At 44.6% G+C, this 72,089-nt stretch overlaps 4 protein-coding genes and 1 pseudogene across 4 annotated transcripts; 3 read left to right on the top strand and 2 right to left on the bottom strand.

Annotated features, from left to right (window-relative positions):
• The first annotated feature begins 4,809 nt into the window (after positions 1-4,809).
• LOC125544742 (uncharacterized) lies at positions 4,810-5,421 on the top strand. Its single transcript, XM_048708490.2, has one exon. It carries the CDS (start codon positions 4,918-4,920, stop codon positions 5,155-5,157), a length of 240 nt encoding a protein of 79 aa, XP_048564447.1. The 5' UTR covers positions 4,810-4,917; the 3' UTR covers positions 5,158-5,421.
• A 141-nt stretch (positions 5,422-5,562) lies between these two features.
• LOC125544741 (putative disease resistance protein RGA3) lies at positions 5,563-10,326 on the top strand. The gene is made up of 2 exons (XM_048708489.2): positions 5,563-6,012; positions 8,506-10,326. The coding sequence occupies exon 2, from the start codon at positions 8,699-8,701 to the stop codon at positions 10,196-10,198; it is 1,500 nt and encodes a 499-aa protein (XP_048564446.2). The 5' UTR covers positions 5,563-6,012; positions 8,506-8,698; the 3' UTR covers positions 10,199-10,326.
• Positions 6,064-7,597, bottom strand: LOC125544739 (disease resistance protein RGA2). Its single transcript, XM_048708488.2, has one exon. It carries the CDS (start codon positions 7,579-7,581, stop codon positions 6,064-6,066), a length of 1,518 nt encoding a protein of 505 aa, XP_048564445.2. The 5' UTR covers positions 7,582-7,597.
• Positions 10,327-31,950: 21,624 nt separating the features above from the next.
• On the top strand, positions 31,951-36,872 carry LOC147980302 (uncharacterized; annotated as a pseudogene).
• A 1,880-nt stretch (positions 36,873-38,752) lies between these two features.
• On the bottom strand, positions 38,753-42,322 carry LOC125544750 (RGG repeats nuclear RNA binding protein A). Its single transcript, XM_048708496.2, has 6 exons — positions 41,923-42,322; positions 41,181-41,565; positions 40,944-41,091; positions 39,973-40,131; positions 39,838-39,894; positions 38,753-39,080 (listed from the first exon to the last, which is right to left on the bottom strand). Exons 1-6 carry the CDS (start codon positions 42,116-42,118, stop codon positions 38,880-38,882), a joined length of 1,146 nt encoding a protein of 381 aa, XP_048564453.1. The 5' UTR covers positions 42,119-42,322; the 3' UTR covers positions 38,753-38,879.
• Between the last annotated feature and the right edge of the window lie 29,767 nt (positions 42,323-72,089).

The raw sequence follows: 72,089 nt of genomic DNA, 5'->3' as shown, positions 1-72,089 counted from the left end.
CTAGAGGTCTAGCTTGTATGGTTATGATAATGAGTATCCCCTCTCTGGACTAAGTCCTCCGATTTATATAGACACCGGGAGGATCTAGGGTTACACAAGGTCGGTTACAAAGAAAGGAATCTACATATTCGGTCGCCAAGCTTGCCTTCCACGCCAAGAAGAGTCCCATCCGGACACGGGTGCAGTCTTCGGTCTTCATATCTTCACAGCCCATCAGTACGGCCCATGGCTAATAGGCCGGACGCCCGAGGACCCATTAGTCTAGGACTCCCTCAATGCAAGCATCTCGGAGTTGGAATATACGCTTTGATAGTGTGATCAAAGCATATGGTTTTATACAGACTTTCGGAGAAGCCTGTGTTTACAAGAAAGTGAGTGGGAGCTCTGTAGCATTTCTAATATTATATGTGGATGACATATTGTTGATTGGAAATGATATCGAATTTCTGGATAGCATAAAAGGATACTTGAATAAGAATTTTTCAATGAAAGACCTCGGTGAAGCTGCTTATATATTGGGCATCAAGATCTATAGAGAGACGCTTAATTGGACTTTCACAAAGCACATACCTTGATAAAGTTTTGAAGAAGTTCAAAATGGATCAGTCAAAGAAAGGGTTCTTGCCTGTGTTACAAGGTGTGAAGTTGAGGCAGACTCAATGTCTGGCCACTGCAGAAGATAGAGAGAAAATGAAAGTCATTCCCTATGCCTCAACCATAGGTTCCATCATGTATGCAATGTTGTGTACCAGACCTAATGTGTGCCTTGCTATAAGTTTAGCAGGGAGGTACCAAAGTAATCCATGAGTGGATCACTGGACAGCGATTAAGAACATCCTGAAGTACCTGAAAAGGACTAAGGATATGTTTCTCGTTTATGGAGGTGACAAAGAGCTCGTCGTAAATGGTTACGTCGATGCAAGCTTTGACACTGATCCGGATGACTCTAAGTTGCAAACCGGATAAGTATTTATATTGAATGGTGGAGCTGTCAGTTAGTGCAGTTCCAAGCAAAGCGTCATGGCGGGATCTACGTGTGAAGCAGAGTACATAGCTGCTTCGGAAGCAGCAAATGAAGGAGTCTGGATGAAGGGGTTCATATCCGATCTAGATGTAATACCTAGTGCATCGGGTCCAATGAAAATCTTTTGTGACAATATTGGAGCAATTGCCTTAGCGAAGGAATCCAGATTTCACAAGAGAACCAAACACATCAAGAGACGCTTCAACTCCATCCGCGATCAAGTCAAGGAGGGAGACATAGAAATTTGCAAATTACATACAGATCTGAATATTGCGGACCCGTTGACTAAGCCTCTTCCACGAGGAAAACATGATCAGCACCAAGACTCCATGGGTGTTAGAATCATTATAATGTAATCTAGATTATTGACTCTAGTGTAAGTGGGAGACTGAAGGAAATATGCCCTAGAGGCAATAATAAAGTTGTTATTTATATTTCCTTATATCATGATAAATGTTTATTATTCATGCTAGAATTGTATTAACTGGAAAATTGATAGATGTGTGAATACATAGACAAAACAAAGTGTCCCTAGTATGTCTCTACTTGACTAGCTCGTTAATCAAAGATGGTTAAGTTTCCTGACCATAGACATGTGTTGTCATTTGATGAATGGGATCACATCATTAGGAGAATTATGTGATGGACAAGACCCACCCTTTAGCTTAGCATTATGATCGTTAAGTTTTATTGCTATTGCTTTCTTCATGACTTATACATATTCCTTTGACTATGAGATTATGCAACTCCCGAATACCGGAGGAATACCTTGTGTGCTATCAAATGTCACAACGTAATTGGGTGATTATAAAGATGCTCTACAGGTATCTCCGAAGGTGTTTGTTGGGTTGACGTAGATCAAGATTAGGATTTGTCACTCCGAGTATCGAAGAGGTATCTCTGGGCCCTCTCGGTAATGCACATCATGATAAGCCTTGCAAGCAATGTGACTAATGAGTTAGTTACGGGATGATGCATTATGGAACGAGTAAAGAGACTTGCCGGTAACGAGATTGAACTAGGTATGAAGATACCGACGATCGAATCTCGGGCAAGTAACATACCGATGACAAAGGGAATGGCGTATGTTGTCATTGCGGTTTGACCGATAAAGATCTTCGTAGAATATGTAGGAACCAATATGAGCATCCAGGTTCCGTTGTTGGTTATTGATCGGAGATGTGTCTCGGTCATGTCTACATAGTTCTCGAACCCGTAGGGTCCGCACGCTTAACGTTTGATGACAATTTGCATTATGAGTTATGTGTTTTGGTGACCGAAGATTGTTCGGAGTCCGGATGAGATCACGAACATGACTAGGAGTCTCTAAATGGTCGGGATGTAAAGATCGATATATTGGACGATGGTATTCGGACACCAGAATGCTCCTGAAGTGTTTCGGGTTTTTATGGGAGTACCTGGGGGTTACCGAAACACTCGGGGGAAAGATATGGGCCATATGGGCCATAGAGGGTAGGGAAGGCAGCCCACAAGGGGTGCCTCCCCCATGGGGAGTCCGAATTGGATAAGGGGAGGGGGCGCGGCCCCCCTTTCCTTCTCCTCCTCCTACTCCTTCCCCCTTTCCCCTTCCGGTAACAGGAAAGGGGGGCGAATTGGACTAGGGGTCCAAGTGGGACTCCTCCCACTTGGCGAGCCCTAGGCCGGCCTCCTCCCCTCTCCCTCCTTTATATACGGGGGTAGGGGGCACCTCTAAGCACATCAATTATTTCTTAGCCGTGTGTGGTGCCCCCCTCCACCGTTTACTCCCCCGATCATATTGTCATAGTGCTTAGGCGAAGCCCTACGCGGATCACATCACCATCACTGTCACCACGCCGTCGTGCTGACGAAACTCCCCCTCGACACTTTGCTGTATCAAGAGTTCGAGGGACGTCATCGAGCTGAACGTGTGCAGAACTCGAAGGTGCCGTACGTTCGGTGCTTGATTGGTTGAATCGAGAAGACGTTCGACTACATCAACCGCGTTAAGCTAACGCTTCCGCTTTCGGTCTACGAGGGTACATGGACACACTCTCCCCCTCTCATTGCTATGCATCTCCTAGATAGATCTTGCGTGATCGTAGGAATTTTTTTAAAATTGCATGCTACGTTCCCCAACAATTTACTTTGTTTGTTACATCATTTCCATAACCCGAACCCGAATAAGAGTGTGACATAATGGCTAGTCTACACCTAAGCCAAAAACTGAGGTTGCTCTCTTACCTAACTGTATCCTGTACATACTGAAAGCGTCAAACTCAAAGCATACTCAGCAAATCGACAACGCCACTGAATAAATGCCCATCTCCTTAGTAGCTAAGCAAGCCCATGAAAATAGAACCTTCCCTCTGCAGTGGCGTCTTTCTGCACCAGACTGTCTCTTATAAAGTAATAAAGCACAATTTGGCTCCTTGCCTTCCTGCTTCCAGACCATGGGTCAAGGAAACTATAGAACACACATCAAGAATCTAAGCATCCAAAAAGGCATCTCGCCATTCCATTCATGAACCCTCAAATATTGCAAGTGTATACAGGAAGCAGAGGTCCAAAGTACTTACAATCAGTGGAGCACGGCGAGCTAGACGCCGTTCCAGCAAGATTGGCTGGGTCGGCAATTTCGATTTGCAATGAGTCGGAGATTCGACCGAGGGGCTTTATGGCAAAGAAGAATGTTGTGAGGAGAAGCCGTGCGAGAGGGCAGCACAAGGGGCTGAGGAGGAGGTTTCATGGACAGAGACAACATCGGGGATCAGATCGGATGGGAAAAGCGCGACATCCGTGATGGCGGATCCGGAGGACGCCAAGATGAGAAGAAACGTAATTGCAGTCGCGGATGCTCGGAGGGGTAGTAGTGAAGGGTGTCGTCGCGCCGCTTGCGACCGTGTCGGGACCATCTGGAGATGGGGAGCAGCCACCGGTGGCTGCGAGTAAGCGTGCACCACCGTCGCCATGAGCAGCTACACCGCGGGTGGTTGCGGTCGCGGGTGTTGGGTCACCGCCACGCCACCTAGAGCGATGCCTCGCGCCGGTTGCGGTCGTTGCGGCGGAGCCGAGCGGGCGCCGCCACTCTGTCCGTGCGTTGATTATGGCGGCGACAGGATCAGGGGCTAGGGCTAAGGGTCGGGAGGAAGGGGAGATGGGGTGGGGGCATGTGTGGTCGTGGCCTCGTGGGGGCATGTGTGCCTTTGGGAGACCGGAAGAGGAACCGTGACGGGAGATTAAAAACACCAGAATGGAAGGTGGGGACGTGGGGTTTGATAGTGAAAAAAATCGGTGGGATTCCTTTGATCGTGGAGCCTAGATACAATGAACGACTCCTATTTTATGAGGAGAGATATAATACTTTTACAGTAAGATTTGTTTGTCATGGTTTACTTGTTAATTTCCTTAAAATTCGTTATTTTTTCCTGAAAATATATTATGTGTTTCCTAAAGCAAATTGTATTGATAGGAGTACGTTAGGAAAGTGTTGATTTCTTTGGGGGGGAAAGTGAAGAGAAAGATAAACTAATGGGTAAGAAACCAATGGTACAACGGTGGTGTGAGGTGAGAGGAAATAAAACTGGACGAAAATAAAATCGGAGTATCAGGTTACTAACCGCTTCATTAGGAGTAGAGGTAATCTGGATGAAAAACTGTTGAATGGAGTTATTTGCCTCAGAAATGTTTAAGTAGAGGGTGAAAACAGGAATTCTTTTGGAAAAAGAAAACAGAAGCAGAAGGATAGCATTCGGCCCATACAGAAAATGTGAGCCGATAAAGGGCCTATAGATATCTGGGGCAGTCGCAAACCACTTCGTTCGGCTCTTCCTCACGTCAAGTGCTCAAGGTCCGCTTTCCCCCACCCTCTCGGAGTATCGCGGCGTCCTGCGAGCTGCAAGCAAGGCGATCCGATGCCGGGGAGCGCCATCAGCGGAGGCGCGGCAAGGGCGGCCGCGGTCGCGTGGTGGCTGCAGCGCCACCAGCGACTGCCTCCGCCGGCGGACCTCCTGCCACGCAGCCTCCTTGACCGCGCGGTGGAGCTCGCCAGCAAGACCGCCGCCGCCGCCGCCCCGGATCTGGACCAGGACCTGCCCTGCTCCCTCGGCTCGTCCTCCCTCCCTGACCTCTGCGACGGCTTGGTTGGTAATTAGTGCGTACGGGTCTAGCAGGAGGGTGGCGGATTCGTTGTGCGGTTCCGCGATGTTCTCAGATTGGATAGCCAGAGCTAGACTACCCTAAATGTTGTTCTAGTATGTCAATAACGGTCCCTGGTTATGCTTGATTTTCATCCTTATGTGAAACTCATGTCTATTCACACTGTGGGTCCTTGGAATACCTGATTTCTGCCAAAGCTGCTACCTAGAAATGTTCATGTTATTTCAGTACGCAATAAGAATTTGATTTGGGCTACGAAAGTATGAAAGTATAAATGAATTGACAGAAATAATAGAGTTTGTGTTGCATATGGGCCAGGCTCCATGCTACTCCCTCCGTTCCTAAATATAAGACCTTTTTAGAGATTCCTCTATGAACTACATAGGGATGCATATAGACATACTTTACAGTGTAGATTCACTCATTTTGCTCCGTATGTAGTCTATAGTGAAATCCCTAAAAGGTCTTACAGGGGAGCTGACCCTGCATTGTATTGAACATACTTCCTTTACATATAGACTACATGTGCAGTGCAGTAATTTCACTGGGAAAGGCACGATCGCTCAGAGATCTTGTAAAATGCTGCTGCTCTTCTGTAGTGTTGGACTACTAACTGTCAGGGTTTTGTATCAGTAACATCTCTTCCTTCCTACTGGTTTTCTCTGTCAGCCTGCCTTGCAGATAAAAAAGGTTCTGTCAGTCTGGCTTGAAGCAGTTCTGCCAGACGGTTATGCTGTGTGATGAGTGTGGACTGTTGAGTTCAGTACTCGGCTTGTGGAGATATAGCTGGAGATCCATGGAGCAAGCCGCCACACATAAGTGAGGAGATGTTGGGCGCTGTTAAAAAAAAGGTAAGGCGTGCACTTTGCAATCATATTAGCTATACATTATTGCATTTTACATCAAATTCTCTCCTGCCGAGACCGCTTCTTACCGAGCACCGCGTGCTTGTCTGTCCGTGACACAATGAAGCTCACCAAGTAGGTGTAGCAGGGAGGTATCCTGGACCTCCATGCCACTGCTTGGAATGTCCCTTCAGACATAACTCGCCCAGACAAAACATCCTGTGTCGTTATCCTGGGAACCTCACTGATCTTGGGAGAGGGCTCATGATAAATATCACGCATTACGACGACATTGCTTGTCTTGGCCATTGTCCACATGTACACAGGCTGGTCCTTCTGCAGGAGATTGGTCGGGTGCTCGCCAAACATGCTCAGGTGCTTGCTTGCAAAATCTCTCAAGCATCTCAGCACTCTGCGCCAAAACCGTGTGTCAAGATTGGTTCTCAGTAAGCTGGCAACGGTGTTCGCTGCCACGAATGATCTGTTCATGTGGACGACGATCTCCATGCCGAGGGCTGCCAGGTTAGGATGCTCACCAGGGTCTGTGCTTCCGAATGCAGCCGTCTTGAAGAAATACCAGTAAGCTTCTTGGGACAAAAATTTCAGCACAAGAGACTGTGCCGTTCCTAATGATGCTATCTTCTCTGAACGGCTGGTGAGTATGATTTTACTGCCTGGCGTCAGGTGGCTTGCTGCCGAGGTGTACAACCCCCTCCATGTTTCCTCGTCCATGTCCCCTGCTAGCTCAATTACAGCCAGTGAGTCTCCATGCGGGGTGGAAGCAAGGTTCTGATGCTTGATCACGCCGCTACCTTTTAGAGTGGCCAAGTTTCCACCATTGAGATCATTTCCGCTGAAGAAGACGATCGACGAGAAGCGCCTCCGCACCCTCTCGTCAAGGCAGACATGCTCAACAAGTGTACTCTTTCCGACTCTCGCTGGACCAATTATCGGCAGCACACCCAGACTTCCATTCCTTGCAGCCTCTCTACAAAGCAGAAAGCTCAAAATTGTCTCCTTTTCCATCTGCCGGCCAAACATAACCTGATCATGAAACAAATACGCGTCGTAAGGTTGCTGGGAGATTCGAGGATAGCTGCCCAAGAACATCACGAACTCCTGCATGTCACCAATCATTCTCTCAAGTCTGCTGAGCATCTTGTCGAGATTGTTGCAGCTCCCGGCATCAAGCACCAGGTCCATCCTCTGGGCATCGCACACGGAGGAGGAGGTACGTCTGGAACTGGAAAGGCTGAATCTGGACAGGGCAAGCGAACGGCGAGTGCTCGCCTTGCCATCGGCCTCGTCCCTGTGCTCTCGGTATCTGAAGGTGTCGAGCGTGTAGTAGCCTCTGTACATACCTCGTCTCAACATCTGGAGCTGCTGGAGCATTGCCTGGTTGGTGATGTGCCTCCCCTCGGCCTCCTCGACGGTGGCATCGATCCTTAGCAGCACTGCCCGTAGCCTCTGGAGCTTCTCCTCCTCTGCTCCCTTGGACTGCAGGTATCTCTGGGTTACCATGGACAGGGCTCTGCTGACAAGATCACCCACGATTGCAGAGAGAAGCGGCTCCATTTCGGAAGGCCCCTGCAATGTTCCTGGTGGGATAGATGGATCTACCAAAGAAGAGAAGAGGGAAAGACCAACTTGTGGTTCGGGTTGAGGCATAGAAGTCCTGGCTTCTGCCCATGGACAGATGGACCCGTCGTAACTTTGACAACAAGGCCGTCGAAATTGACCCAATACGACAGTGAGTCAGTACTACTAATAAAGCAATATTCTTCCCTCAAAATAAAAAAGCAATATTCTTTATTTTGATACATGAAAGAAATGTATAGAACATTGATTCATGTCCCAATCAAGCCTGCTAAATTTTCCAACCAAACTACTCCCTCCATTTCAAAATAAATGTTGCTGATTCAGTACAATTTTATAGTAAATCAGCGACACTTATTTTGAGACAGTACTAAAGATCCCCCACACGAAAAGGGGGGAAAACATGGCTAGAATATTGACTTTAAACCCTAAAACGGTGTTATAATTTGTGGCGAAGCTAGTACCATGGATCTGTAGAACTTCACGAAGATTTGAGAGTGATGAATGGTCACAAGAGCGCTTTCTAGAGTGACGAGTTTCTCGCGGTCAGCAAGAATCTCAATTTGAGTTGTTCACATCGCCCCTCCGCTAGCATCCTTAAGCGTCAGTTAGTTTTGCATCTCTGAATCCAGCGTGGACGGAACTGGGGTTTGTCCTGACACTCTGAAAATATGGTTTGCAGCAAGCGGGATATATACAACTCCCTCCGATCCAACTTATTATGGATCGGAGGGAGGTAGTAACAAGTTTCAACGGGGTTTTGTTTGTTTGTTTCTAAAATGTAAAATCCAGATGGTTTTCAGCACAAAATTGCAATGTATACCAGGCCCTCTGATACTGATTGAAGTATTACCAGTTGTATTCTCCTCTGTGCTTTGACTTGCTACTTTCTGACGTTGACAGCCAGGGTGCGATCTAATGGTTGGCGACTTGACATTTCCCTCGCGGCTACTCCAAGGCTCTCTTTCCAACCTCAGTCACAGAGCCTTACAGACCTTTTGGCTGAAACCAGCACTGCCGATTCGTGAATAAAGCCTTCTAAAAGAGAGCAAACGAACAAGGCATCTCCTTCCCCTTCTACCCCAAAGGATTCAAGATGGAGGTGATCGTCTCTGCAGTTCTTGGCGATATTATAAGCAGGTCCGTATCCTTCCTCGTCGACAGGTACCACCGGCTGCAGGCCGGAGGAGCGGAAGAGAGCCTGCAACGGCTGCGCCGCCTTCTGCTGCGAGTCCAGGCCACCGTCGAGGAGGCCGAGCGGCGGCAGATCACCAACCAGGCGATGCTCCGGCAGCTCGAGATGCTGAGGAACGACATGTACAGAGGCTACTACATGCTCGACGCCCTCACGTGCATACGCCGCGGAGAAGGCGACGCCACGGCCAAAGATGAGGTGAGCGACCGCTCGCTTATGCTGTGCCGATTCAGTCCCGTCAAGCGGCTCTGCCTCTCTGCCAGGGCGCCGAAGAACATGGTGTTCGACGGCAACGAGCTCAGCAAAGCGCTTTGTTGCCTTGAGACGACTGTCGCCGACATGAAGGAGTTTGTGGTGTTCTTGAAGTGCTATCCTCTGCTGTGCCGGCAACCTTGCAGCAGCTACTTGTCTACGGACATGTGCATGTTCGGCCGTCACACGGAATACGAGAGGATCGTGAGCTTCCTGCTGCAGGTTGCCCCCCCTGGCACAGCAAATTTCGGTGTTCTTCCGGTAGTCGGACCCGCAAGGGTCGGGAAGAGCACCCTCGTTGAGCATGTCTGCTACGATGGCAGGGTGCGCGGCTACTTCTCCTCGATCGTGTTCCTCGGCGGGGATGATCTCCAACTCCGAGGCACGGAAGCGAATGCTCTGCAAGACAGCGGTGTTGTCAAGTACAGAAACAGCGCTTCACATGGGAGGCTGCTGGTCGTTGTGGAGCTGATTGGGGATTTGGAAAAGGAAATATGGAGCAGGTTGTGCTCTTTACTGAGCCATATGGCACACGGGAGCAAAGTCATAGTTACAGGCAGGTCAGAGAGGATCATGCGGTTCGGAACAACCCAGGCTCTCAGACTGAATGCTTTGCCCCATGAAGCTTACTGGTACTTCTTCAAGATGATTGCCTTCAGAGACGCCGGCCCGGAGGACTATTCAGAGCTATCATCCATAGCCATGGAGATTGCAGCTGAGCTCAACGCCTCTTTCATCAATGCAAACATAATCGGCACCCTGCTGAGAGCAAATCTCAGTGCCCGGTTTTGGCGCAAGGCTCTCGAGCGCATCAGAGAGTTCACTGCCAAGCATGTGCTCATGTTTGGCGAGCATCCGGTCGATCTGATGCGGAAAGGGCGGCCTATATACCTTTGGAGGATGGCAGGCGGCGGTTCCGAAGTCCTTGTGGCCAATGGTGTTCATCAGGTCTGCTCTCCGCAGCAGGACGTTCCAAAGCTAACATTGCTGGATGTCGTATCTGGAAGTGCTATACCGCGTGGAAATTGTGAATTCCTAGCGTGGAAGTCTCGGATACCTCCTTACTATAGCTACCTGGTGAGCTGCAGCATAATGACATCGCGGCGTATGGTGGTGAACAAGAAGCGCTCTCGCTTGCAGAGTGTTTGATTCTGGGTTTCATCATGGGGATAGGTGCTTGTATATTTGAATGTTTCCCGCCTGCGTTCGAGCCTCCGTGCTCACAATGATGGTCCGTCATACGCTCTCCTTGATTAAAAGACCTAGGTGTTTATTTCCCCTGAGGCGTCTTTTATTTCTTTTTTGTATGTATTTTCCATACAAATCTGAATGCTAGCAAGAAGTAGAATCATAAAAACTGTGTTACATACTTTTAAAGTTCAAATGAAATATTAACTCTTACTGTGTATTTAAAATAGCATGCTCTATCATGCACATTGACAAATTTAACCACTCAAAAGAAGCAATGTAGAGTATGATGCGGATATAGCTTGCCGTAGCTGCAAATTCCCTATCTATGTCTGTCTTGCATGAAAATGCAGGTGTGGTAAAGTGTGGCGGCAAATTTTGGAGCAATTTGAGAAAATGCCACAACTTCCCTGGGACTTTGTGTCGGTACTCTTGTTGTATAATAGGAAAGCCAGAGGTCTTATTTGTAAAAGTGAAGCTCTGTAAATATCTGTACTGAGGATGAATGAATAAGGTTGCCCCCTGATCAGAAATTCCAGTGTCTTCCCCTTCTCTCACCTTCGAATCCTCTCTAATTAGGTGTGTGTTCAACAACAAGGTTTCGGACATATATCGAAGTACTGGGGGTTACCGGAACCCCCCCCCCCCCCGGGGCTTAATGGGCCTACATGGGCCTTAGTGGAAATAGAGGGAAGCAAAGGGAGTGTGCCCCCCCCCAAGGCCCAAACCGAATTGATTTAGGGCAAGGGGGGCCGGGCCCCTCTTTTCTTCTCCTCATCTCCCTTTCCTTCCCCCTCTCCTACTCCTACTAGGAATGGGAGGAGTCCTACTCCTAGTGGGAGTAGGACTCCCCCTTAGCGCGCCCTCCTTGGCCGGCCGCCTCCTCCTCCTTGCTCCTTTATATATGGGGGCACCCCATAGACACACAATTGAACGTGTCGGTAGCGGCGCTTAGGCGAACGGGGCAAGGGGGCACCATAATCCACCTCGATTATATCGTAGCGGTGCTTAGGTGAAGCCCTGCGTTGGTAGCATCATCATCACCGTCACCACGCCGTCGTACTGACGAAACTCTCTTGTGAAGCTTTGGTGGATCGAAGCTCGCGGGACGTCATCGAGTTGAACGTGTGTAGAACTCGGAGGTGTCGTGCGTTCGGTACTTGGATCGGTCGGATCGTGAAGACGTACGACTACATCAACCGTGTTGTGCTAACGCTTCCGCTTTCGGTCTACGAGGGTACGTGGACACACTCTCCCCTCTCGTTGCTATGCATCACCATGATCATGTGTGTGCGTAGGAAATTTTTTGAAATTACTACGTTCCCCAACACACTAATCATGGACATCTGAGAATCGAGGGGTACACCGATGTGGACTGGGCTGGATGCTTAGATGATAGGCGTTCAACTTCGGGCTACTGCATGTTTGTCGGAGGAAATTTGGTTAGTTGGAGAAGTAAGAAGCAGAGTGTGGTAGCTCGCTCGACAGCAAAAGCGGAGTTTAGGTCAATGGCTTCATTGTTGTGTGAACTGATGTGGTTAAAAACATTGCTAACTGAGTTGCTAGGTATGCGTTGGTGCACCTATTCAAGTGTATTGTGATAATCAGGCCACAATTAACATAGTGAACAACCCTGTTTATCATAGCCAGACTATATGATTTTGTAGGGATAACTTTTTTTGGCCATGTTATTTTGATAAGACATAATTGCTTAGTTAGTATGCTTGAAGTATTATTATGTTTATGTCAATATTAAACTTTTATCTTGAATATTATGGAACTGAACATTCATGCCACAATAAAGAAAAAAATTACATTAAGAAATATGTTAGAAAGCATTCCACATCAAAAATTCTTCTTTTATCATTTACCTACTCGAGGACGAGCAGGAATTAAGCTTGGGGATGCTTGATACGTCTTCAATGTATCTATAATTTTTGATTGCTCCATGCTTTTATATTATCTATTTTGGATGTTAATGGGCTTTACTTTACACTTTTATATCGTTTTTGGGACTAACCTACTAACCGGAGGCCCAGCCCAAATTGCTGTTTTTTTGCCTATTTTAGGGTTTCGAAGAAAAGGAATATCAAACGGAGTCCAAATGGAATGAAACCTTCGGGAATGTGATTTTCTCAACAAACGTGATCCAGAAGACTTGGAGTGGCCATCAAGAAACAAGGGAGGAAGGCACGAGGTAGGGGGCGCGCCTACCCCCCCTAGGCACGCCCTCCACTCTCATGGGCCCTCCGTTGCTCCACCGACGTACTTCTTCCTCCTATATATATCCACGTACCCCCCAGACATCCAGGAGCACCACGAAAACCTAATTCCACCGCCGCAACCTTCTGTACTCGAGAGATCCCATCTCGGGGCCTTTTTCGGAGCTCCACCGGAGGGGGCATTGATCACGGAGGGCTTCTACATCAACTCCATGGCCTCTCCGGTGATGTGTGAGTAGTTTACTTCAGACCTACGGGTCCATAGTTATTAGCTAGATGGCTTCTTCTCCCTCTTTGGATCTCAATACAAAGTTCTCCTCGATTTTCTTGGAGATCTATTCAATGTAATCTTCTTTTGCGGTGTGTTTGTCGAGATCCGATGAATTGTGGGTTTATGATCCAGATTATCTATGAACAATATTTGATTCTCCTATGAATTCTTTTATGTATGATTGGTTTATCTTTGCAAGTCTCTTCGAATTATCAGTTTGGTTTGGCCTACTAGGTTGATCTTTCTTGCAATGGGAGAAGTGCTTAGCTTTGGGTTCAATCTTGCGGTGTTCGATCCCAGTGATAGAAAGGGAACCGATACGTATTGTATTGTTGCCATCGAGGATAACAAAGATGGGGTTTATATCGTATTGCATGAGTTTATCCCTCTACATCATGTCATCTTCCTTAAAGCATTACTCTGTTCTCTTGAACTTAATACTCTAGATGCATGCTAGATAGCGGTCGATGTGTGGAGTAATAGTAGTAGATGCAGAATCGTTTCGGTCTACTTGTCTCGGACGTGATGCCTATATACATGATCATACCTAGATATTCTCATAAATATGCTCAATTCTATCAATTGCTCGAGAGTAATTCGTTTACCCACCGTAATACTTATGCTCTTGAGAGAAGCCACTAGTGAAACCTATGGCCCCCGGGGCTATCTTTCATCATATTAATCTTTCAATACTTAGTTATTTCCTTTGCCATTTATTTTACTTTGCATCTTTATCATAAAAATACCAAAAATATTATCTTACCATATCTATCAGATCTCACTCTCGTAAGTGACCGAGAAGGGCTTGACAACCCCTTTATCGTGTTGGTTGCGAGGTTCTTATTTGTTTGTGTAGGTGCGTGGGACTTGAGCGGGATCTCCTACTGGATTGATACCTTGGTTCTCAAAAACTGAGGGAAATACTTACGCTGCTTTACTACATCACCCTTTCCTCTTCAAGGGAAAACCAACGCGGTGCTCAAGAGGAAGTAGAGTTATTAAGTAATATGATTAATTGAACTTAAATTTATCATGAACTTAGTACCTGATAGTATTTTGCTTGTCTATGTTAATTGTAGATAGATGGCCCGTGTTGTTGTTCCGTTGAATTTTAATGCGTTCCTTGAGAAAGCAAAGTTGAAAGATGATGGTAGCAATTACACGGACTGGGTCCATAACTTGAGGATTATCCTCATTGTTGCACAGAAGAATTACGTCCTGGAAGCACCGCTGGGTGCCAGGCCTGCTGCACATGTTGCTGATGACGTTAAGAACGTCTGGCAGAGTAAAGACGATGACTACTCAATAGTTCAGTGTTCCATGCTTTACGGCTTAGAACCGGGACTTCAACGACGTTTTGAACGTCATGGAGCATATGAGATGTTCCAGGAGTTCAAATTAATATTTCAAGCAAATGCCTGAACTGAGAGATATGAAGTCTCCAATAAGTTCTATAACTGCAAGATGGAGGAGAATAGTTCTGTCGGTGAACATATACTCAAAATGTCTGGGTATCATAATCACATGACTCAACTGGGAGTTAATCTTCCTGTTGATACTGTCATTGACAGAGTTCTTCAATCACTGCCACCAAGCTACCAAAGCTTCATGATGAACTATAATATGCAAGGAATGAATAAGACAATTCCCGAGCTCTTCGAAATGCTAAAGGCAGTGGAGGTAGAAATCAAGAAGGAGCATCAAGTGTTGATGGTTAACAAGACCACCAGTTTCAAGAAAAAGGGTAAAGGGAAGAAGAAGGGGAACTTCAAGAAGAACAGCAAACAAGTTGCTGCTCAGGAGAAGAAACCCAAGTCTGGACCTAAGCCTGAGACTAAGTGCCTCTACTGCAAACAGACTGGTCACTGGAAGCGGAACTACCCCAAGTATTTGGCGGATAAGAAGGATGGCAAGGTGAACAAAGGTATATGTGATATACATGTTATTGATGTGTACCTTACCAGAGCTCGCAGTAGCACCTGGGTATTTGATACTGGTTCTGTTGCTAATATTTGCAACTCGAAACAGGGACTACGGATTAAGCGAAGACTGGCTAAGGACGAGGTGACGATGCGCGTGGGAAATGGTTCCAAAGTCGATGTGATCATCGTCGGCACGCTACCTCTACATATACCTTCGGGATTAGTTTTAGACCTAAATAATTGTTATTTGGTGCCAGCGTTGAGCATGAACATTATATCTGGATCTTGTTTGATGCGAGACGGTTATTCGTTTAAATCAGAGAATAATGGTTGTTCTATTTATATGAGTAATATCTTTTATGGTCATGCACCCTTGAAGAGTGGTCTATTCTTATTGAATCTCGATAGTAGTAACACACATATTCATAATGTTGAAGCCAAAAGATGCAGAGTTGATAATGATAGTGCAACTTATTTGTGGCACTGCCGTTTAGGTCATATTGGTATAAAGCGAATGAAGAAACTCCATACTGATGGACTTTTGGAACCACTTGATTATGAATCACTTAGTACTTGTGAACCATGCCTTATGGGCAAGATGACTAAAACGCCATTCTCCGGAACTATGGAGCGAGCAACAGATTTGTTGGAAATCATACATACTGATGTATGTGGTCCGATGAATATTGAGGCTCGCGGCGGGTATCATTATTTCCTCACCTTCATAGATGATTTGAGCAGATATGGGTATATCTACTTAATGAAACATAAGTCTGAAACATTTGGAAAGTTCAAAGAATTTCAGAGTGAAGTAGAAAATCATCGTAACAAGTAAGTAAAGTTTCTACGATCTGATCGTGGAGGAGAGTATTTGAGTTACGAGTTTGGTCTACATTTGAAACAATGCGGAATAGTTTCGCAACTCACGCCACCCGGAACACCACAGTGTAATGGTGGTCCGAACATCATAATCGTACTTTACTAGATATGGTGCGATCTATGATGTCTCTTACTGATTTACCGCTATCGTTTTGGGGTTATGCTTTAGAGATGGCTGCATTCACATTAAATAGGGCACCATCAAAATCCGTTGAGATGACGCCTTATGAACTATGGTTTGGCAAGAAACCAAAGTTGTCGTTTCATGAAGTTTGGGGCTGCGATGCTTATGTGAAAAAGGTTCAACCTGATAAGCTCAAGCCCAAATCGGAGAAATGTGTCTTCATAGGATACCCAAAGGAAATTGTTGGGTACACCTTCTATCACAGATCCGAAGGCAAGACATTTGTTGCTAAGAATGGATCCTTTCTAGGGAAGGAGTTTCTCTCGAAAGAAGTGAGTGGGAGAAAAGTAGAACTTGATGAGGTAACTGTACCTGCTCCCTTATTGGAAATTAGTTCATCACAGAAACTGGTTTCTGTGACACCTAAACCAATTAGTGAGGAAGCTAATGATGATGATCATGAAACTTCAGATCAAGTTACTACCGAACCTCGTAGGTCAACCAGAGTAAGATCCGCACCAGAGTGGTACGGTAATTCTGTTCTGGAGGTCATGTTACTTGACCATGACGAACTACGAACTAGAGGAAGCGATGATGAGCCCAGATTCCGCAAAATGGCTTGAAGCCATGAAATCTGAGATGGGATCCATGTATGAGAACAAAGTGTGGACTTTGGTTGACTTGCCCGATGATCGGCAGGCCATCAAAAATAGATGGTGTTGGGGAACGCAGTAATTTCAAAAAAATTCCTATGCACACGCAAGATCATGGTGATGCATAGCAACGAGAGGGGAGAGTGTTGTCTACGTACCCACGCAGACCGACTGCGGAAGCGTTGACGCAACGTAGAGGAAGTAGTCATACGTCTTCCCGATCTGACCGATCCAAGCACCGTTACTCCGGCACCTCCGAGTTCTTAGCACACGTACAGCTCGATGACGATCCCCGGGCTCCGATCCAGCAAAGCGTCGGGGAGGAGTTCCGTCAGCACGACGGCGTGGTGACGATCTTGATGTTCTACCGTTGCAGAGCTTCGCCTAAGCACCGCTACAATATGATCGAGGTGGAATATGGTGGCAGGGGGCACCGCACACGGCTAAGGAACGATCTCAAGGATCAACTTCTGTGTCTAGAGGTGCCCCCCTGCCTCCATATATAAAGGATCCAAGGGGAGGGGCTGGCCGGCCAAGGGAGGCGCGCCAGGAGAGTCCTACTCCCTCTGGGAGTAGGATTCCCCCCCAATCCTAGTTGGAATAGGACTCCTTGAGGGGGGGAAAGAGAGAGAGGGGGGCCGGCCACCTCTCCTAGTCCTAATAGGACTAGGGAAGGGGGGAGGCGCGCGGCCACCTTGGGCTGCCCCTTTCTCCTTTCCACTAAAGCCCACTAAGGCCCATATAGCTCCCGGGGGGTTCCGGTAACCTCCCGGTACTCCGGTAAAATCCCGATTTCACCCGGAACACTTCCGATATCCAAACATAGGCTTCCAATATATCAATCTTTATGTCTCGACCATTTCGAGACTCCTCGTCATGTCCGTGATCACATCCGGGACTCCGAACTAACTTCGGTACATCAAAATGCATAAACTCATAATAACTGTCATCGCAACGTTAAGCGTGCAGACCCTACGGTTCGAGAACAATGCAGACATGACTGAGACACATCTCCGGTCAATAACCAATAGCGGGACCTGGATGCCCATATTGGCTCCTACATATTCTACGAAGATCTTTATCGGTCAGACCGCATAACAACATACGTTGTTCCCTTTGTCATCGGTATGTTACTTGCCCGAGATTCGATCGTCGGTATCCAATACCTAGTTCAATCTCGTTACCGGCAAGTCTCTTTACTCGTTCCGTAATACATCATCTCACAACTAACATATTAGTTGTAATGCTTGCAAGGCTTATGTGATGTGCATTACCGAGAGGGCCCAGAGATACCTCTCCGACAATCGGAGTGACAAATCCTAATCTCGAAATACGCCAACCCAACATCTACCTTTGGAGACACCTGTAGAGCTCCTTTATAATCACCTAGTTACGTTGTGACGTTTGGTAGCACACAAAGTGTTCCTCCGGTAAACGGGAGTTGCATAATCTCATAGTCATAGGAACATGTATAAGTTATGAAGAAAGCAATAGCAACATACTAAACGATCGGGTGCTAAGCTAATGAAATGGGTCATGTCAATCAGATCATTCAACTAATGATGTGACCTCGTTAATCAAATAACAACACCTTGTTCATGGTTAGGAAACATAACCATCTTTGATCAACGAGCTAGTCAAGTAGAGGCATACTAGTGACACTAAGTTTGTCTATGTATTCACACATGTATTATGTTTCCGGTTAATACAATTCTAGCATGAATAATAAACATTTATCATGATATAAGGAAATAAATAATAACTTTATTATTGCCTCTAGGGCATATTTCCTTCAGTCTCCCACTTGCACTAGAGTCAATAATCTAGATTACACAGTAATGATTCTAACACCCATGGAGCCTTGGTGTTGATCATGTTTTGCTCGTGGAAGAGGCTTAGTCAACGGGTCTGCAACATTCAGATCCGTATGTATCTTGCAAATCTCTATGTCTCCCACCTGGACTAGATCCCGGATGGAATTGAAGCGTCTCTTGATGTGCTTGGTCCTCTTGTGAAATCTGGATTCCTTTGCCAAAGCAATTGCACCAGTATTGTCACAAAAGATTTTCATTGGACCCGATGCACTAGGTATGACACCTAGATCGGATATGAACTCCTTCATCCAGACTCCTTCGTTTGCTGCTTCCGAAGCAACTATGTATTCCGCTTCACATGTAGATCCCGCTACGACGCTTTGTTTAGAACTGCACCAACTGACAGCTCCACCGTTTAATGTAAACATGTATCCGGTTTGCGATTTAGAATCGTCCGGATCAGTGTCAAAGCTTGCATCAACATAACCTTTTACCGTGAGCTCTTTGTCACCTCCATATACGAGAAACATATCCTTAGTCCTTTTCAGGTATTTCAGGATGTTCTTGACCGTTGTCCAGTGATCCACTCCTGGATTACTTTGGTACCTCCCTGCTAAACTTATAGCAAGGCACACATCAGGTCTGGTACACAGCATTGCATACATGATAGAGCCTATGGCTGAAGCATAGGGAACATCTGTCATTTTCTCTCTATCTTCTGCAGTGGTCGGGCATTGAGTCTTACTCAACTTCACACCTTGTAACACAGGCAAGAATCCTTTCTTTGCTTGATCCATTTTGAACTTCTTCAAAATCTTGTCAAGGTATGTGCTTTGTGAAAGTCCAATTAAGCGTCTTGATCTATCTCTATAGATCTTTATGCCTAATATGTAAGCAGCTTCACCGAGGTCTTTCATCGAAAAACTCTTATTCAAGTATCCCTTTGTGCTATCCAGAAATTCTATATCATTTCCAATTAGTAATATGTCATCCACATATAATATCAGAAATGCTACAGAGCTCCCACTCACTTTCTTGTAAATACAGGCTTCTTCGAAAGTCTGTATAAAACCAAATGCTTTGATCACACTATCAAACCGTTTATTCCAACTCCAAGAGGCTTGCACCAGTCCATAAATGGATCGCTGGAGCTTGCACACTTTGTTAGCTCCCTTTGGATCGACAAAACCTTCTGGTTGCATCATATACAACTCTTCTTCCAGAAATCCATTCAGGAATGCATTTTTGACATCCATTTGCCAAATTTCATAATCATAAAATGTGGCAATTGCTAACATGATTTGGACAGACTTAAGCATCGCTACGGGTGAGAAGGTCTCATCGTAGTCAACCCCTTGAACTTGTCAAAAACCTTTTGCGACAAGTCGAGCTTTGTAGACAGTAACATTACCGTCAGCGTCAGTCTTCTTCTTGAAGATCCATTTATTCTCAATCGCTTGCCGATCATCGGGCAAGTCAACCAAAGTCCATACTTTGTTCTCATACATGGATCCCATCTCAGATTTCATGGCTTCAAGCCATTTTGCGGAATCTGGGCTCACCATCGCTTCTTCATAGTTCGTAGGTTCATCATGATCTAGTAGCATGACTTCCAGAACAGGACTACCATACCACTCTGGCGCGGATCTCACTCTGGTTGATCTACGAGGTTCAGTAGTATCTTGATCTGAAGTTTCATGATCATTATCATTAGCTTCCTCACTAACTGGTGTAGGTGTCACTGAAACAGTTTTATGTGATGTACTACTTTCCAGTAAGGGAGCAGGTACAGTTACCTCGTCAAGTTCTACTTTCCTCCCACTCACTTCTTTCGAGAGAAACTCCTTCTCTAGAAAGTTTCCGAATTTAGCAACAAAAGTCTTGCCTTCGGATCTGTGATAGAAGGTGTATCCAATAGTTTCCTTTGGATATCCTATGAAGACACATTTCTCCGATTTGGGTTTGAGCTTATCAGGTTGAAGCTTTTTCACATAAGCATCGCAGCCCCAAACTTTCAGAAACGACAACTTTGGTTTCTTGCCAAACCACAGTTCATAAGGCGTCGTCTCAACGGATTTTTATGGTGCCCTATTTAACGTGAATGCGGCCGTCTCTAGAGCGTATCCCCAAAACGATAGCGGTAAATCAGTAAGAGACATCATAGATCGCACCATATCTAGTAAAGTACGATTACGACGTTCGGACACACCATTACGCTGTGGTGTTCCGGGTGGCGTGAGTTGCGAAACTATTCCACAATTTTTCAAATGTACACCAAACTCGTAACTCAAATATTCTCCTCCACGATCAGATCATAGAAACTTTATTTTCTTGTTACGATGATTTTCAACTTCACTCTGAAATTCTTTGAACTTTTCAAATGTTTCAGACTTGTGTTTCATTAAGTAGATATACCCATATCTGCTTAAGTCATCTGTGAAGGTGAGAAAATAACGATATCCGCCACGAGCCTCAATATTCATCGGACCACATACATCTGTATGTACGATTTCCAACAAATCTGTTGCTCTCTCCATAGTACCGGAGAACGATGTTTTAGTCATCTTTCCCATGAGGCACGGTTCGCAAGTACCAAGTGATTCATAATCAAGTGGTTCCAAAAGTCCATCAGTATGGAGTTTCTTCATGCGCTTTACACCGATATGACCTAAACGGCAGTGCCACAAATAAGTTGCACTATCATTATCAACTCTGCATCTTTTGGCTTCAACATTATGAATATGTGTATTACTACTATCGAGATTCAATAAGAATAGACCACTCTTCAAGGGTGCATGACCATAAAAGATATTACTTATATAAATAGAACAACCATTATTCTCTGATTTAAATGAATAACCGTCTCGCATTAAACAAGATCCAGATATAATGTTCATGCTCAACGCTGGCACCAAATAACAATTATTTAGGTCTAATACTAATCCCGAAGGTAGATGTAGAGGTAGCGTGCCGACCGCGATCACATCGACTTTGGAACCGTTTCCCACGCGCATCGTCACCTCGTCCTTAGCCAATCTTCGCTTAATCCGTAGTCCCTGTTTCGAGTTGCAAATATTAGCAACAGAACCAGTATCAAATACCCAGGTGCTACTGCGAGCATTGGTAAGGTACACATCAATAACATGTATATCACATATACCTTTGTTCACCTTGCCATCCTTCTTATCCGCCAAATACTTGGGGCAGTTCCGCTTCCAGTGACCAGTCTGCTTGCAGTAGAAGCACTCAGTTTCAGGCTTAGGTCCAGACTTGGGTTTCTTCTCTTGAGCAGCAACTTGCTTGCCGTTCTTCTTGAAGTTCCCCTTCTTCTTCCCTTTGCCCTTTTTCTTGAAACTAGTGGTTTTATTGACTATCAACACTTGATGCTCCTTCTTGATTTCTACCTCCGCAGCTTTCAGCATTGCGAAGAGCTCGGGAATAGTCTTGTTCATCCCTTGCATATTATAGTTCATCACGGAGCTCTTGTAGCTTGGTGGCAGTGATTGGAGAATTCTGTCAATGACGCAATCATCTGGAAGATTAACTCCCAATTGAATCAAGTGATTATTATACCCAGACATTTTGAGTATATGCTCACTGACAGAACTGTTCTCCTCCATCTTGCAGCTATAGAACTTATTGGAGACTTCATATCTCTCAATCCGGGCATTTGCTTGAAATATTAACTTCAACTCCTGGAACATCTCATATGCTCCATGACGTTCAAAACGTCGTTGAAGTCCCGATTCTAAGCCGTAAAGCATGGCACACTGAACTATCGAGTAGTCATCAGCTTTGCTCTACCAGACGTTCATAACATCTGGTGTTGCTCCAGCAGCAGGCCTGGCACCCAGCGGTGCTTCCAGGACGTAATTCTTCTGTGCAGCAATGAGGATAATCCTCAAGTTACGGACCCAGTCCGTGTAATTGCTACCATCATCTTTCAACTTTGCTTTCTCAAGGAATGCATTAAAATTCAACGGAACAACAACACGAGCCATCTATCTACAATCAACATAAACAAGCAAGATACTATCGAGGACTAAGTTCATGATAAATTTAAGTTCAATTAATCATATTACTTAAGAACTCCCACTTAGATAGACATCCCTCTAATCCTCTAAGTGATCACGTGATCCAAATCAACTAAGCCATGTCCGATCATCACGTGAGATGGAGTAGTTTCATTGGTGAACATCACTATGTTGATCATATCTACTATATGATTCACGCTCGACCTTTCGGTCTCTGTGTTCCGAGGCCATATCTGTATATGCTTGGCTCGTCAAGTATAACCTGAGTATTCCGCGTGTGCAACTGTTTTGCACCCGTTGTATTTGAACGTAGAGCCTATCACACCCGATCATCACGTGGTGTCTCAGCACTAAGAACTTTCGCAACGGTGCATACTCAGGGAGAAGAAACCCAAGTCTGGACCTAAGCCTGAGACTAAGTGCTTCTACTGCAAAGGGACTGGTCACTGGAAGCAGAACTGCCCCAAGTATTTGGTGGATAAGAAGGATGGCAAAGTGAAGAAAGGTATATTTGATATACAAATTATTGATGTGTATTTTACTAGTGTTCGTAGCAACCCCTCGGTATTTGATACTGGTTCAGTTGCTAAGAGTAGTAACTCGAAACGGGAGTTGCAGAATGAACAGAGATTAGTTAAGGGTGAAGTGACGATGTGTGTTGGAAGTGGTTCCAAAATTGATATGATCATCATCGCACACTCCCTATACTTTCAGGATTAGTGTTGAACCTAAATAAGTGTTATTTGGTGTTTGCATTGAGCATGAATATGATTTGATCATGTTTATTGCAATACGGTTATTCATTTAAGTAAGAGAATAAATTGTTGTTCTGTTTACATGAATAAAACCTTCTATGGTCATACACCCAATGAAAATGGTTTGTTGGATCTCGATCGTGGTGATACACATTCTCATAATATTGAAGCCAAAAGATGCAAAGTTAATAATTATAGTGCAACTTATTTGTGGCACTGCCATTTAGGTCATATTGGTGTAAAGCGCATGAAGAAAATCCATGCTGATGGGCTTTTGGAATCACTTGATTATGAATCAGTTGATGCTTGCGAACCGTGCCTCATGGGCAAGATGACTAAGACTCCGTTCTCCGGAACAATGGAGCAAGCAACTGACTTATTGGAAATAATACATACTGATGTATGCAGTCCGATGAATGTTGAGGCTCGTGGCGAGTATCGTTATTTTCTGAGCTTCACAGATGATTTGAGTAGATATGGGTATATCTACTTGATGAAACATAAGTCTGAAACATTTGAAAAGTTCAAAAAACTTCAGAGTGAAGTGGAAAATCATCGTGACAAGAAAATAAAGTTTCTACGATCTGATCGCAGAGACAAATATTTGAGTTACGAGTTTGGTCTTCAATTAAAACAATGTGGAATAGTTTCACAAAATCGTGCCACCTAGAACACCACAGCATAATGGTGTGTCCGAACGTCATAACCGTACTATTATTGGGTATAGTGCAATCTATGATGTTTCTTACCGATTAACCACTATAGTTTTGAGGTTATGCATTAGAGACAGCTACATTCATGTTAAATAGGGCGCCATCTAAATCCGTTGAGACGACACCGTATGAACTATGGTTTGGCAAGAAACCTAAGCTGTCGTTTCTTAAAGTTTGAGGTTGCAATGCTTATGTGAAAAAGTTTCAACCTGATAAACTCAAACCCAAATCGGAGAAGTGTGTCTTCATAGGACACCCAAAAGAAAATGTTGGGTACACCTTCTATGACAGATCCGAAAGCAAGATATTCATTGCTGAGAATGGATCCTTTCTAGAGAAGGAGTTTCTCTCGAAAGAAGTGAGTGGGAGGAAAGTAGAACTTGATGAGGTAACTGTACCAGCTCCCTTATTGGAAAGTAGTTCATCACAGAAATCTGTTCCTGTGACTACTACATCAATTAGTGAGTAAGCTAATGATGATGATCATGTAACTTCAGATCAAGTTACTACCGAACCTCGTAGGTAAACCAGAGTGAGATCCGCACCAGAGTGGTACGGTAATCCTGTTCTGGAGGTCATGTTACTTGACCATGATGAGCCTACGAACTATGAGGAAGCGATGATGAGCCCAGATTCCGCAAAATGGCTTGAGGCCATGAAATCTGAGATGAGATCCATGTATGAGAACAAAGTATGGACTTTGATTGACTTGCCCAATGATCGGCGAGCCATTGAGATTAAATGGATCTTCAAGAGGAAGAAGGACGCTGATAGTAGTGTTACTATATACAAAGCTAGAATTGTCGCAAAAAGGTTTTCAACAAGTTCAAGGTGTTGACTACGATGAGAGTTTCTCACTCGTATCTATGCTTAAGTCTGTCCGAATCATGTTAGCAATTGCCGCATTTTATGAAATCTGGCAAATGGATAAACAAAACTGCATTCTTTAATGGATTTATTAAAGAAGAGTTGTATATGATGCAACCAGAAGGTTTTGTCAATCCTAAAGGTACTAACAAAATATGCAAGCTCTAGCGATCCATCTATGGACTGGTGCAAGCATCTCGGAGTTGGAATATACGCTTTGATAAGTTGATCAAATCATATAGTTTTATACAGACTTGTGGTGAAGCCTGTATTTACAAGAAAGTGAGTGGGAGCACTACATCATTTCTGATAAGTATATATGAATGACATATTGTTGATCGGAGATAATGTAGAATTATTCTGCAAAGCATAAAGGAATGTTTGAAAGGAGTTTTTCAAAGAAACACCTCGATGAAGCTTCTTACATATTGAGCATCAAGATCTATAGAGATAGATCAAGACGCTTGATAAGTTTTTCAATGAGTACATACCTTGGCAAGATTTTGAAGTAGTTCAAAATGGAACAGTCAAAGAAAGAGTTCTTGCCTGTGTTACAAGGTGTGAAACTGAGTAGGACTCAAAACCCGACCACGGCAGAAGATAGAGAGAGAATGAAAGTCATTCCCTATGCCTCAGCCATAGGTTCTATAAAGTATGTCGTGCTGTGTACCAGACCTATTGTATACCCTGCCCTGTGTTTGGCAAGGGAGTACAATAGTGATCTAGGAGTAGATCACTGGACATTGGTCAAAATTATCCTTAGTGGAATAAGGATATGTTTCTCGATTATGGAGGTGACAAAAGGTTCGTCGTAAAGGGTTACGTCGATGCAAGTTTTGACAGTGATCTAGATGACTCAAAGTCTCAATCTGGATACATATTGAAAGTGGGAACAATCAGCTAGAGTAGCTCCATGCAGAGCATTGTTGACATAGAAATTTGCAAAATACATACGGATCTGAATGTGGCAGACCCGTTGACTAAACTTCCCTCACAAGCAAAACATGATCACACCTTAGTACTCTTTGGGTATTAATCACATAGCGATGTGAACAAGATTATTGACTCTAGTAAACCCTTTGGGTGTCGGTCACATGACAATGTGAACTATGGGTGTTAATCACATGGTGATGTGAACTATTGATGTTAAATCACATGGCGATGTGAACTAGATTATTCACTCTAGTGCAAGTGGGAGACTGAAGGCAATATGCCCTAGAGGCAATAATAAAGTTATTATTTATTTCCTTATATCATGGTAAATGTTTATTATTCATGCTAGAATTGTAGTAACTGGAAACATAATACATGTGTGAATACATAGACAAATAGTATGTCACTAGTATGCCTCTACTTGACTAGCTCGTTGAATCAAAGATGGTTAAGTTTCCTAGCCATAGACATGAATTGTCATTTGATTAATGGGGTCACATCATTAGAGAATGATGTGATTGACTTGACCCATTCCGTTAGCATAGCACTTGATCGTTTAGTTTGTTGCTATTGCTTTCTTCATGACTTATACATGTTCCTATGACTATGAGATTATGCAACTCCCGTTTACCGGAGGAACACTTTGTGTGCCACCAAACGTCACAACGTAACTGGGTGATTATAAAGGTGCTCTACAGGTGTCTCCGAAGGTAGTTGTTGGGTTGGTGTATTTCGAGATTAGGATTTGTCACTCTGATTGTCGGAGAGGTATCTCTGGGCCCACTCGGTAATGCACATCACTATAAGCCTTGCAAGCATTGTAACTAATGAGTTAGTTGCGGGATGATGTATTACGGAACGATTAAAGAGACTTGCTGGTAACGAGATTGAACTAGGTATTGAGATACCGACGATCGAATCTCGGGCAAGTAACATACCAATGACAAAGGGAACAACGTATGTTGTTATGCGGTTTGACCGATAAAGATCTTCGTAGAATATGTGGGAGCCAATATGAGCATCCAGGTTCCGCTATTGGTTATTGACCGGAGACGTGTTTCGGTCATGTCTACATAGTTCTCGAACCCGTAGGGTCCGCACGCTTAACGCTACGATGACAGTTATATTATGAGTTTTATGTTTTGATGTACCGAAGGTTGTTCGGAGTCCCGGGTGTGATCACGGACATGACGGGGAGTCTCGAAATGGTCGAGACATGAAGATTGACATATTGGAAGCCTATGTTTGGATATCGGAAGTGTTCCAGATGAAATCGGGATTTTACCGGAGTACCGGGAGGTTACCGGAACCCCTTGGGGGCTTAATGGGCCTACATGGGCCTTAGTGGAAAAGGAGGGAAGCAAGGGAAGTGTGGGGCGCCCCCCCCCCCCAAGGCCCAAACCGAATTGGTTTAGGGTAAAGGGGCCGCCCCCCCTCTTTCCTTCTTCCCCCCTCCCAAGTCCTAATCCAACTAGGAAAAGGGGGGGAGTCCTACTCCCGGTGGGAGTAGGACTCCTCCGGCGCGCCTCTCCCCTTGGCCGGCCGCACCCCCCCCCCTTGCTCCTTTATATACAGGGGCAGGGGGGCACCTCTAGACACACAAGTTGATCAAGTTGATCGTCTCTTAGCCGTGTGCGGTGCCCCCCTCCACCATAGTCCACCTCGATAATACTGTAGCGGTGCTTAGGCGAAGCCCTGCGTCGGTAGAACATCAACATCGTCACCATGCCGTCGTGCTGACGAAACTCTCCCTCAACACTCGGCTGGATCGGAGTTAGAGGGACGTCATCGGGCTGAACGTGTGCTGAACTCGGAGGTGCCGTGCGTTCGGTACTTGATCGGTCGGATCGTGAAGACGTACGACTACATCAACCGCGTTGTGCTAACGCTTCCGCTTTTGGTCTACGAGGGTACGTGGACAACACTCTCCCCTCTTGTTGCTATGCATCACCATGATCTTGCGTGTGCGTAGGAATTTTTTTGAAATTACTACGTTCCCCAACATCAGGAACATCCTGAAATACCTGAAAAGGACTAAGGATATGTTTCTCGTTTATGGAGGTGACAAAGAGCTCATCGTAAATGGTTATGTTGATGCAAGCTTTGACACTGATCCGGACGATTCTAAATCGCAAACCGGATACGTGTTTATATTGAACGGTGGAGCTGTCAGTTGGAGCAGTTCTAAACAGAGCGTCGTGGCGGGATCTACATGTGAAGCGGAGTACATTGCTGCTTCGGAAGCAGCAAATGAAGGAGTCTGGATGAAGGAGTTCATATCCGATCTAGGTGTCATACCTAATGCATCTGGTCCAATGAAAATCTTTTGTGACAATACTGGTGCAATTGCCTTGGCAAAGGAATCCGGATTTCACAAGAGAACCAAGCACATCAAGAGACACTTCAACTCCATCCGGGATCAAGTCCAGGTGGGAGACATAGATATTTGCAAGATACATATGGATCTGAATGTTGCAGACCCGTTGACTAAGCCTCTTCCACGAGCAAAACATGATCAACACCAAGGCTCCATGGGTGTTAGAATCATTACTATGTAATCTAGATTATTGACTCTAGTGCAAGTGGGAGACTGAAGGAAATATGCCCTAGAGGCAATAATAAAGTTATTATTTTTTTCCTTATATCATGATAAATGTTTATTATTCATGCTAGAATTGTATTAACCAGAAACATGATACATGTGTGAATACATAGACAAACAGAGTGTCACTAGTATGCCTCTACTTGACTAGCTCGTTGGTCAAAGATGGTTATGTTTCCTAGCCATAGACATGACTTGTCATTTGATTAACGGGATCACATCATTAGGAGAATGATGTGATTGACTTGACCCATTCCGTTAGCTTAGCACTTGATCGTTTAGTTTGTTACTATTGCTTTCTTCATGACTTATACATGTTCCTATGACTATGAGATTATGCAACCCCGTTTACCGGAGGAACACTTTGTGTGCTACCAAACGACACAACGTAACTGGGTGATTATAAAGGTGCTCTACAGGTGTCTCCGAAGGTACTTGTTGAGTTGGCATATTTCGAGATTAGGATTTGTCACTCCGATTGTCGGAGAGGTATCTCTGGGCCCAGTCGGTAATGCACATCACTATAAGCCTTGCAAGCATTGTAACTAATGAGTTAGTTGCGGGATGATGTATTACGGAACGATTAAAGAGACTTGCTGGTAACGAGATTGAACTAGGTATTGAGATACCGACGATCGAATCTCGGGCAAGTAACATACCAATGACAAAGGGAACAACGTATGTTGTTATGCGGTTTGACCGATAAAGATCTTCGTAGAATATGTGGGAGCCAATATGAGCATCCAGGTTTCGCTATTGGTTATTGGCCGGAGACGTGTCTCGGTCATGTCTACATACTTCTCGAACTCGTAGGGTCCGCACGCTTAAAGTTTGGTGATGATCGGTATTATGAGTTTTGTGTTTTGATGTACCGAAGGTAGTTCGGAGTCCCGGATGTGATCACGGGCATGGCGAGGAGTCTCGAAATGGTCGATACATAAAGATTGATATATTGGTCGACTATGTTCGGACACCGGAAAGGTTCCGGAAGGTTTCGGACATGTATCAAAGTACCGGGGGTTACCGGAACCCCCCGGGAGCTTAATGGGCCTACATGGGCCTTAGTGGAAATAGAGGGAAGCAAAGGGAGTGTGGGGTGCCCCCCCCAAGGCCCAAACCGAATTGGTTTAGGGCAAAGGGGGCTGACCCCCTCTTTCCTTCTCCTCCTCCCCCTTTCCTTCCCCCTCTCCTACTCCTACTAGGAATAGGAGGAGTCCTACTCCTAGTGGGAGTAGGACTCCCCCTTGGCGCGCCCTCCTTGGCCGGCCGCCTCCTCCTCCTTGTTCCTTTATATAAGGGGGCAAGGGGGCACCCCATAGACACACAATTGATCATTGATCCCTTAGCCGTGTGCGGTGCCCCCCTCCACCATAATCCACCTCGATCATATCGTAGCGGTGCTTAGGCGAAGCCCTGCGTCGGTAGCATCATCATCACCGTCACCACGCCGTCGTGCTGACGAAACTCTCCTGTGAAGCTTTGCTGGATCGGAGCTCGCAGGACGTCATCAAGTTGAACGTGTGCAGAACTCGGAGGTGTCGTGCGTTCGGTACTTGGATCGGTCGGATCGTGAAGACGTACGACTACATCAACCGCGTTGTGCTAACGCTTCCGCTTTCGGTCTACGAGGGTACGTGGACACACTCTCCCCTCTCGTTGCTATGCATCACCATGATCCTGTGTGTGCTTAGGAATTTTTTTTAAATTACTACGTTTCCCAACACACTAATCATGGACATCTGAGAATCGAGGGGTACACCGATGTGGACTGGGCTGGATGCTTAGATGATAGGCGTTCAACTTCAGGCTATTGCATGTTTGTCGGAGGAAATTTGGTTAGTTGGAGAACTAAGAAGCAGAGTGTGGTAGCTCGCTCGACAGCAAAAGCGGAGTTTAGGTCAATGGCTTCATTGTTGTGTGAACTGATGTGGTTAAAAACATTGCTAACTGAGTTGCAGTTGTGCGGTGGTGCACCTATTCAAGTGTATTGTGATAATCAGGCCACAATTAACATAGTGAACAACCCTGTTTATCATGATAGAATTAAACATATTGAGATAGATAGGCACTTTATCCGAGAGAAATTAGATGAAAGGTTATTCCAAATTAGTTATGTTAGGTCAGTAGATTAGCTTGCAGATGTATTAACAAAAGGGATAGGTGTTGTATCATTTATGAGGATTTGTAACAGGATGGGGCTTATTGACATCTTCGCCCCATCTTGAGGGGGAATGTCGGTGCTCTTGTTGTATAATAGGAAAGCCGGAGGTCTTATGTGTAAAAGTGAAGCTCTGTAAATATCTGTACTGAGGATGAATAGATAAGGTTGCCCCCGACCAGAAATTCCAGTGTCTTCCCCTTCTCTCACCTTCAAATCCCCTCTGATTAGGTGTGTGTTCAACAACACTTTGCTCCTATACCACCTTTCTTTTTATTGGAGTAAATAGCACATCTTTGATTGATAGTTGGACAAAATACCACAAATTGATTTTTCTGGGACTTTGCTCCCAAACTTCCTCCTCCAACTCCAAGCATGACACCCCGTTACTAGCACAGAATTGTCCATCCGGTAAACAAAACAAGTAGATCATCCTGAATTACATTAAACCCCTCACGAACATGCAAGATTACTGCACTGATAAATATCGATTGTGTTCAGAAGTCTACTACTATAATTAGACATCCTCACTCATGCACATGTGGTCTACGATTTTGAAAACAAGGACCTCGAAATCGATGCACGGCCGTTGATTTCTTTTGCGATTACAGGAGCTATGACTGTTGGCCTAGTGAATTTTCGACCAGACTGAAAGCTTTGTAGAGCTAGTGGTGTTGGTTTCCACGATTGACCCGTCTCTGGGGTGCAAGGTGGGCACAAGAAAAATTAGGTGGATGCTGCGAATCGAACAGTCCAAATGCTCAGAGCATCAAACAAAACAAGCTACCGGGGTACGGAGTACCCGTGAGTGCATGGCATCAGCGAGGAGCGTATGTGAGCAGCGCAGGCACAGTGTCAGGCATCAAAGGCTGGGAATTCAGTTAAGACTGAAGATTCAGAGAAAGCGGTGTAGTTAATCCGACAATACCGTTTCAGAGAGATCAACGGCTACGATGGCTCCTATACAGATCGCCACCGTAGGAGAGAGGGCCTTTACTGTAGCTTTACATTTCTTGTAGTGCACTTTATGAGCTGTCATTGGCCATCCTATAAACAGCCGGGTTGTGGCTGGGAGAGTTCATTATCTACTTTTTCTGAATTGCTTGCTAGCTACGGCTTGTAACCGCAAACCATATACTTCTTCTCCGAGCAATACAGTCGAGATCTGCCTCACCCATACAATTCCTCCCAAAATTAGCTAGAAATCTATACTCTAAAGTTATCGGGGCCTGACAAATTGGTATCATGAGCCAGCGTTCTTCGGCAGAAACGCGATGTGGTGATGAAAATTTTTTTCCGAGATCCGCAATTCCCACCCTTTTCTCTTGAGATCCAGCGGCATCACAGAGTAGGCGGAGTTGGCGGCGGGGTTAGAGTGGAGGCGCAGGCGGCGGTGGAATTCGGGCACAGGTCGGTCGAGCAGAAGCGGTTGTTCGAACACTCTGTTCGATCGATAAAATCCCGCGTTCTACGCTCCGATCCGTGTGTCAGGGCGGCGAGTTCTTCGGCGGCGGCAGGATCTGTTGTATTGGGAAGGGTTGCTGACAATTCAGTGGTAAAATTCCGTACCCATACTTCAGATCGAGGCGATGGGGCGTTCCAAGCTAGTTGACGACACTCTGTTCGATCGGTAAAATCCCGCGTTCTACGCTCCGATCCGTGTGTCAGGGCGGCGAGTTCTTCGGCGGTGGCAGGATCTGTTGTATTGGGAAGGGTTGCTGACAATTCAGTGGTAAAATTCCGTACCCATACTTCAGATCAAGGCGATGGGGCGTTCCAAGCCAGTGGACGATACTGATGCTCAAGAAATTTCGGCCATGCGTGAGGAGTTTGGAGTCTTGCAGAAGGATAATGCCCAGGTGCAGTCGCAGGTGTCCAAACTGCAGGCAGAGGTACAGGCAATTGGGTCAAAGCAAGGGGAAATTTCAGTAACAGTGGGCGAAGTTGAGAAAGTGGTGTTGGATCTAGGGAAGCAGCTATCAGTAATCAGTAGCGTGTTGCAAACATTGGTCAAAACAACTCAGCAACAAGAGCAACCTTCTAGTTCTCAAGAAGTACCTAAGTCCCCTACATTGCACCAAGAGCAAACACAGGAACGGGAAACAAGAGTGGAACACTTGAGACAACAGTTGGCAGCAGAGAAGGAGAAATCTAAACAGTTAGAAGATCTCCAACTTCAGAATTTACCTCCTATTCGCACAAACAGAGCTACTGCACCTCCAGGGCTTGCAAATCAAGGGAGACTGAAGGCACACAATTCAGTGGGAACCCCTATGACAGCCAGAAACAATATCCACACACCTGCATTCAATCACTTCTATCAGAATAACAGAGAGAGACAGATGTGGCAGGGCTACCATAAAACATATGAAACGGATATGCAAGCTCAGTTCATGAGATCTCTGACTAAAGGACCTAAACTAGAATTTCCTAGATTTTCTGGTGAAGATCCAGTGGGGTGGATTAGGCAGTGCAACAAATATTTTCAAATGTCAGCAGCACCTGATGAGTACAAAGTTTCCCTTGCCCAAATGTATATTATTGGAGAAGCTGATACTTGGCTAAGAAGGTCTGGATTGCTAAAGAAGCAACTCTCATGGACACAATTTGGAAAAAAAAAGTCATAAAGAGATTTGTAGAGCATGGTTCTTATGACCTAACTGAGAAATTTAACTCTCTGAAACAAGGCAACAGCTCAATTTCTGATTACACAAAGAACTTTGAAGACCTTATGGCAGATGTTTTAGAAGAAACACCTGAATTAGAGGAATAGTGGTTTGTGAGATGTTATGTCAATGGCTTAAGGGAAGGGATTAAATTTCAAATCAGGCCTCTTCGACCACAATCTCTGACAGATGCCTACTGTTTAGCTAAGGAGGTGGAACCACACCACCCACCAGCAAATGCAATGCAGAAGAAACAGCAGAGTTCCTTTGTGAATTTTTACCAAAAGAACAGTGGAAATTTCCAAAACAAGAGCAGTACTACAACAGCCATACCCCAGCAGAGTGGACAAAATAAGCAGGCTGAGGGCACCAACAGCAATCCTCAAAAACTTAGAAAAGTGGGAGAATGTTGGAGGTGTGGGGACAAATGGATGCATGGTCACAAGTGCAAACTTGTTCCTAATATTCACCTGTTACAACAGGAACTAGGAGAGCAAATGGAAGATACTAAGGACAGTCCTCCTCAAGAGCAAGAAGAAATTCTGGAGGCAGAGGAGCAAGCAATGTTTATCACAGCCCATGCACTAGGTCAACAACTGGCAGTGCCTACCCCTACAGTAATTATCCACATAAATGGGAAAAGAGCTATAGCATTGTTAGACTCAGGCAGTTCCTCATCCTTTATTAATCAGGAATTTGCTGTGAAAGCAAACTGTACATTGCTTCCAGTAAAACCCAAAGCAATTACAGTGGCAGGAGGAGGCAAACTGGTGTCCAATGCTGTAGTTCCTGATTGTGAGTTTAAAATTGCAAAAACCACATTACAGCACAGTTTCAGAACATTAAATCTTCCTAGTCATGATGTGATACTTGGTTATGACTGGTTCACATTAATGAGCCCTGTCTCTTTCAACATACCTGGCAATACTTTCAGTTTCACTATGAAAGGCAAGAAGACAGTAACTGCGGCTATTTTCAATACTCCTGAAAAAGTGAAGGAAATTCCAGCTGAGAAGGTGAGCAAGTTGCTGGAGAAAGGAGCAGAGAGCTTTTTATTACAGATGCATAATATTGTTATGGAAGCTCCAGCTGGTTTTCAAACCCCTCCACAATTGCAGAAATTACTTATGGAGTATGCAGACCTTTTTGAGGAACCTCGCACTCTTCCACCTCATAGGTATTGTGATCACACCATTCCTCTGCAACCTGGAGTTGAACCTCCCCACTCTAGACCTTATAGAGTTCCACAGCACCAGAAGAAAGAAATGGAAGAGCAAATCAAGAAAATGTTGGCTGCTCATTTTATCAGACACAGCCAGAGTCCATATGCTGCTCCTGTCATTTTGGTAAAGAAAAAGGATAATTCAATGAGATTGTGCACTGATTTCAGGAAACTCAACTCAGTCACAGTTAAAAACAAATTTCCTATACCAGTTATTGAAGATCTACTGGATGAATTACATGGAGCTAAATATTTCTCCAAATTAGACTTGAGGGCAGGATATCACCAGATTAGGATGCATCCGGATGACATCCACAAAACTGCTTTCAGAACATTCTTGGGACACTTTGAATATCTGGTCATGCCTTTTGGATTGTCTAATGCACCAGGCACCTTTCAAGCTTTAATGAATAGCATTTTTGGCCCTTATTTGAGGAAGTTTGTGCTAGTCTTCTTTGATGACATATTGATTTACAGCAAATCACTCAAGGAACATATGGGACATATTGAACTAGTACTGAAAGTTTTGAAGGAAAACCAGCTCTGTGCAAAAAGGTCTAAATGTGTTTTTGCAGTCCAACAAGTTGAATACTTAGGGCATGTGATTTCTTCTGAAGGAGTAGCAACTGACCCACAGAAAATCAAAGCAATTGTTGATTGGCCAGTGCTAGAGAATGTGACAAAGTTGAGAAGTTTCCTGGGGCTAGCAAGTTACTACAGAAGATTTATAAAAAATTATGGAGTTATATGCAGACCCTTACATGATCTATTAAAGAAGGGCCAGTTTCAGTGGAAACAGGAACATGACAAAGCATTTGGGCAACTACAACAAGCCCTAATCACAGCCCCAGTGTTAGCTCTACCTGATTTCTCCAAACCCTTTGTGCTTGAAACTGATGCATCTGGAAAAGGGATAGGAGCAGTACTGATGCAACAGGGCAGACCTCTAGCTTATTATAGCTCATCTCTCTGCCCTAGAAACACTGCTCTGTCCACTTATGAAAAAGAAGCTCTGGCCATCTTAGAAGCACTTAAAAAATGGAGACATTACCTGATAGGTAATGAATTGATCATTAAAACTGATCAACAATCTTTGAAATTCATTACTGATCAGAAGATCACTGAGGGAGTTCAGCACAAGCTAATGATGAAACTATTGGAATTCAATTTCAAAATTCAATACAAAAAAGGTGTTCAAAACAAGGTAGCAGATGCTCTTTCCAGGTTGCTACCATCTTGCATGGCCATATCTGTAGCTACTCCAGTGTGGGCACAAGAATTAGTGGACAGTTATCCTCAAGATCCAGCTACAAAAACCATTCTGGAAAAACTACTATTACAACCCAACAACACCATGCCTGACTACAGCTTGACAGCAGGTATTATCAGATATAAAGGAAAGATCATGGTGGGGAATGTAGCTGAGTTAAGAGCAAGATTGATCACTGCTTTGCACAGTTCTCCTGTGGGTCGACATTCAGGGACTAGAGCTACATATCAACGAGTGAAAAACATATTCTACTGGCCTGGTCTGAAAGCAGAAGTGGAGAAGTTCATTGCATCCTGTCCTATCTGTTAGAGAGCTAAACATGAGCATTGTCTACAACCTGGTTTATTGGAGCCCTTGCCTATGGCTGACATGGCTTGGCAGCATATTTCTATGGACTTCATAGAAGGACTTCCTAATTCCCAAGGCAAGGAGGTCATACTAGTGGTGGTGGACAGATTCACTCGCTATGCTCATTTCATTCCTCTCTCTCATCCCAAGCATTTGTGGACAACATAATCAGACTACATGGGCCACCTAAGCTAATCATATCTGACAGGGATCGAATTTTCACTAGCAAGTTGTGGAAGGATATCTTTGCTGCTCTTAACAGTGAACTACGGTACAGTACTGCTTACCATCCGCAAACAGATGGCCAGACCGAACGAGTCAACCAATGTCTAGAAACATACTTGAGATGCATGACTACTAATCAACCCACAAAGTGGTATTCCTGGTTATCCTTGGCTGAATTCTGGTATAACACCACTTATCACACAGCTCTGAAGATGTCCCCTTCCAAGCCTTGTATGGTTTTCCTCCCCCACTAATATCTGAGGTAGCAATTCCTGGTCCTGAAGAGCAAGAAGCTCATACATTTCTGACAGAAAAACAGAACATGCTGGACCAACTGAAAATCAACCTGCAACAAGCTCAGAACAGGATGAAAAAGTATGCAGATTTAAAAAGGAGTGAAAGGGTGTTCAATGTGGGAGATTTAGTATATCTAAAAATGGCTCCCTATAGGCTTGCTGCATTTGGGTTTCGAGGAGCTTTGAAATTACAGAACAAGTTTTATGGCCCTTTTGTGATAACTCAGAGAGTGGGCAAAGTAGCTTACAGACTGCAATTTCCTGATCATGTCAAAATTCATCCTGTCTTCCATGTGAGCCAGTTGAAAAAGCACATAGGATCTAAGTCCATTCCCAGTAAAAACCTTCCAATGGTTACAGCAGACGGCACAGTAAAGACTGGGCCGGCAGAAGTTCTTCAAGTCAGACAAGTGCCTCGACACAATATGCCAGTTGTACAGTGGTACATTCAGTGACAAAAACTACCGCCAGAAGATGCAACGTGAGAAGATGCAGATTTCATAAAGTATACATTCCCTGAGTTCTTTAAAGCTACGACACAAGCGTGGCGAGAGCAACAACAAGCGCCATGAGGACATGGCACATCTCAAGGGAGGGGCAATGTCAGGCATCAAAGGCTGGGAATTCAGTTAAGACTGAAGATTCAGAGAAAGCGGTGTAGTTAATCCGACGATACCATTTCAGAGAGATCAACGGCTACGATGGCTCCTATACAGATCGCCACCGTAGGAGAGAGGGCCTTTACTGTAGCTTTACATTTCTTGTAGTGCACTTTATGAGCTGTCATTGGCCAGCCTATAAACAGCCGGGTTGTGGCTGGGAGAGGTCATTATCTACTTTTCCTGAATTGCTTGCTAGCTACGGCTTGTAACCGCAAACCATATACTTCTTCTCCGAGCAATACAGTCGAGATCTGCCTCACCCATACAATTCCTCCCAAAATTAGCTAGAAATCTATACTCTGAAGTTATCGGGGCCTGACACACGGGCGGAGGCTGGCCGGCGGAGCACAGGAACTCTGCCTCGAGAGTCGAGAGCTGCCGCGGCATCCCGCGTCCGCTGCCTCGCACGGCGGGTGTGTCGTGCCTACTGGCTGGTTTGGTCGTAAACCATGGAGGGAGGCAGCTATGGCCTCCGTTTCGGCGGCCGACGCCGCGGAGACGAGTCGCCACCTAAACGGTTCCGCCAACAGGGCGGCGTTGCACCGCCATGCTGGTCACCGCTTTTGGCTAGGCCGCGGTCACATGCCTTGAACCACTGCCCCGATGGGTCCTAACGTCATTTGAGAGAAGGCAATGGACTCCCCGCCAGATCCATTCCGACCGCGGGAGGGCGCACTCCTTCCCATAGCGTTGGAGAGTAGCACAGACGACCATCAACTCCTTGGAACCGCAGGGGATGAGGTATCAGTCGTCGGATCCGGACATCTCGGAGTTGGATACTAGAGAGGAGCTTAAGGACGATGAGGAGTGGAGTGTAGTTAGAGTTTTCTCCGAAGTGCGAATAGGGTTGAATATATATGAGGTCAATCGGGCCATAGTAAGCCGCATCTGACATGGCAGGCACGTTCACCTCATACATGAGCTGGATATGAGGTTACGGGTCAGCCGAGGCATTTTGCTGCGTTTAGAGAGCCCGATTACTGACCCTGGCATTTGGCAAGAGTCAGTCCGATTAGGGCATCTACAACGCCGGCGCTTAGGCCAGGTGCCAGGCTTCTTTTCCCAGCCGTTATGGCTGAATCCCGTTCGCTCAGGGGATTTTGGCTAGCATCGATGCAAAGCCTGGCGCCGGATGCTTCCTCCTTTTTTTTCTTTTGCATGAGCTTGTTTAGCGACTGCTATCGTATTTTTTGCGGAAAAAACCAATCATATTAGCGCTCAAATAGGCGCCGCGCATTGAAGAGACGGACTCCTACCCCGATGCTATTTCCTTAATTAGTTCTTTTTATTGTCTAAGCGCCCACGCAAGCATCTTTGCATTGTAAATGCCCTTCGGTGGCAATTTTATGTCGGACAGCGACTGGGCAGCGAGACAGTGCAAAACGCACTAACGTAAGTCTGAGGCGTCCGGTTGTAAATGCTCCACTGTCAAAGCCACCATCGAGGAGGCCGAGGGGCGGCACATCCCGAACCAACAGCTCCAAATTAAACGCTGAGACAATGCATGCACAGCTCGACGACTAGATACCGAGCCGGCGAGCCCACAGCCCAAGGGACGAGGCCGAAGGCAAGGTGAGCACTGGCCGTTCGCTAGCCCTGTCCTGATTCAATCCTTCCAAGAACATATTTTCTCCGTGTGCACCGATACCCCAGACATGGACATGGTACCAAGGATCTAGACTAGATGCTCGGTGGCCTTGAGAGGATGATGAGTTTAGCAAGGCGTATCATTGCTTTGTGTGACATCATTCCGAACAAAGTAAAGCTAGAAGAAACAAGGCATAATACGATCTTTAACCAAACGCAAAGCTAGCCTACAAAACTAGCTAGAGGCCTAATCCCGACGATCAACTCCGGTATACAAAATCGAGTAACACACTGAAAGAAAAAACCACATTATTTGTTCCGATTAACCGAGACACAATAATCCAATGTCGGGCAAAATTTAAAGGCAACACCAGTCAAGACAACGAGGATGGCGCTCGGGACAGCACAGCACACAACCTTCACTTCCCGCCCAGGGTCGGGAACTGTGACCGATCTTCGATGGATGGCGCGGCAGCTTGCCCGCGCTGGTATCCTCCTCCAAACCCGCCCCTGAAACCGCCGCGGTCTCCACGGCCCTCACCGCGGCCCCTTCCACGACCACGGCCACCGTAGTACCGTTCTCCCTCGGCAGGCTTGAGGAACTCGTTGATGCTAAGAGACTGGAGAGGAGATTTACAACATTAGCACCTAGCATTTTCTTGTTAGAAGCAATAGCGATAGCACAACATAGCCACCACAACCACAATGGACTTGTTACACAATTTGTTGGTTGTTTAAACTAAGGTTGCCCCTTGCTTTTACCCCAAACAAACTAGCAATTGCACGGTTGATTCAGAATTCCAGATTCCAACCCTAGAAGATTGGTCCAAATTCACCTAATCTCCTACTCCCTCCGTTCCAAATTACTCGTTGTGGTTTTAGTTCAAATTTGAACTAGAACCATGACAAGTAATTTGGAACAGAGGGAGTACATAATTGGCTAATTAACACAAGGACAAAATAGTAAATTAAAAGGAACTTCCAAAAACATGCTGTACCCAACTGGGACCATGGAAGACACAGAAAGCTGAACAATAAAACTTTAATGCAACCGCCAAATGTGTGAACTAGTTTGGTCACCCACCAAATTGTACTCAGGATTACAAAATGCTACTCCCTCCGTTCACTATTATAAAATGTTTTGGATCTATTATAAAATGTTTTGGATATTGCAGTATGGACTACAAACAAACTGTTTCATTCAAGTAAAGGAATCGGGGAGAGGCCTCCCTGTTCTTCTAAAAAAAAACTACAGACAGACTGAAATAAGAGAGCAAACACACTAAAACATGTCTACATACATCCAATTTAGAAAAAAAATTAGACCATCTTATAATAGTGAACGGAAAGTGTGCATCATAAGACCACAGGTATTACCTTCTTGGCACGTTCATCACGCTCAGTACTTTCCTTCTTCTTCTCCTTGTCAGAACCCTAAGGAGACACAGACATAATCATTCATATATTCAAAAATTACCAAAGAATTAAAATAGCATATACTACTAAACATACCAATTTAATGAAAACCTCATCATTGGCTTTCTTGGTAGACAGTGGCTGCAGAGACTGCAGGTCCTTGTCAACTTCAACCTTTCTTTCTTCAGTCTTCAATGCTAGTAGTGCTTTCCGCTGTTCCTCCCTTATTTTCTCAAACTCCTCTAGAGTCATCTCCTGTACAATTGAAATATAAGTACGCATACATTGCATGAAGGCAGCAGACATGCATAAAGGAACCAGATGTCATAACATAAAGAAGTAGGCAACCAAATTTGAGCCAAATAGGACTCACACCCGGGCAGGAGGTGTGCACTGACATCTCCAGCAGCATGAGAAGCTCAGTCCATGGCATTAGATAACAGTTCAACAGTAAATGAGAAGGTTCATCTACTATGATTTGATTCAAATGATGCACACATTTCTTGCACACAAATAGCAAGTCGGTGCTTTTGTGCAAACAAAGCAGGCAAATGAAGTGAGAAGATACTCAAGGCCTGTTAGGAGCAGGAAAATATAACAATGGTGTGGTGGGTGTAGGGATGTGCTTGCCTAGATCCTATGGGAAAATGAAGTTTGAGGAATGATTACTTTCCTGCGAAATGCACTAAAAACAGTGTTCCTAGTGCAAGAATTAAAAACGACAACATATGAACCAAACAAGAGGGCAGTACATATTTGAGAGAAATCCAAAATCTTATTGTCTTAACTGTGAATTATGAAAATCCTTTCCTGGCCAGACCCTTCATTGCACTAAGGGTGATGAAGTACATCATCCCAACAGCATCAATGAGTGTGAGACAAGGGGCAACTAACAGCAGTAATATAAGCTAAGCTACCAGCAGGTATTAGACAATAATGGACAAATAAAGGGCCAGATCAAGCCTGCCTACTAGTAAACCACCCCCACTACAAAACATTTTACTTCTGCAAACCTAAATAAAAAGTGCAATCTCCGCACATAAATTGCATTTGGGTGTAGCCTTTACCTTATCCTCTTCATTCTCTTCCTCCTCCTTTGCAGCACCATCCTTGAGGTCTTTGTTCTCCACTGTTGTTGGAGGAGCATCATCCTGCTCACCCTGCTTCTCAGCGATGGGAGCATTGTCCTCAATTTTAAGAGCTTCATCAGTTTCCCTGGTTATACAAAACAGATTCATCTCTTATAACTCCCTTCATCAATTCAGATAGTAACGAAAAACAACAATAGATGGAAATGTCCTTACTGTGCAAGACCTTCATCAGTGGAAGATCCCCAGTTTCCACGGCCTGCACCATCGCGTTTCATCCCTTGGCCACGACCAGTCCCGCTGTGGCGCTCATAGTTTCTCCTGGGTGGTCTCTCAGAGTCGTCACCAAACTCACCGTTGCGGTAACCACCACGTCTACCACCACCTCCACGGTATGGTCGAGGGTCTCTCTCCCCATCCCCGCCTCCAGCTACAGCGCCATCTCCAGAACCTACCCCACCATAACCTCCCTGGTAGCCATTGCTGTTCTCACTGCCAAAGTCACGGTTCTGGCCGTATCGGCCGCCGCCTCTGCCGCGGCCAGGTTCACCACGGCCAAATCCTCCACGTGATGGTGGGCCTCCGCTCCTCGCATCCCTCCCTGAAAGAAAGTTGAATTAAAGTGCTTAAATGAAAAACTTCATGTTGTGAGAAAATAGAGCTAGAATATAATCAAAAATTCGAACGGTGTATTAGAAGTAAGGTATAGATTCTAATTTCAAGCGATGAAAAGCCCACGCCCCGCAACAAATGGAATCAGATTTACAACCGACGTGGTATACCAACCGAACCACATAAAAAATAATCCATACCACCTCAAAAATGAAATGCGTCGGTAAACATGCCCAAACTAATCACAAAAATAAGATAAATTTTTAATCAACGGAACCACATCAGATGCTGGAAAGGGCCGAAATGCTCCGAATCCAGATCTGGCGCTCTCGGCGCTGCAACTCACCAGCCTGTGCCGGGGGAGCGGATTTGGTCGTCAACTTGGCCGACGCCGCAGTCTGGGCCGCCTTTCCAGCAGGCGCTGCCTCCGTCTTGTTCGCCTGGGCCTTCTTTGCCGCGGCGGCCGCCGCCGCAGCAAGCAGCTGCGAGGGGTCGTCGTTGTCGACGTCTCCGAGGAGATCGAACTGGTTGAGGGTCGTCATGGCGGCGGCGGCGGGGATGGGGGGCTGCGGTAGATCAACAAGCTATTCGGGGAAGCGGACGGGAGACACGAGCTAGCAGCTTCGCCTGATGGGCCGCGATGCCATTAGAGGACGAGGTTGATGGGGGAAGGGGTTTTGGATGCGGCGGCGGCGAGGGGTTGGGGGAGAGGGGAGAGGAGAGGAGTGTTTGAGGAGAAACCCTAGCCGCACTCCTGCACGAGCTCATATCCTTTGTGTCGGACGTTTTTTTTTAGCATTTCTGCTCGGGGTCGACAAATTACATTCGTAGCCTCCGGATGGAGGATATTTACGGCTATTTCAGACCTAGGGGGGGCAAGCGGGGTGGGTAGTTTGGGGAGTCTCCGGCACAGCAGTCCCCCCGGGAAGCTGAGGCACTAGCTTGTTGGGAATCCTGGCATCTGAAGCTGTGGGCTGCCATCGGACGGCTGGGATTTGCTTTTCTTTTTCTATTTATTAAAAATTAGGAGATTGCGGAAATACACTTTGGGTCACGATGTGGTCAAAATATAGGCCATTCATTCTTTAGAGATAAGTCATGTATTTATACACCAAACAAAGTATCGCATTCGGTAACGTGAGCTCGCGGTATTTAGTTCATATTCATCTCGAACATTATTGCCTCCTATTTATGTGGAACATTAGTGCGCATGGAGCTACATGTTTGACAAACCGAACCTGGCTCATTTAGTATGTGAATCATAACACGCACCCGCTAACCATTGGCCATATTATAGGAAGCTCTCTCTTCTTAGTGCCCATCCCTTTCCATACATCCTCTTCGGGTCTTCTTGCTCTGCATTGCACTATAGTCCATTTGCTCCTTCAACCCAAAGCTATTCGACCAAGATGACTTTCCTTTTACTCATCAGGTGTGTTGATATATATAGTACTGCCTAACATGTTCTTGTCTTTACAGGAAATACTCTACCATTTGATCGAATGAAAGCGTAGACAAATACAACCAATTGATGGCTTAACCGCATCACTACTTAGCTGATGAGGCAAACCATGCTACTATTAACAACATACTACTCCTATGTAGGTATCCACAAAAGTTAGTGTGTATATGTGCATGTAACTTCATGAATTAATTAGTTTTTGCATGCTTCATCTGATTAATGCCTTAAGTAGCTTGATGAGCATACATGCATAGTCCAAAAACTAAACGATATTGCATGACAGTTGTAACACAATTAATAGTTACATCTTAGTCGGTTAGCTAGCTGAACTATAACTAAGACACGTCACGTGGCAATAAAAATCCATAAAGTGTTTAAGCACATTAAATCATTCATCCACGTTCCACTATATTTTGTCGGCTCCTCCAACGCTCAACCATTCTGACAAGATGCCGCCCCCCTCACGTGCGCGCTGATCCGATGACATAAATGCAACAGGCGCATGGTTCTTTTCTAGGACCTTTGGACAAATTGAATGCCATGGTCACATTTGGAAACATTCTTCGTTGTGGAGGAGCTTGAAGAACAGTTACAGTGAACACTCTAGGGAGAGGATGGACATGACATCATTATATGCTAGATTGCTAGCCGGCGTGACATATGCGCAAGTAATCCCGAAACTAGTTCATGGAGCATATGGGGCAGCGGGCGTATACTGCGTATACTTCATGAATGATGATGATTGGCTCACACCATTTTCGTATTGTGTCATGTATTTGCTTAGTTATGATCATGCATCTTATATGTATTGGTTAAATGACCATGTTAGCAACAAATCTTGAAGGACCGATGGAGGGGTAACATTTCTTGATCTCATGGACCCATGTCCCAAAAAACCTTAGTCCTGGGAAAATGGTCCTATGTTACAACCAGGCCACATTGCTAAAACATTGCCGGGGCATCAAAAATAAGTTATCATAGCAGAAAATTGTTGCCATAATAGCGAAACTGGATTGTCATTGAAGAAAACATTGCCATGGTAGCGAAAACGGAATGTTGGAGTAGAGAACCATTAGTTGTAGGACATGTTGAGTTAATTCCATATATTGATCTTCAATAATAATGCAAATAAATGCACATGGCATGAATGTAGCATGACAATAGACCAAATTTGAAGGAGTTATAGCACAACCATTATGCCTCACCGTTGGCATCTGCCATCGATGGTGAGTGGTGGCTTGATGTGCGATGCCTTGTCCGGAGGCAGCGATGTTGGGGCATAGGTGAACGTTCCTAAGTTCACTGGAACTTCCCGACAACAATATCGATGTAAAGCGGCGAACACCACTGACGCCCAGATCGAGACACGATGGCACTCAAGCTTCGAACATCACTGATGCTTAATGAAGGCGATTGTTTATGTTGTGAATCTTCCATTGCAAGCGTTCTCATGCCCATTGTCCTTGACGCTCGCGTGTAGATAATCCAATGATATTAATGGATGAGTAGCCTTCAAGGTTGCAATCCCACACGCCCTACACTATGAATAATAGTTATGAAATGTTTTTGGAACGACTTTATTCACATGGATGTAGCTATTTATTTGGTGTACCATGCAACCCAGATGGTAGCCTACTTAGCTCGTGATAGAGAACACGCGGAGTCTTATTCGCACTGTGATGGTGTCCCGACAAGGAGGGCTCTCACCACGTCAACTCTCGGCCAAGTGGGCCGGGCCAAGTGTTGGTGTCCTGTATTAGGGGGTATTTGCCACATCGGTCTGGCACTAATGGGCCGAGCTAAGGACCCACTAAAGATTGATGACATGGCCATACTAGCCCTGGCCCTCGGCGTGGTTAAGATGAAGATCTCTTGAAGATTTGGCGTACACTTCAAGCATAGTTTAACCGGCATACTTATCTCTAAGATTGTAACCATCCATTTGTAATCCTAGATACCCCCGGTGCCTATATAAGTTGTGGGGTTTAGTCTGTAGAGGCGTGAATATACATTCGTAAGGTTTAGAGCTTAGACAATATCATACGATCTCGAGGTAGATCAATTTGTACTTTGTACCCCACCACAATCAATATATAAGAAGTATGACGTAGGGTTTTACCTCATCAAGAGGGCCCGACGTGATACAATGGGAGTCAAGTTCAATGAGCAGATCGGTACCGATGTGATGTTCGTGTCGGGGCAGATCTTCATCTTCGGCACCATCACCCTCGTCACCAACTCGACTGGCCACCTCGGCTAGGTAGAATCCTTCACTCTAGGAAGGATCTTAGATTCGGCAGCATGGAGTATACCAGGAATTCTCGTGGGGAGTTGGTCTTCATGAGCTAGGTGTCATACCAAGCTGAGGATCAATGCAAGCCACCCACCCCGAACCCGATGTTAAATCCGGCTCAGGACAAGCGTGAGAATCCTTCATCGGGACTGACCTCATATCTGGACTCGATGCCACCTCCGACGATCTAGATGTCATATCAGGGCGTGGTGGAGTGTGAGAAACCGAGATCCATGTTAGATCGGATCTTGGAGTAGCTTCCTCTGGTCCCAATGTCAAATTGGGTCCAAGAAGAATGTGAGAAACTCCTTCTGAATGAGATGTTAGATCAAATCCAGAAGCTCGTAATTTTGGACAACCAATCTCGGTGTACGATCAGATCTGGGAGTTCTTGGGAAAAGTTGGTTTTTTTGACCCACCCACCACCTATCTCATTGCCAATGTCGAGGACCTAATTGAAGTTCTCAAAAGCGCATCCGACAAAGATGAAGATATGGAGGAGGAGATCGGTGAGTCCTTGGACAGTCAACCAACAACCACCACGCCCTTAGGCAAGTGGACGACGACCTCGACCTACAGCATATATATGGTAGGGCCCTGCTACTTATTGATCTTGCATTGGTTTTTCCCTTGAAGAGGAAAGGGTGATGCAGCAAAGTAGAGATAAGTATTTCTCTCTGTTTGAGAACCAAGGTATCAATCCAGTAGGAGACAACGCACAAATCACCAATACCTGCACAAACAATCAAACAACTTGCACCCAACGCGATAAAGGGGTTGTCAATTGATACGTCCATTTTGCATCATGCTTTTATATCGATATTTATTGCATTATGGGTTGTTATTACACATTATGTCACAATACTTATGCCCATTCTCTCTTATTTTACAAGGTTTACATAAAGAGGGAGAATGCCGGCAGCTGGGATTCTGGGCTGGAAAAGGAGCAAATATTGGAGACCTATTCTGCACAGCTCCAAAAGTCCTGAAACTTCATGGAAGTTATTTTTAGAATATATAAAAAATACTGAGCGCAAGAAGTACCAGAGGGGGGCCACTCACCAGCCACGAGGGTGGGGGCGCGCCCTACCCTCATGGGCGCGCCCCCCTGCCTCGTGGGCCCGCTGGTGGCCCTTTGATGCCCGTCTTCTGCTATATGGAGTCTTTTATTGAGGAAAAAAAATCATAAGCAAGCTTTTGGGACGAGACTCCGCCGCCACGAGGCGGAACCTTGGCGGAACCAATCTAGGGCTCCGGCGGAGCTGTTCTGCCGGGGACACTTCCCTCCGGGAGGGGGAAATCATCGCGATCGTCATCACCAATGATCCTCTCATCGGGAGGGGGTCAATCTCCATCAACATCTTCACCAGCACCATCTCCTCTCAAACCCTAGTTCATCTCTTGTATCCAATTCTTGTCTCTAAGTCTGGGATTGGTACCTTTGGGTTGCTAGTAGTGTTGATTACTCCTTGTAGTTGATGCTAGTTGGTTTACTTGGTAGAAGATCATATGTTCAGATCCTATATGCACATTAATACCCCTCTGATTATGAACATGAATATGCTTTTTGAGTAGTTACGTTTGTTCCCGAGGACACGGGAGAAGTCTTGCTATTAGTAGTCATGTGAATTTGGTATTCGTTCGATATTTTGATGAGATGTATGTTGTCTCTCCTCAAGTGGTGTTATGTGAACGTCGACTACATGACACTTCACCATTATTTGGGCCTAGAGGAAGGCATTGGGAAGTAATAAGTAGATGATGGGTTGCTAGAGTGACAGAATCTTAAACCCTAGTTTATGTGTTGCTTCGTAAGGGGCTGATTTGGATCCATATGTTTCATGCTATGGTTAGGTTTACCTTAATACTTTTGTTGTAGTTGTGGATGCTTGCAATAGAGGTTAATCATAAGTGGGATGTTTGTCCAAGTAAGGGCAGCACCCAAGCACCGGTCCACCCACATATCAAATTATCAAAGTACCGAACGCGAATCATATGAACGTGATGAAAACTAGCTTGACGATAATTCCAATGTGTCCTCGGGAGCGCTTTCTTCTATATAAGAGTTTGTCCAGGCTTGTCCTTTGTTACAAAAAAGAGTGGGCCACCTTGCTGCACTTTATTTACTTTTGTTACTTGTTGCTCGTTACAAATTATCTTATCACAAAACTATCTATTACCTATAATTTCAGTGCTTGCAGAGAATACCTTGCTGAAAACCGCTTATCATTTCCTTCTGCTCCTCGTTGGGTTCGACACTCTTACTTATTGAAAGGAGTACGATAAATCCCCTATACTTGTGGGTCATCAAGACTCTTTTCTGGCGCCGTTGCCGGGGAGTGAAGCGCCTTTGGTAGGTGAAATTTGGTAAGGAAAAAATTTATATAATGTGCTGAAATTTACTGTCTCTTGTTACTATGAAAGTAATCCTTTGAGGGGCTTGTTCGGGGTATCTTCACCCCGACCAGTAGAGCAAAGAGTTGCTCCTCAACCTATTGAACCTACTGAACCTACTGAAAATGAAAATTTCTACTTTGAAATTCCTTCGGGTGTGATAGAAAAACTGCTAGCTAATCCTTTTGGAGGAGATGGAACATTACATCCTGATGAGCACCTAATATATGTGGATGAAGTTTGTGGATTATTTAAGCTTGCAGGTATGCCCGATGATGTTATCAAGAAGAAGGTCTTCCCTTTATCTTTAGAGGGAGATGCATTGACATGGTATAGGCTATGTGATGATATGGGATCATGGAACTACAAACGATTGAAATTGGAATTTCATCAGAAGTTTTATCCTATGCATCTTGTTCATCGTGATCGTAATTATATATATAATTTTTGGCCTCGTGAAGGAGAAAGCATCCTCAAGCTTGGGGAGGCTTAAATCAATGTTATATTCATGCCCCAATCATGAGCTCTCAAGAGAAATGATTATCCAAAAAATTTATGCTCGGCTTTCTGATAACAATCGCACCATGCTCGATACTTCTTGTGCTGGCTCTTTTATGATGAAAACTATTGAATTCAAATGGGATTTATTGGGAAGAATTAAACGCAACTCTGAAGATTGGGATCTCGACGAAGGTAAGGAGTCAGGTATGACACCTAAGTTTGATGGGTACCGATGTTTTCCGTAAATGTAGCACTAAATATGGACTTGATTCTGAGATAGTAGCTTCTTTCTGTGAATCTTTTGCTACTCATGTTGATCTCCCTAAGGAGAAGTGGCTGAAATATAATCCTCCCATTGAAGTAAAAGTAGTTGCACCTATTAAAGTTGAAGAAAAGACTATTACTTATAATGATCCTATTGTTCCTACTGCTTATGTTGAGAAACCACCTTTTCCTGTTAGGACAAAAGATCATGCTAAAGCTTCAACTGTGGTTCGTAAAAGCAATATTAGAACCTTTACACCTCCTGAGCAAGTTAAAGTTTAACCTAATATCAAATTATCAAAGTACCGAACGCGAATCATATGAACGTGATGAAAACTAGCTTGACGATAATTCCCATGTGTCCTCGGGAGTGCTTTCTTCTATATAAGAGTTTGTCCGGGCTTGTCCTTTGCTACAAAAAGGATTGGGCCACCTTGTTGCACTTTATTTACTTTTGTTACTTGTTGCTCGTTACAAGTTATCTTATCACAAAACTATATATTACCTATAATTTCAGTGCTTGCAGGGAATACCTTGCTGAAAACCGCTTATCATTTCCTTCTGCTCCTCGTTGGGTTCGACACTCTTACTTATCGAAAGGATTACGATAAATCCCCTATACTTGTGGGTCATCAAGACTCTTTTTTGGCGCCGTTGCCGGGGAGTGAGGCGCCTTTGGTAGGTGGAATTTGGTAAGGAAAAAATTTATATAGTGTGCTGAAATTTACTGTCTCTTGTTACTATGGAAAGTAATCCTTTGAGGGGCTTGTTCGGGGTATCTTCACCCCGACCAGTAGAGCAAAGAGTTGCTCCTCAACCTATTGAACCTACTGAAAATGAAAATGTCTACTTTGAAATTCCTTCGGGTATGATAGAAAAACTGTTACGGCATATCTCTCTCAAGGTAGTTTTGGTGATTGATGACAACATGTTTGCGGACTAATCATGTGCTTTGAGTAGTTCACAGATTCATCCCTGGCACGAGACATTTTCTTCCCTTCGGAGTGTCTTTCAATACGGTGTAGCTCTTTCATTTCTCTCTCGGTGGACTAATTGCGTAGAGGGCACCGTACTATCAAGAGGGGGTCCGCTCGGTATTGCATGGGTGGAATCAACACGTACACATCAGCTTCTCACCCTCCGAGCTCTTCCATTTCATTGAAGAGATCTCTCCTCTTTTCTTTTGTCCTGTCTGGGTCCCAGCGGTAGTACCGCGCAACCCAGCGGTAGTACCGCTGGGGAGCCACAAGCGGCAGTACCGCTCCGCAGCGGTAGTACCGCCCGTGACTCCACAGCAGTAGTACCGCTGGGGTGCCTGGCACCACCGCCTCGTCCTCATCCTCTTTGGAGAGATCCTCTCTCTCTTTTGTGTCCCAGCGGTAGTACCGCCGAAGGGTCACAAGCGGCAGTTCCGCTCCGCAGCGGTAGTACCGCTCATGACCCCGCTGCCGTAGTACCGCTGGGCTGTCTGGCTCCTACCGCCTCGACTCGAGGGCTCTTTTTCTCGTGTCGGGTTTTGCGGCACTAGTTGCGGTTGTAGAGGCGGTAGTACCGTTTCAGGAGCGGTAGTACCACCCTTACCACCGCGGTAGTACTGTGTTGGGTCCTATTCCCTACTAGTCTTCTTTGCGCGGCAGTACCGCTAGCTGGAGCGGCAGTACCGCTGACCTAGCGGTAGTATCGCCCCCTCTTAGCGGTAGTACCGCCCTGTGCGGGGCTGGTTGGTGGGGGCAACGGTTGGATTGTTGCCCCCACTATAAAAGGGGGTCCCCTTCTTCCCTTTGACCTATCTCTTCCCCCTCAAGCTCCATTAATGCTCAAGCTCCATTAAATGCTCCAAGCTCCATTTTCGCCCGATCTATCTCTCTAGCCAATCAAACTTGTTGATTTGCTCGGGAGTGGTTGAGAAGGCCCCGATCTACACTTCCACCAAGGGATTTTCGATTCCCCCACTCATCCCTAGCGGATCTTGTTACTCTTGGGTGTTTAAGCACCCTAGACGGTTGAGGTCACCACGGAGCCATAGTCCATTGTGGTGAAGCTTCGTGGTTTTGTTGGGAGCCTCCGATTAAGTTGTGGAGATTGCCCCAACCTTGTTTGTAAAGGTTCGGTCGCCGCCTTCAAGGGCACCAATAGTGAAATCACGGCATCTCGCATTGTGTGAGGGCGTGAGGAGAATACCGTGGCCCTAGTGGCTTCTTGGGGAGCATTGTGCCTCCACACCGCTCTAACGGAGACGTACTTCCCCTCAAAAGGAAGGAACTTCGGTAACACATCCTCGTCTTCACCGGATCCACTCTTGGTTATCTCTTACCTTTACTTGTGCAAGCTCTTTAGTGTTACTTCTCTTGCTTGCTTGTATGCTTGTTGTTATTGCATCATATAGGTTGCTCACCTAGTTGCACATCTAGACAACCTACTTTGATGCAAAGTTTAATTTGATAAAGAAAAGTTAAAAATTGGTAGTTGCCTATTCACCCCCCCTCTAGTCAACCATATTGATCCTTTCAATTGGTATCAGAGCCTCGTCTCTTTATTAAGGACTTTACCGTCCAAAGAGTATGGTTGATACCGTAGACGGTGTGGAGGAACACTCCGGTGTGAATCCAATCTCGTCTACGGGCGATGGGGGAACGTCGGTCTCTCGTGAGGAGTTCAATGTGGCCTTAGAGACATTGAAGACCTCCATGACGACCGAGGTTGAAAGCATGTTTACTAAATATCTTGAGGGGCTTAAACTATCCAGCGCACCGTTGAAAGTGGGTGACCCCACCGACAAGGTGACGGATGCTATCCCCGACAAGGGGGAAGCTAGTAGTGAAAAGGCTCCTTCTTCTAGTGGTAAAAATGGCACCAGCATCTTTGCTCATGTGGAACCACCACTTGTTTATGGTGGACCGGTTCCTTCTACTCATTTGAATCATGCCGGTCCTCCCCCTAAGATTGTGAAAAATGAGGACTTTGATTCCTGGGTTTACCGCTTTAAACGTCATTTAAATCATGTGAACAACTAACCTTTGGAGAATCACTGAAGAAGGTTTCTATCCGCATGATCCAAGCAACTTCACTCCTCGAGAAGCTGCGGATAATCAATTCAATGAGAATGCTCTCTTCATCATTCAAGATGCAATTCCACCCGAAGACCTACCTCATCTTTGTCCCTTCGCCTTGGCCAAAGATGCGTGGCATTGTGTTGTCTCTCTCTACTGGGGAAGCGCAAGCATTCAACGCTCCAACTATGAAGTGGTGCAAGATGAGGCCGATGAGTTTGCTATGAAAGAAGATGAAGAACCTCGTGAGCTTTATCGGAGAGTAACCAAACTCGCGGTCTCACTACGAGATCACGGGAGCAAGGACACGGATGACAATTGGATCAAGCGCAAATTCCTCAAGGTAATGATGCCCTACCACAAGGCCATGTCCTCCGTCATTCGTCAAAGACCGGACTTCCACACTTTGACCTCAAGCGAAGTGTTGGATGAGTTTGTGGCCATGAACATTTTGGACAAGACCGCCGACAATGCGGTGCTCCGTTCTCAATGGGCAAAGAAGCCTAACCTTGCATTGAAGGCCAAGCTCATCGTTGAAGAAGAAGAAGAGGAAGAAGAGGAGAGCAACCCCAAAGATAGAAGTATGCGTATCATGAACACATGGCACTTGCTTCAAGGCAATTTTGGAGCAAGAAAAACTCGAGGCCAAACTTTAGCAAAAACAACTCAAGTGGCACGAAGAACAAGCAACGTGTAAGGACTTGCTACAATTGTGACAACGTGAGTCATTTTGTTGCGGAGTGCCCGTATGAGAAGAGGGAAGACAATGGTGGCAAGCTCATCCGAAAGGACAAGGCCAAGTCGTTTCCCAACAAGAGCAACTTCACCAAGAAGACTCCTCCCAAGGCATTGGTGGTACAAGAAGAGTACAATGAGGATGATGACGATGATGAAGGTGATGAGTCGGTTGCCATGGCCTCCGTTGCCATTGCGATGACTTCATGGGTGTCTCTCTTCGACTCACCCAATGAGAGCATCACCGCCAAGTGTCTCATGGCTAAAGCCACCAACAAGGTGTTTGCTTCCGGTGGGGGATCATGGTTGCTCGATAGCGGAGCTACAAATCATATGACCGGAAGCAAGGACTTGGTGGTGGACGTGCACAAGGTTCCATATATGCCCACCAATGTCGAGTGGGGTGACGCCTCATCTTCTAAGGTATTGGGACTTGGCAAGGTGGTCATCTCTCATGATCTCACGATAGAGAAGGTCATGCTTGTTGAGTCCCTTGCATACAATTTACTTTCCGTTCGTCAACTTCCAATCATGGGCTTTGCCACTTTCTTTGATATCGATACCGTGGCCCTCTTGTGTAGCAAGACTCTTAAAGTAGCCTTTGTTGGGCATGTCGAGAACGGTCTATATGTGATTAACTTTTCGGAGCGACCCACTAAGACCGCGACGTGCCTAATGGCTAAAGTTGATGTGGGATGGCTTTGGCATCGCCGTTTATCCCATGTCAATATGAGATCTTTGCAAAGTCTCCTCAAGGGGGACCATGTCCGTGGACTAACGAATGTTAGTTTTGCTAAAGATCGTGCTTGCAGTGCTTGTATCGAAGGAAAGCTACATGAGAAGGCTCACCCTCCCACGACTATCATTTATTCAAAGAGGCCTTTAGAGCTCCTTCACATGGATCTCTTTGGGCCTCCATCCTTCGATAGTCTTGGAGGTAGGAAGTATTGCTTGGTGATTGTGGATGACTACTCAAGGTACACGTGGGTGTATTTCTTCAAGAGGAAGAGCGAGACCCAACAAACCGTCATTGACTTTGCAAATGAAGCACAACGTCAACACAATGCAAAGATCTTGACAATAAGAAGTGACAACGGCACCGAGTTCAAGAACTACACCTTGGATGAGTTTCTTAGTGATGAGGGAATCAAGCATCAATATTCCGCACCCTACACCCCTCAACAAAACAGTGTTGCGGAGAGGAAGAACCGGACGTTGATGGATGCGGCAAGGACCATGATGGCGGAGTTCAAGTCTCCGTACAACTTTTGGGCCGAAGCCATCAACACCGCGTGTCATGCATCCAATCGGCTCTACCTCTGCAAGGGCTTGAACAAGACTCCATATGAGATACTCACCGGTAACAAGCCCAACCTCAAGTACTTCCGGGTATTCAGGTGTAAGTGTTTCATTCTCAAGAAAGGTGTTCGGTTGTCTAAATTTGAGGCTAGAGCTTATGAGGGCATATTTGTTGGTTATGCTACAAACTCTCATGCTTACCATGTACTCAATAAATCCACATGACTTATTGAGGAGACGTGTAACATGGAGTTTGATGAGAATAACGGCTCCCAAGTGGAGCAAAGTGGCACTTGTGATGTAGGTGATGAAATTCCTCCCCCAAGCCATAAGAAGAATGGGTGTTGGCTTTATCCTACCCATTGAGGAACCCCTTGTGGCCGAAGGAGAAGGACAAAGCTCCACTCAAGTGGAGCCATCACCAACCCAAGGCCCACACGCTTCCGAAGAACAACATGAAGGCCCTCATCCTCAAGAACATGACCAAGGGCAAGATCACGCTCAAGACGGTGTTGACACATCAAGTGATGCCCAAGGTCAAGTTCTCTCCTCCGAGCAAGTTCAAGAACAAGAACAAGCCCAAGACGACGCTCAAGATGATCAAGTGACCACTCCTCGTCTCACCCCCGGGGAGGAATTAGAGCGTCGTGCCGCCAAGGTTGCTTCCAAGCTCTCCACCAAGGATCATCTCATGACGAATGTGCTTGGAAGCTTAAGAAAGGGGGTAAGCACTCGTAGACAATTAGCAAATTATTGTGAGCATCACGCGTTTATCTCTTGTGTGGAACCCCACAAGGTCTATGAGGCGCTAGAAGATCCGGATTGGCTCAATGCCATGCATGAAGAACTCAACAACTTCGAGCGCAACAAAGTGTGGAGATTGGTGCCAAGACCGACCGGGAATCACAATGTCATAGGAACCAAGTGGATATTTAAGAACAAGCAAGATGCCCATGGGATTATCATTCGCAACAAGGCTCGTTTGGTAGCACAAGGCTACTCCCAAGTCGAGGGTATCGACTACGGTGAAACCTTTGCTCCCGTTGCTCGTCTTGAATCCATTCGCATGTTGATTGCATATGCTTCTCATCATAACTTTAAGTTACAACAAATGGATGTGAAGAGTGCTTTTCTTAACGGTCCTATTAATGAATTGGTTTACGTCAAGCAACCCCCGGGTTCGAGGATCCCTACTTTCCCGATCATGTGTATCAACTCGATAAGGCACTCTATGGCCTTAAACAAGCCCCACGTGCGTGGTATGACCACCTTACCGAGTTGTTACAAGACCGTGGTTTTGAAGTTGGGCTAATCGACCCCACTCTTTTTACTAAGAAGGTCAAAGGGGAGTTGTTTGTGTGCCAATTATATGTTGATGATATTATCTTTGGTTCTCCTAACAAAGCTTTCAATGAGGAATTTGCCGCTCTCATGACCTCAAAGTTCGAGATGTCCTCCATGGGAGAGTTGAAGTTCTTTCTAGGGTTCGAAGTGAAGCAAAGAAGAGAAGGAACCTCCATCAATCAATCCAAATACACTCAAGACATGCTCAAGAGATTCAAGCTAAGTGACGTCAAGGCGGCTTCCACTCCAATGCCCACCAAGTGCCAACTTGACTTAGATCCCAATGGTAAAGTGGTGGATCAAAAGGTATATCGCTCCATGATTGGATCCTTGCTTTACCTTTGTGCATCTAGACCGGACATCATGTTGAGTGTGGGAATTTGTGCACGGTTTCAAGCCGCACCTAAGGAAAGTCACTATGTGGCGGTCAAACGAATCTTTCGATATTTGTCTCATACCCCAAACTTTGGCTTATGGTACCCAAGAGGATCAAACTTCAAGCTTGTAGGGTACTCGGATTCCGATTGGGCGGGAGACAAAGTGGATAGGAAGTCCACTTCCAGAGGGTGCCAATTCCTTGGTTGCTCTTTGGTAAGTTAGTCTTCCAAAAAGCAAAGTTGTGTGTCTCTCTCGTCCACCGAGGCAGAGTATGTAGCGGCCGGTAGTTGTTGTGCACAACTCCTATGGATGAGGCACACTTTAAAGGATTACGGTGTCACTTGTGACAAAGTGCCTCTTTGGTGTGACAATGAAAGTGCCATCAAGATCTCTCTCAACCCGGTGCAACACTTCAAGACGAAGCATATTGAGATTCGGTATCACTTCATTCGGGATCACATTAGGCGAGGAGAGATCGAGCTCAACTATGTCAACACTCATGACAACCTTGCAGATATTTTCACGAAGCCCTTGGATGAAGCAAGATTTCGCGAGTTAAGGCATGATCTAAATATCATTGATTCGAGCAATGTGGCTTGAACCCTTGCACACCCACCACGCTCAATTTGCTGTCTAGTTTAGGTGTAGGCATGGACATAGGGGGAGTGTTGTTCTCTCAATGAACTCTCCCTCCCCCCATTGTGCATAAATTGATCAAGTCTTTCTCTTTAGCCATTGATTGATGGTAGTTGTGTTTCAAAGACGAGTTTTGGTCATGGGCTCAAGGTTAAAATCTTCGCGGCGCCATACCTCTTGACTCAAACATAGGTGGCCTCGGCCACCGCCTCTCTTGAAGAGGTGTGTCTTGGCCGTTTGCTGGTGTGCTCTCTTTTCTTGCCGTTTTGTTTTTCCTCGAGCTAAGCCGTGTTGTTTGGTTGCCGTGGCGTACTGGGTGGTACTACCGCTGGTGGTGCGCGGTACTACTGCTTATAAACGGTACTACCGCCCCCCAGCGCGGTACTACCGCTGAGGGACGGGACCAAGGGGTTATATCGGGGCAGGGGGAGGTTTCTTCTCCCCCATACCCATTTGCTTCGCCCCCTCTTTCCTCTTCCTCTCTCCAGCCTCCTCTCGCCGCGGGAGGGCTCCGGCGGATCTCCGTCTCCGAGGCATCCCTCTCCATTTCCTTCGGTGGAGTCGATCCCCACCTTGTTCTCTTGACATGGATGCCGGTATTGCCCCCGTTCCTTCTCTCCTTTTGTCTCATTTTTCAGATCTTGTTCTTAGGGGCAATGGTGGTTGCATCTCTAGATTTTTGGCTAAATCTAGGCTTGAGTAGGTTGGAGAAGGCAACTAGACTATCTTGATTAGAGTTTGGTAGGAATATTTTTGAATTTGGTAGGCCGGTAGTGCCGGATCTGACCACGGTAGCAAGAAACTGCTGTTTCCCCGTCTCGAGCGGTACTACCGCTTGGGCGATACTACCGCGAGCATGTCACGGTACTACCGCTGCCTGCCAAGCTCCATCATATTCCTGCCTTTTCTTTGATCCTTTTGTTGTGTTTGTTGGCTTATGCTCGTTCTTTCTGGTTGTTTTGCGTGTTCTTGTGTTTGGCTCCAGGTGATGAACATCCTGAGCATCAAGCTCGCCATATCAACCCCGGGCGTGCAACATCAAAACGCTACCGCACCTCTGAGCCAGCCAGTGGTTCCTCTAGCACCCAACCGTCTCCAGCAAGTGCATCCGCAAGTGTTCCTCCACCTCCTCAGCACTCGAAGAGATCCGCCACCAAGCCAAAGGGGAAGACTGTGACTGAGATGACCAACAAGGAGTTTTGGGAAAGGCGTCGCCGCAATCCCTATGAGGTGGACCAAGAACCCACTTTGGTCAACCGCCCATTCTGGAATCGATTTCAGTTTGCCATCTATTCTGATGTGATTAAGGCCAAGAAGAATCTCTTTGTTGATGTTCGCTCCATTGACACTGATGCTATGGAGAAGGACCCGGAGTACTTTGGCGAAGCCCTTTAGATGTGCCCTCAGCTGAACATTCTCAGGATCATGCAATTCAACAAGGATTTCGATGCAGATTTGGTGGCTCAATTCTTTGCCACTGTTCATCTTGGGACGGATGTCGACAGAACTCTGACATGGATGACCAATGGCAAGCTGCTTTCTGTCAAGTGGAAGGATTTCATGGAGTTACTTGATGTGGTGGATCACGGGCTTGAGACTCCAGTCGGTTTCCGCCCTCACCGCAATGCTACGTCCACTCACAAGCAAGCCCTTTGGCCCTACTGCACTGTGAAAGTTCACCCAGTGACTGAGAAGAAAACCTATGAGTTGTCTCCGTATCTAGACATTCTTCATCGCATCTTCCGTGAGACTCTCTTCCCTCGGATCGGGAATCTGGATATGGTCCACTCTTATCCCGTGGACATGCTTCTTTTCTGTCAGCATGAGAAGGAAGCAAACACTGGAGAGAGCCTGGATATTTCTCATGTCATGTGGTCTGAACTTCTCTCTGCCGTGTCTGAGCGCAAGTGCCCGATATATGGTCCATTCATCATGAGGCTCATTGAGAGGGCCTGGGCACAGATCTATCCCAGAGTGTTGCTGGAAACTGGAGACTTGGTTTCCCATGAGATCAAGCGTCTGAGGAAGAAGGACAATTGGGTCACCCCAGCACCTCAATCCGGGGGTCCGTCTGCTGCTGCTGCTACCATGGAGACCGAGGGTGGGACAGCCACTGATGATCACGAGGAGGATCTTGGGCCCTCTAGTGCTGAACCCTCATGGGCGAAGAATCTTAAACACAAGTTGAAGAAGCTTTTCTGCATGGGGTCTCATGGTCAGTACATGACTCATGTGGCGGAGAAGCATGCCAGGGTGCGCCACAAGGAGCTCATGCGTCAGATGGGAGCGACAGTTGCCAGTGGATCTGAGGGTCGGATCACTGAAGAGGAGGAGTGGATTCATCAGCATTGCCCTTGGACCGACTCCGACGCCGAGCAGTTTTCGACCAATGACGGAGATGCAGACGATCACGCTGAGATATGATGTTCGAGATCCTCAGCTTGCCATCACCTGGAGTCGTAGCGTCGCTCTTTTCCCTTTTTGGTGTCTCGCTGCCAAAGGGGGAGAGAGTGTAGGGATTTGTGTTGCCGAGCTTTGAGTTTGTCGTCTTGTCGTCTTGTGTTTTCTTGTGTGTTCTCTCGGTGTCTTTGTTTGGTTTGGTTTGGTGCCCGTGAGACCTAAGTTCTAGACATATGGTGTGAGACATATGCTCCCTATCGCTACCTTATTACTTATGTCTATTCAGTACTGTAGTATATTATGAGTTGCATGCTTGTCCTGTTATATACACTTCTCTCAAGGTAGTTTTGGTGATTGATGACAACATGTTTGTGGACTAATCATGTGCTTTGAGTAGTTCACAGATTCATCCCTGGCACGAGACGTTTTCTTCCCTTCGGAGTGTCTTTCAAGACGGTGTAGCTCTTTCGTTTCTCTATCGGTGGACTAATTGCGTAGAGGGCACCGTACTATCAAGAGGGGGTCCGCTGGGGTATTGCATGGGTGGAATCAACACGTACACATCAGCTTCTCACCCTCCGAGCTCTTCCATTTCATTGAAGAGATCTCTCCTCTTTTCTTTGTCCTGTCTGGGTCCCAGCGGTAGTACCGCACAACCCAGCGGTAGTACCGCTGGGGAGCCACAAGCGGCAGTACCGCTCCGCAGCGGTAGTACCGCCCGTGACTCCACATCAGTAGTACCGCTGGGGTGCCTGGCACCACCGCCTCATCCTCATCCTCTTTAGAGAGATCCTCTCTCTCTTTTGTGTCCCAGCGGTAGTACCGCCGAAGGGTCACAAGCGGCAGTTCTGCTCCGCAGCGGTAGTACCGCTCGTGACCCCGCTGCCGTAGTACCGCTGGGCTGTCTGGCTCCTACCGCCTCGACTCGAGGGCTCTTTTTCTCGTGTCGGGTTTTGCGGCACTATTTGCGGTTGTAGAGGCGGTAGTACCGTTTCAGGAGCGGTAGTACCACCCTTACCACCGCGGTAGTACTGCGTTGGGTCCTATTCCCTACTAGTCTTCTCTGCGCGGCAGTACCGCTGGCTGGAGCGGCAGTACCGCTGACCTAGCGGTAGTACCGCCCCCTCTTAGCGGTAGTACCGCCCTATTCGGGGCTGGTTGGTGGGGGCAACGGTTGGATTGTTGCCCCCACTATAAAAGGGGGTCCCCTCTTCCCTTTGACCTATCTCTTGCCCCTCAAGCTCCATTAATGCTCAAGCTCCATTAAATGCTCCAAGCTCCATTTTCGCCCGATCTATCTCTCTAGCCAATCAAACTTATTGATTTGCTCGGGAGTGGTTGAGAAGGCCCCGATCTACACTTCCACCAAGGGATTTTCGATTCCCCCACTCATCCCTAGCGGATCTTGTTACTCTTGGGTGTTTAAGCACCCTAGACGGTTGAGGTCACCACGGAGCCATAGTCCATTGTGGTGAAGCTTCGTGGTTTTGTTGGGAGCCTCCGATTAAGTTGTGGAGATTGCCCCAACCTTGTTTGTAAAGGTTTGGTCACCGCCTTCAAGGGCACCAATAGTGGAATCACGACATCTCGCATTGTGTGAGGGCGTGAGGAGAATACCGTGGCCCTAGTGGCTTCTTGGGGAGCATTGTGCCTCCACACCGCTCTAACGGAGACGTACTTCCCCTCAAAAGGAAGGAACTTCAGTAACACATCCTCGTTTTCACCGGATCCACTCTTGGTTATCTCTTACCTTTACTTGTGCAAGCTCTTTAGTGTTACTTCTCTTGCTTGCTTGTATGCTTGTTGTTATTGCATCATATACGCTCACCTAGTTGCACATCTAGACAACCTACTTTGATGAAAAGTTTAATTTGATAAAGAAAAGTTAAAAATTGGTAGTTGCCTATTCACCCCCCTCTAGTCAACCATATCGATCCTTTCAAAAACTGCTAGCTAATCCTTTTGCAGGAGATGGAACATTACATCCTGATGAGCACCTAATATATGTGGATGAAGTTTGTGGATTATTTAAGCTTGCAGGTTGATGTCTACTACACAACCTTCTTCTTGTAGACGTTGTCGGGCCTCCAAGTGCAGAGGTTTGTAGGACAGTAGCAAATTTCTCTCAAGTGGATGACCTAAGGTTTATCAATCCGTAGGAGGCGTAGGATGAAGATGGTCTCTCTCAAGTAACCCTACAACCAAATAGCAAAGAGTCTCTTGTGTCCCCAACACACCCAATACAATGGTAAATTGTATAGGTGCACTAGTTCAGCGAAGAGATGGTGATACAAGTGGTATATGGATAGTAGATAAAGGTATTTGTAATCAGAAATAATAAAAATAGCAAGGTAGCAAGTGATAAAAGTGAGCGTAAACAGTATTGCAATGCGTTGATACAAGGCCTAGGGTTCATACTTTCGCTAGTGCAAGTTCCCTCAACAATACTAACATAATTGGATCACATAACTATCCCTCAACATGCAACAAAGAGTCACTCCAAAGTCACTAATAGCGGAGAACGAACGAAGAGATTATGGTAGGGTACGAAACCACCTCAAAGTTATTCTTTCCAATCAATCCGTTGGGCTATTCCTATAAGTGTCACAAATAGCCCTAGAGTTCGTACTAGAATAACACCTTAAGATACAAATCAACCAAAACCCTAATGTCACCTAGATACTCCAATGTCACCTCAAGTATCCGTGGGCATGATTATACGATATGCATCACACAATCTCAGATTCATCTATTCAACCAACACAAAGGACCTCAAAGAGTGCCCCAAAGTTCTACCGGAGAATCACGACGAAAACGTGTGCCAACCCCTATGCATAGGTTCATGGGCGGAACCCGCAAGTTGATCACCAAAACATACATCAAGTGAATCACGTGATATCCCATTGTCACCACAGATACGCACGGCAAGACATACATCAAGTGTTCTCAAATCTTTAAAGACTCAATCCGAAAAGATTACTTCAAAGGGGAAACTCAATTCATTACAAGAGAGAAGAGGGGGAGGAGAAACATAGGATCCAATTATAATAGCAAAGCTCGCGATACATCAAGATCATGCCAAATCAAGAACACGAGAGAGAGAGATCAAACACATAGCTACTGGTACATACCCTCAGTCCCGAGGGAGAACTACTCCCTCCTCATCATGGAGAGCACCGGGATGATGAAGATGGCCACCGGAGAAGGATTGCCCCCTCCGGCAGGGTGCCGGAATGGGTCTAGATTGGTTTTTGGTGGCTATGGAGGCTTCTGGCGGTGGAACTCCCGATCTATTGTGCGTTCTGGAAGTTTTAGGGTACGACGATATATATGGGTGCAGGAAGTACGTCGGAGGAGCCACAGGGGCCCCACGAGGCAGGGGGCGCGCCCTAGGGGGGTGGGCGCCGCCCTCACCCTCATGGGCAGCCTGTGTCTCCCCTGACGTGCACTCCAAGTTCCCTGGGTTGCTTTCCTTCCAAAAGTAACTTCTCCAGTTGATTTCGTTCCGTTTTGACTCCGTTTGATATTCCTTTTCCTCGAAACACTGAAATAGGCATAAAACTACAAATCTGGGCTGGGCCTCCGGTTAATAGGTTAGTCCCGAAAGTAATATAAAAGTGGATAATAAAGCCCAATATTGCCCAAAACAGTAGATAATATAGCATGGAGCAATCAAAAATTATAGATACGTTGGAGACGTATCAAGCATCCCCAAGCTTAATTCCTGCTCGTCCTCGAGTAGGTAAATGATAAAAACAGAATTTTTGATGTGGAGTGCTACTTGGCATAATTTCAATGTAATTCTTCTTAATTGTGGCATGAATATTCAGATCCGAAAGATTCAAGACAAAAGTTCATATTGACATAAAAATAATAATACTTCAAGCATACTAACTAAGCAATCATGTCTTCTCAAAATAACATGGCCAAAGAAAGTTATCCCTACAAAATCATATAGTCTGGCTATGCTCTATCTTCACCACACAAAATATTTAAATCATGCACAACCCCGATGACAAGCCAAGCAATTGTTTCATACTTTTGATGTTCTGAAACTTTTTAAATCTTCACGTAATACATGAGCATGAGCCATGGACATAGCACTATAAGTGGAATAGAATGGTGGTTGTGGAGAAGACAAAAAGGAGAAGATAGTCTCACATCAACTAGGCGTATCAACGGGCTATGGAGATGCCCATCAATAGATATCAATGTGAGTGAGTAGGGATTGCCATGCAACGGATGCACTAGAGCTATAAGTATATGAAAGCTCAAAAAGAAACTAAGTGGGTGTGCATCCAACTTGCTTGCTCATGAAGACCTAGGGCAATTTGAGGAAGCCCATCATTGGAATATACAAGCCAAGTTCTATAGTGTAAAAATCCCACTAGTATATGAAAGTGATAACATGAGAGACTCTCTACTATGAAGATCATGGTGCTACTTTGAAGCACAAGTGTGGTAAAAGGATAGTAACATTGTCCCTTCTATCTTTTTCTCTCATTCATTTTTTTATTTTTTATTTGGGCCTTTTTTATGGGCTCTTTTATTTGGGCTTCTTTGGCCTCTTTTTTATTTTATTTTTCGTCCGGAGTCTCATCCTGACTTGTGGGGGAATCATAGTCTCCATCATCCTTTCCTCACTGGGACAATGCTCTAATAATGATGATCATCACACTTTTATTTTTCTTACAACTCAACAATTACAACTCGATACTTAGAACAAAATATGACTCTATATGAATGCCTCCGGCGGTGTACCGGGATATGCAATATGACAATGATGAATGTGTCATGATAAGCGGAACGGTGGAAAGTTGCATGGCAATATATCTTGGAATGGCTATGAAAATGCCATAATAGGTAGGTATGGTGGCTGTTTTGAGGAAGGTATATGGTAGGTGTATGATACCGGCGAAAAGTGCGCGGTATTAGAGAGGCTAGCAGAGATGGAAGGGTGAGAGTGCGTATAATCCATGGACTCAACATTAGTCATAAAGAACTCATATACTTATTGCAAAAATCTAGAAGTTATCAAAGCAAAGTATTACGCGCATGCTCCTAGGGGGATAGATTGGTAGGAAAAGACCATCGCTCGTCCCCGACCGCCACTCATAAGGAAGACAATCAATAAATAAATCATGCTCCGACTTCATCACATAACGGTTCACCATACGTGCATGCTACGGGAATCACAAACTTCAACACAAGTATCTCTCAAATTCACAACTACTCAACTAGCATGACTCTAATATCACCATCCTCATATCTCAAAACAATCATCAAGTATCAAACTTCTCTTAGTATTCAACACACTCATAAGAGAATTTTATTATTCTTGAATACCTAGCATATTAGGATATTTAAGACTCTCAAAATAATCTAAGTGAATCATGATAGTTCATCTATTTCTTCAAAATAAAACTACCACCATGCTCTGAAAAGTTATAAGTGAAGCACTAGAGCAAATGACAAACTACTCCAAAAGATTTAAGTGAAGATCAATGAGTAGTCGAATAATTATGCAACTATGTGAAGACTCTCTAACATTTAATAATTTCAGATCTTGGTATTTTATTCAAACAGCAAGCAAAACTAAATAAAATAAAATGACGCTCCAAGCAAAACACATATCATGTGGTGAATAAAAATATAGCTCCAAGTAAAGTTACCGATGAATGAAGACGAAAGAGGGGATGCCTTCCGGGGCATCCCCAAGCTTAGGATCTTGGCTGTCCTTGAATATTAACTTGGGGTGCCTTGGGCATCCCCAAGCTTAGGCTCTTGCCACTCCTTATTCCATAGTCCATCGAATCCTTACCCAAAAATTGAAAACTTCACAACACAAAACTTAATAGAAAACTCGTAAGCTCCGTTAGTATAAGAAAATAAATCACCACTTCAAGGTACTGTAATGAACTCATTCTTTATTTATATTGGTGTTAATACTACTGTATTCCAACTTCTCTATGGTTTATAAACTATTTTACTAGCCATAGATTCATCAAAATAAGTAAACAACACATGAAAAACAGAATCTGTCAAAAACAGAACAGTCTGTAGTAATCTGAATCAAACGTATACTTATGGAACTCATAAAATTCTAAAATCAATTTCTGGACCTGAGGAATTTATCTATTAATCATATTCAAAAAGAATTAACTAAATATCACTCTCCAAATAAAAATGGCAGCAGTTCTCGTGAGCGCTAAAGTTTCTGTTTTTTTACAGCATGATCAACAAGACTTTCCCCAAGTCTTCCCAAAGGTTCTACTTGGCACAAATACTAATTAAAAGCATAAAAACCACATCTAAGCAGAGGCTAGATGAATTATTTATTACTAAACAGTAGCAAAAAGCAAGGAACAAAAATAATATTGGGTTGCCTCCCAACAAGCGCTATCGTTTAACGCCCCTAGCTAGGCATTATGATTTCAACGATGCTCACATAAAGGATAAGAATTGTAACATAAAGTGAGCATAATGAAGAATATGACTAGCACATTTAAGTCTAACCCACTTACTATGCATAGGGATTTTGTGAGCAAACAATTTATGGGAACAAGAATCAACTTGCATAGGAAGGTAAAGCAAGCATAACTTCAAAATTTTAAGCACATAGAGAGGAAACTTGATATTATTGCAATTCCTACAAGCATATATTCCCCCCTCATAATAATTTTCAGTAGCATCATGAATGAACTCAACAATATAACCAGCACCTAAAGAATTCTTTTCATGATCTACAAGCATAGAAATTTTATTACTCTCCACACAAGCAAAATTCTTCTCATGAATAATAATGGGAGCAAACTCAACAAAGTAACTATCATGGGATTGAAAATTGAAATCAACATGACAAGTTTCATCATTATTCTTTAAAGCATACGTGTCATCACAATAATCATCAAAGATAGGAGGCATGCTTTCATCATAATAAATTTGCTCATCAAAACATGGGGGACAAAAATATCATCTTCATCAAACATAGCTTCCCCAAGCTTGTGGCTTTGCATATCATTAGCATCATGGATATTCAAGGAATTCATACTAACAACATTGCAATCATGCTCATCATTCAAATATTTAGTGCCAAACATTTTATAGATTTCTTCTTCTAGCACTTGAGCACAATTATCCTTTCCATCATACTCACGAAAGATATTAAAAAGGTGAAGTGTATGAGACAGACTCAATTCCATTTTTTTATAGTTTTTCTTTTATAAACTAAACTAGTGATAAAACAAGAAACTAAAAGACTCGATTGCAAGATCTAAAGATATACTTTCAAGCGCTAACCTCCCCGGCAACGGCGCCAGAAAAGAACTTGATGTCTACTACACAACCTTCTTCTTGTAGACGTTGTTGGGCCTCCAAGTGCAGAGGTTTGTAGGACAGTAGCAAATTTCCCTCAAGTGGATGACCTAAGGTTTATCAATCCGTAGGAGGCGTCGGATGAATATGGTCTCTCTCAAGCAACCCTGCAACCAAATAGCAAAGAGTCTCTTGTGTCCCCAACACACCCAATACAATGGTAAATTGTATAGGTGCACTAGTTCGGCGAAGAGATGGTGATACAGATATGGATAGTAGACAAAGGTATTTGTAATCTGAAATAATAAAAACAGCAAGGTAGCAAGTGATAAAAGTGAGCATAAATGGTATTGCAATGCGTTGAAACAAGGCCTAGGGTTCTCGCTAGTGCAAGTTCCCTCAACAATACTAACATAATTGGATCACATAACTATCCCTCAACATGCAACAAAGAGTCACTCCAAAGTCACTAATAGCAGAGAACGAACGAAGAGATTATGGTAGGGTACGAAACCACCTCAAAGTTATTCTTTCCAATCAATCGTTGGGCTATTCCTATAAGTGTCACAAACAGCCCTAGAGTTCGTACTAGAATAACACCTTAAGATACAAATCAACCAAAACCCTAATGTCACCTAGATACTCCAATGTCACCTCAAGTATCCGTGGGCATGATTATACGATATGCATCACACAATCTCAGATTCATCTATTCAACCAACATAAAGGACCTCAAAGAGTGCCCCAAAGTTCTACCGGAGAATCACGACGAAAACGTGTGCCAACCCCTATGCATAGGTTCATGGGCGGAACCCGTAAGTTGATCACCAAAACATACATCAAGTGAATCACGTGATATCCCATTGTCACCATAGATACGCACGGCAAGACATACATCAAGTGTTCTCAAATCTTTAAAGACTCAATCCGATAAGATTACTTCAAAGGGGAAACTCAATTCATTACAAGAGAGAAGAGGGGGAGGAGAAACATAGGATCCAACTATAATAGCAAAGCTCGCGATACATCAAGATCGTGCCAAATCAAGAACACGAGAGAGAGAGATCAAACACATAGCTACTGGTACATACCCTCAGCCCCGAGGGAGAACTACTCCCTCCTCATCATGGAGAGCACCGGGATGATGAAGATGGCCACCGGAGAAGGATTGCCCCCTCCGGCAGGGTGCCAAAACGGGTCTAGATTGGTTTTTGGTGGCTACGGAGGCTTCTGGCGGTGGAACTCCCGATCTATTGTGCGTTCTGGAAGTTTTAGGGTACGACGATATATATGGGTGCAGGAAGTACGTCGGAGGAGCCACGGGGGCCCCACGAGGCATGGGGCGCGCCCTAGGCAGGTGGGCGCCGCCCCCACCCTCGTGGGCAGCCCGTGTCTCCCCTGACATGCACTCCAAGTTCCCTGGGTTGCTTTCCTTCCAAAAATAACTTCTCCAGTTGATTTCGTTCCGTTTTGACTCCGTTTGATATTCCTTTTCCTCGAAACACTGAAATAGGCATAAAACAACAAATCTAGGCTGGGCCTCCGGTTAATAGGTTAGTCCCGAAAGTAATATAAAAGTGGATAATAAAGCCCAATATTGCCCAAAACAGTAGATAATATATCATGGAGCAATCAAAAATTATAGATACGTTGGAGACGTATCACAGGTATGCCCAATGATGTTATCAAGAAGAAGGTCTTCCCTTTATCTTTGGAGGGAGATGCATTGACATGGTATAGGCTATGTGATGATATGGGATCATGGAACTACAAACGATTGAAATTGGAATTTCATCAGAAGTTTTATCCTATGCATCTTGTTCATTGTGATCATAATTATATATATAATTTTTGGCTTCACGAAGGAGAAAGCATCGCTCAAGCTTGGGGGAGGCTTAAATCAATGTTATCATGACCCAATCATGAGCTCTCAAGAGAAATGATTATCCAAAAAATTTATGATCGGCTTTCTGATAACAATCGCACCATGCTCGATACTTCTTGTGCTGGCTCTTTTATGATGAAGACTATTGAATTCAAATGTGATTTATTGGAAAGAATTAAACGCAACTCTGAAGATTGGGATCTCGAGGAAGGTAAGGAGTCAGGTATGACACCTAAGTTTGATTGTGTTAAATCTTTTATGGGTACCGATGTTTTCCGTAAATGTAGCACTAAATATGGACTTGACTCTGAGATAGTAGCTTCTTTCTGTGAATCTTTTGCTACTCATGTTGATCTCCCTAAGGAGAAGTGGCTTAAATATAATCCTCCCATTGAAGTAAAAGTAGTTGCACCTATTAAAGTTGAAGAAAAGACTATTACTTATAATGATCCTATTGTTCCTACTGCTTATGTTGAGAAACCACCTTTTCCTGTTAGGATAAAAGATCATGCTAAAGCTTCAACTGTGGTTCGTAAAAGCAATATTAGAACCTATACACCTCCTGAGCAAGTTAAAGTTTAACCTAATATTGCTATTGTTAAGGATCTCTTGGCTGATAATATTGATGGGCATGTTATTTATTTCTATGATGAAACTGCTAGAATTGGTAAACCTTGTGCTAAAGATAAACATAGACCTGTGGTAGGCATGCATGCTATTTCTGTTAAAATAGGAGATCATTGTTATCATGGCTTGTGTGATATGGGTGCTAGTGCTAGTGCAATACCTATTGACTGATACAGAGAAATTATGCATGATATTGCACCTGCTGAGTTAGAAGATATTGATGTCACAATTAAACTCGCCAATAGAGATACTATTTCACCAATTGGGATTGTTAGATATGTTAAAGTCTTGTGTGGGAAAACTAAATATCCTACTGATTTTCTTGTTCTTGGTTCCCCACAAGATAGCTTTTGTCCCATTGTATTTGGTAGACCCTTCTTAAACACTGTTAATGCTAGGATAGACTGCAAAAAGGATGTTGTTACTATTGGTTTAGGTGATATGTCTCATGAGTTCAACTTTTCTAAATTTCGTAGACAACACCGTGAAGAGGAACTGCCTAGTAAAGATGAAATTATCGGTCTTGCTTCTATTGTTGTACCTCCTAGTGATCCTTTAGAACAATATTTGCTAGACCATGAAAATGATATGTTTATGAATGAAAGAAGGGAAATAGATGAAGTGTTCTTTAAACAGGGACCTATTCTGAAACACAACTTGCATGTTAAAATCTTAGGGGATCCTCCTCCACCCAAGGGTGATCTCGTGTTTGAGCTTAAACCATTGCCTGATACACTTAAATATGCTTATCTTGATGAAAAGAAGATATATCCTGTTATTATTAGTGCTAACCTTTCAGAAAAGGAGGAAGAAAAATTATTAAAAACTTTGAAGAAGCACCGTGCTGCTATTGGATATACTCTTGATGATCTTAAGGGCATTAGTCCCACTCTATGTTAACACAAAATAAATTTTGAGAAAGATGCCAAACCAGTTATTGATCACCAACGACGACTGAATCCTAAGATGAAAGAAGTGGTAAGAAAAGAAATACTAAAGCTCCTTGAGGCAGGTATAATTTATCCCGTTGCTGATAGTTAGTGGGTAAGTCATGTCCATTGTGTTCCTAAGAAGGGAGGTATTACTGTCGTTCCTAATGATAAAGATGAATTGATTCCGCAAAGAATTATTACAGGTTATAGGATGGTAATTGATTTCCGCAAATTAAATAAGGCTACTAAAAAGATCATTACCCCTTACCTTTCATTGATCAAATGCTAGAAAGATTATCCAAACATACACATTTTTGTTTTCTAGATGGTTATTCTGGTTTCTCTCAAATACCTGTATCAGCTGATGATCAATCTAAGACCACTTTTACTTGCCCTTTTGGTACTTTTGCTTATAGACGTATGCCTTTTGGTTTATGTAATGCACCTGCTACCATTCAAAGATGCATGATGGCTATATTTTCTGATTTTTGTGAAAAGATATGTGAGATATTCATGGATGATTTCTCCGTTTATGGATCCTCTTTTGATGATTGCTTAAGCAACCTTGATTGAGTTTTGCAGAGATGTGAAGAAACTAACCTTGTCTTGAATTGGGAGAAACCACTTTATGGTTAATGAAGGTATTGTCTTGGGGCATAAAATTTCTGAAAGGGGCATTGAAGTTGATAAAGCTAAAGTTGATGCTATTGAAAAGATGTCGTGTCCCAAGGACATCAAAGGTATAAGAAGTTTCCTTGGTCATGCTGGTTTTTATAGGAGGTTCATTAAGGACTTCTCAAAAATATCTCGGCCTCTGACTAATTTATTACAAAAAGATATACCATTCGTCTTTGATAATGATTGTGTAGAAGCATTTGAAATACTTAAGAAAACATTGATCTCTGCACCTATTGTTCAGCCACATGATTGGAATTTACCCTTTAAAATTATGTGTGATGCTATTGATTATGCTGTGGGTGCTGTTCTAGGGCAAAGAGTTGATAAGAAATTAAATGTTATTCAATATGCTAGTAAAACTCTAGACAATGCCCAGAGAAATTATGCTACAACCGAAAAAGAATTCTTAGCAGTTGTATTTGCTTGTGATAAGTTCAGACCTTATATTGTTGATTCTAAAGTAACTATTCACACGGATCATGCTGCTATTAAATATCTTATGGAAAAGAAAGATGCTAAACCTAGACTTATTAGATGGGTTCTCTTGCTAAAAGAATTTGATTTGCATATTATTGATAGAAAGGGAGCCAAGAACCCCGTTGCAGATAACTTGTCTAGGTTGGAAAATGTTCTTGATGACCCACTACCTATTGATGATAGCTTTCCTGATTAATAATTAAATGTCATAAATGCTTCTCACACTGCTCCATGGTATGCTGATTATGCTAATTACATTGTTGCTAAGTTTATACCACCTAGTTTCACATACCAGCAAAAGAAAAAGTTTTTCTATGATTTACGACATTACTTCTGGGATGACCCACACCTTTATAAAGAAGGAGTAGATGGTGTTATTAGATGTTGTGTACCTGAGCATGAACAGGAACAGATCCTACGCAAGTGTCACTCCGAAGCTTATGGAGGACACCACGCCGGAGATAGAATTGCACACAAGGTATTGCAGTCCGGTTTTTATTGGCCTACTCTCTTCAAGGATGCCCGTAAGTTTGTTGTATCTTGTGATGAATGTCAAAGTATTGGTAATATTAGTAGACGTCAAGAAATGCCTATGAATTATTCACTCGTTATTGAACCATTTGATGTTTGGGGCTTTGATTATATGGGACCTTTTCCTGCCTCTAATGGGTATACATATATTTTAGTTACTGTTGATTACGTTACTAAGTGGGTAGAAGCTACTCCAACTAGTAGTGCTGATCATAACACCTCTATTAAGATGCTTAAATAAGTTATTTTTCCGAGGTTTGGAGTCCCTAGATATTTAATGACTGATGGTGGTTCACATTTTATTCATGGTGCTTTCCGGAATGTTTCAGACTCCGAAAAGGAATAGATACGTGGTACGGTAAGTAAACCGACTCCAAAACAGTTCTAGTGTCATTTTTTCCGTTTTGGAATATTTAGAAAAACAGAAAAATAAGAAGCAGTCCGGGAAGGACATGAGGACTCCACGAGGGTGGAGGGCACGCCCCCTGCCTCGTGGGCACCTCGTGTGCTCTCCGGACTCCGTTTTCTTGCACGTTACGTATATTGGTTGGTAAAAATTCATTATATAATCTCCTGAAGGTTTTGACCACCGTATCACGCAAAAATCTCATGTTCTTGTTTCGAGCTGTTTTCTGCCAGGTTGTCAAAGCCAAGCATCATGTCGTCTCCCTCCTCCTCCAACAATGAGGGCAACGATGCTTGTCTAATGAAGATAGAGTTGAAGAGAGAAGAACCCATGGAGATCAACAAGGATGAAGGGATCAAGAAGGCCATGGAGGACCAAGTTCCGGCAACAGAAGACATCCTTCAACTTGATCACAATCTTCTTACCCCAACTGAGATCCAAGCTTTCAAGATGATTGAGTTAGCTCGTATACAAAACAAGTATCTCACACGTGAAAATATTTTGCTGAAGGAGCATATCATCGCACTCAAGGGCATTATCCGCAAGTTAGAAGACCTCCTACGCTCGATGTGCGACTATCCATCATCACCAACATCTTCTTCGCCAACAAAGGAGACATAATCATAAGGGTATGGGCACTCCCCTTGGCAACTGCCAAGCTTGGGGCAGGTGCCCCGGTATCGTATCACCATCACATCTCTATCTTTATCATTTTTCTTAGTTCGATCCTTTTAGTAATATCTTGATCTAGTAGAATAAAGCTTGAGTATGATCTAGTTTTGAGTTTTGATTTATGATCCCTCTATGTAATCGAGTCCGTGAGCTATATAATAAAGATTAGTGTTGAGTCAAGGGCTTGATGATTTTGCTATGATCTTGAGGGAATAGAATAAAAAGAAATAAAAGA

The sequence above is a fragment of the Triticum urartu genome, chromosome 3A, assembly GCF_056163025.1.
Source record: "Triticum urartu cultivar PI428250 chromosome 3A, HENAU_Tu73, whole genome shotgun sequence".
NCBI classification, from domain to species: Eukaryota; Viridiplantae; Streptophyta; class Magnoliopsida; order Poales; family Poaceae; genus Triticum; species Triticum urartu.
Note: the sequence above shows the minus strand (reverse complement) of the source record. Positions and strands in the feature narration are given on the sequence as shown.

Coding starts and splice junctions, on each gene's coding strand:
- LOC125544741 (XM_048708489.2), top strand. CDS start 8,699: ATGGAGGTGATCGTCTCTGCAGTTCTTGGCGATATTATAAGCAGGTCC.
- LOC125544750 (XM_048708496.2), bottom strand. CDS start 42,118: ATGACGACCCTCAACCAGTTCGATCTCCTCGGAGACGTCGACAACGAC. Junction 40,132..40,943: donor AAGAGAATGAAGAGGATAAG/GTAAAGGCTACA, acceptor TCAATTGTACAG/GAGATGACTCTAGAGGAGTT. Junction 39,081..39,837: donor GTGATGAACGTGCCAAGAAG/GTAATACCTGTG, acceptor TCTCCTCTCCAG/TCTCTTAGCATCAACGAGTT.
- LOC125544739 (XM_048708488.2), bottom strand. CDS start 7,581: ATGGAGCCGCTTCTCTCTGCAATCGTGGGTGATCTTGTCAGCAGAGCC.
- LOC125544742 (XM_048708490.2), top strand. CDS start 4,918: ATGCCGGGGAGCGCCATCAGCGGAGGCGCGGCAAGGGCGGCCGCGGTC.